This window comes from Mustela nigripes, chromosome 12, assembly GCF_022355385.1.
Source record: "Mustela nigripes isolate SB6536 chromosome 12, MUSNIG.SB6536, whole genome shotgun sequence".
NCBI lineage: Eukaryota > Metazoa > Chordata > Mammalia > Carnivora > Mustelidae > Mustela > Mustela nigripes.
Window position 1 is genome coordinate 1286547 of NC_081568.1, and position 70756 is coordinate 1357302.

The following is a 70756-nucleotide window of genomic DNA, read 5'->3' on the forward strand; positions in this document are numbered from 1 at the left end:
TCCACCCCAGACCTGCCCCTTCTCCCCTGTCTGTGCGCCGTCTATGCAGCCTAGAAGCCCACGTGGTCTTGAAGGCTGCCAACACTTGATCGCAGGAGGTCCTCGGAAGCTGGCGGTTGAAACCACTGGGCCTTCCTCAGTAAATCGCTGCTGGTCCGGGCCATTACCTTCCTGGGTCCTAAAATCTGCTTCTCAGGTCTCAGCCGTGCTTTACATGCACGCCTGCTAAACGCTGCTTGGACGGTTTTCAGCGTGTTTTTGAGCACATCCCCTACGCCTGCTTTGGTCTGTGGTGAGCGTTTTGAGCAGCACAAGGCAGGAATGTCCTGCCGGGGGCTGTTCTGATGGGCGTTCAACCTGTGACGTGGGTTGGATCTCGTCCCCAGCCAGATGTGCGTCCGCTGACCACACGCTGCTCCACTGCAAGTCCACACAGTCTTCGGCGAGCTCAGTGGATGGCCTGATGCTGCCGCCTTCCTACCTCGGGGACTCCTGGAACGGGAACTAAGAGCGGGAGAACTCGGTCTGATGGCGTGATGAGTACTTAGGATGGTCGCCACTGGTTTCTTCCTTTTTCGATCTTCACCCAGGACACAGAAATGTTCAGAGCCTTCGAATCCTGCCAGTGTCCTCTCTGGCGGTTTGAAGACAGGTCTGTCAGCAGATTCCGAGACGCGTGGGTGTTCAAGAGACAGATGCTTCCAGAGTCCGATGTGCCTGCAAGAGCTCCCCTGTGCCTGCTGTGTTAGCTTTGTGCATCGATGTCACCAGTATCAGCTCCTTATACCCCAAACCGCGGGGCAGGGATCTGCGAGGGCAGGGCACAGGCTGGGAATCGGACGCCATAGGCTCAGCTGGTTGCAGTCAGCTGCGTCCACACCTGCTGGTCCCCATCCTGGGCCAAGAACCGGCTGGTGTAGGTTCCACTGTCCACCCTCTGCTGATGACTCAACCTCATCACGTGTGTGGCTAAAACACAACTTCTCCCTCCGGCGCTTGAAACGTCATCGGAAGCCCCCAGGACCCCCGGGGGACCCCAGGACCCCCAGGCCACCATCGAGCTGCCGATGGCCGGGAAAACCACCTTGGGTCTAAGCTGGCGGCTTTACCTTGTGCTTCCTTTTCACTGTGACGTCGCGTTAGCCCCGCACACCTTCTGCCGTTTTACACTCCCTCCTTGCGGTGGGAAACGGGCAGAGCTTTCCCACAGTAACAGACAGGCCCTGTCAACTAGGTGTCGCTTTCATTTCCCTGTTTATAATCCTCTGGCTACTGAACATCCATAATTCCTGCCCTCTCTCCTTGTCCCCCCGAAGATTGATGGTGCGCGTCATCTCTCATACGAAGACATTTAAATGAAAATCACACTTCCCTCGGCCTCCCATTTTCCCGCTGAGCGGGGGAAGCTACCCTATTAAATCAAATTATATGTGACTTTTAAAACTTCCCTTTACAGCATTCAATTGAAAATCTGAATCTTATCATAATACATGGCCTTTGTATAAGTGAATCGACTTTACGTAGTCCCTGGGGAGTCTCCAGCCTCCTTTCCACACTGGGGGGGGACCCACTGTCCCTCGAAGGCACAGACACACGGTGGAGCTGGCGGGAGGCTAGGAGGGCCCCAGGCCTTGCGTTGGTGGCACTAGAGGGACACAGGTGCCTGGCCTCAGCTCCCCTGTGACCAGGGCTCCTCCCGATTCCAATTACAGCAGAGTTTGGCCATGGGGGGGTCTGTCCAATGCAGAAGCAGTTAGTGTGTCTTGGGGGACCCCAGACCCGTATCACCTGCAGCTCCGTCTGATTAGGCGGGAAGAGGGCCCGAGGGCCGCTGGTAGACCCCTGGCTTCCTCCCGTCTGAGCCCCGTGGCGGGAGAGCCAGTGTGCAGCACGGGCAGGGCTGCCAGGAGGGCAGATGAGCCCCGCTGGACCCAGAGTGCTCCCCGAGAAGGCTGCTGCTCCCGCCACAGCTGCAGAATCTGCCCATGTGGGAAGGTTCCGGAAGGTGTCTTCCGTGACCGTGTCCGACTTGGAGCAGTTGCGTGAGCAGGAGGCCGGCTGCCCAGAGACGACCCCCCAGGAGCAAGGCGCTGAGGCAGCGGGTATCCTGTCCTGGCGGGGTGACGAGAGACACCGGCACACACACGGTGGCCTTGGCCGTAGGAAGGTTCCGGGAGAGCTTCTCTCATGCTCTGGAGGACTGGGAGCCACTGGGCGGTTAGATGAGATGACACCAGGTTTAGGCTCCGTGCTCAGGAGGCTCTGCTTGAGGGTCTCTGCCCTCCCCCACTCTCACAGGCTTCCCCTCTCTCTTTCAGAAGAAGAAAATCTGCCTCTTTCACAGAGTTGCTGGACAAGAGATCACGAGCTCTTTGGTGTCCAGTGTAGACAGCTGCCTTCGGCACTGCTGACCGAGAACCTTCTGACCCTCGGCTCGGGCCCCAGACTCTGGTGTTGGTTCCTTGGGTCTGGCTCCGTCCCGCCCGTGGAGGCTTTGCCCCGACTCCTTACCCGCCTCCTGTCGGCTCACCCAAATCCCACCCCCTGATTTCCGGGGAGCAGGTTAGGGTAGCCCAGCACCTGGCACTGGAATGTGATTTTAAAACTTGATTTCCCCTCCTCGTCTCTCGGGGGGAGGCCCCGTCTCCCACGGGTTCTCGCCGTGCTTCCGCAGGCAGAGCCTTGGGCGTGAGGGCGCAGGCTGAGCCCCGCGGGAGCTGGAGAACCCGCTCCCTCCTCCCTCCTCCTGCTCTGCAAAGTCTTCACCCTGTTGTCCTCCGCCTCCGCACTTTCCAAGGAATCCAGTCCACACAGCGGTTCTCCCCGCCCGCCCCTCAGGCTGATACTCCAGCCCATAAGCCCTCGGCTGGGCCCCGTTCCCGAGCTGCATCTGTGAACTGAAGTAGCGCATGGGGTGTTTGACATCTGTAATGAGAATGAGTTTGTTTTGCAGGAGACGCTCCCCCCAGTGCTCCCCAAATCCATTTACGGCCACCGTTTGCCAGCTAATGCGCCGGTAATGATCTCGTTGTCAGGTGACCAATTACATTTTATCATTAGTGTGATCAGCGTAATCATGTTATGAAAAACTGATGCCACATAATTCTTCCTAACGGGGTCGACTCAGCGGGACTCCGACGTGCTGCTGGGCGACCGGCGGGGGTGAGCGTGCGCACACCCCCTCACGGCGGACGCGGGGGCCCTGGCTTCCCCTGTGGACGGGCTTCGGCTCGGGGCTGATGTCATTGACTTCCCTTTCGAACAGAGTCACATCCTTCCCGCACGCTCTCCAGTTCTCTTGTGTACTGCCCTCATCGTCTTGCCTGGGTTCGCTGGATCTCATTCCTGGCTCCTGTCCCAGGGGGGTGAGGGCAGGACCCAGGTGTGTCTGTGTGTCCCCGCACGGAGCAAGGGGAGAGATTGTGGTGGGGCTTTCTGGCCAGCGAGTGGACCCGTGCTGCTGGAGTCGGCAGAGGGCCGCCTAGAATTCACTGGAGTGTCGGCACGGGTCTTGAGAATCAGGTGGACTTCAAAGGCCAAGGACAAGCCCTGGGAGGCAGAAAGGCCATGAACGCACTCAGGTGACGTGTGGACCGACACAGAGCACATCGGCAGAGCCGCGTCCACGGCAGACGGCCACCTGCTCCGATGCGCACGTGCTTGGCTTTGTCCTGGGCCAGGGTCCAGGAGCTGGTAGGGTGCCCCGGGTGTGGTTTGGCCTCCCCGGTGGACAGGGTGCAGAAGCGAGGGCTCTGCTGTGCCCTCCCCGCGGGTGACAGCTGCGGCAAGGAGCAAGTGTCTGTGGGGCCGTATTCTTCATGTGTCTGTGGTGGTCCTGCACCTTCAAAGCGCGAGAGCCCTCCCTTGTACCACCAGCCGAATCTAAGGCCTCACAAAGCCGTCTTCCCCGCACAGACCTGGACGAAGGTGGGACACAGAACCTGTTCCGCACTTGACGTCCCCAAGGCTGATGGCCACAGGCCTCTAGAGCTTTCTGTCGCGAGACATCCTACTTACTCTAATTAGTTATCGATGTGGTTTATTTCAGGGCTGAAGCGTCCTCCACCGTGGCCTGTCAGAGTCCAGCCGCACCCCTGCAAACGCCCGTCTCCGGCTCCCACGGCCGGGCCCATGGAGGTCTGACGGCTCGCTGGGCTCGGCCTGTCTCTCTACTCAGTAGCAGTTTTCTTGCCCCTTCAGTTTATAGGGGTCAAATGTTTTAGTTCAAAAAGTGTGACTTTTGGTAGAAAGCCATCCGGAACAGTTTGGACCCGGGATTCCTGACCCCACTGTTCACGGGAGCCGGAGCTGCCTTCCAGCCGGCCTCCCACTGGCCGCCTCCTTCGCCGCGCTTCACTAGCCCTAATAGCTCCCTATTACCAGCTGCAATTGAGCATCTGAGCCAAGAGCTGGATGAGAACGGGGGCCCGAGAGTGTAAATTACACGGAGTAGCGGGGAACAAAGGTTCTATTTCTCCGGAGCACAGCCCTTTGATGGGAAAACGGGGGAGACAAATGTGTCGGTAATTTAATTAAGTGCTACGAGATTCCAGGGTCTACGGATGCCGTTTAGAACGGGATTAATCAAGGGCAGGTGACGGAAATGAATAGTCACACACAATGTTAGCGTTTTTAACGATCCGACTCAGTCGAGGGGAGTCAAGGGCTCTTCAGAACAGGGCGCAGTTCTGCTAATCCAGATCTACGTACACTTTCTTCTGACAACGCTCGGCTGGTTCCCGGGAGGCCGGAAACGTCCCCTGTTTTCTTGCTGTGACCCAGACACCCGAAGGGAGAGGATCAAGGGGCTGCTTCATCTCCCGACGCCGTCGGCTCTCTGCACCTTCTCTCCGACGGAGATCTCAGAGCAGTGTTTCGGGGGCCTTCGGTCCACATTAGAAATCAAATATGTCACAGCTCAGTTCAAGGCTGAATTCATGGGTGCGGACCCCGTGTGTGAGCCCCTACTGTGTGCTCAGTGCAGAAGGAGGCCCCTTCACCCTGCAGGCTTCAGGGCCGTGCTGAGATGGCGCGTGCCCAAGGGGCCGGCGGATGGCCTTGACCACGGTACGAGGCACCACCCTGTGCGAGCTGGGCTACAGGAGGGAAGGGCTTTGCTGCCGAGCGGGGGGCCCCCGTCCCTACCCCGCGCAGTCGGCCAAGCCCAGCACAAACCGTGCAGAGAGGGGACTTGGGACTGGGGAGGCCTCCCGGGAGGACGTAGTGCGGCGTGCCGATGGGTTGGACCCGGTTCCCCCTCCTTGGACACCCGAGAGCCCCTGGGGGTCACCCACAGGCTCTACAGAGTCTGAGGAGCGGTCCGACGTTCTGGGGACATCGGTTGCTCCTGGACTCTGGGGACTTGGGAGACTGGGAGCAGGTGGGTTTGGGTGTGGATCACCAACCGCGTCCAGACTCTGAGTCGCCCTAGACCAAGCAGGGAGCTGCGTCGTTCCGCGGCTCATACACGAGGTCGCGAGTCCCTTGGGGCAGCTGGCGTCTGCCTCGACGGTCAGCGTCCAGCACAGACCGCGCCATGTGGAGACGCTGCCCCCAGTTAGCACACAGGACGGAACAAAGCCGATGACACGCAAAGCCCTTTCCAGACTCTGGACGTCTTGCACGGTCTCTAGCGGTTTTCCTTGGAACCACTCAGAACTACTAAAGATTTACTAAAGGCATCTGAGGGCTATGCAGGGACCTGAGACGACAGGTCACGCCTCCCCTCAATACCGCAAACCATCCGCAGTTGGTTCCTCTGTGTCCTGAGTCAGGAGGACGAAGACGGCGTCTGAAAGGGACATCAGGAGGCGCCGCAGCCGCGCTCCGCCGAGCAGAGGAGGGTTTCAGAGACAGCGTCTTTCGGGAAATATCTGCAGGGGCTGATGGAGCATTCCAAGGAGGTTCCTGCCGCGGAGCTCTCTAGGGAGGAGGCTTTGGAAGCTCAGGACCCCTGCCCCATGCCTGCTGTAGAGCGGCTGGCGGCCGGGAGGCAGACAGCCCCGTTTCGCGAAGGAGAAGCGTTGAGAGCTTCTTCTTCAGACCAGCAAGAACCCTGCTTCGTTCCACGAGGGCAGCATGCGTCACGGCCCCACCAGCCCCGTGTGCGGCGGCCACGGCAGCTGCGGGACGGGAGCAGGGTGGCCAGCCGCCTCCCCCCAGCCAGCCAGGCGCTCACTCCTCACGCAGCCTCGCCGGCGGCCCGCTGCTCCCGGCTGCCTTCGGATGTGAAGCCGGTGGGCCCCAGACCCAGGCCCAGCCTTGGCTTCTTCCCAAGTGTCACAAAGAGCAGCAGAAACGCTGGGACTCGAGTCTGAGTTGTGTCCATGGTGACCCAGTCCTGCCGGGAGGAGGGAGCAGGGCTCAGCGTCCACCCTGCGGACGTGTCGCGGTCAAGCTCCTGGATGTTCCCTGCCTCCATGGCCTCCTCCCAGAAATGGCCAGGGCCCGCCTCGTGGCTCTCCGGCTGGAAGCCTGGGACAGTGAGGGGCGCGGAGCAGAGGGGACGGGACAGAAGCGCTGCTGTGGGTGTGGCCCTGGACTCAGCCAGAATCCACCGCGGAGCAGGAGGGACGAGCCGCCCGCGCAGACCCCACATTCGCGGCACACGGCTCTCGTCTGGCAGGACAGCAGGGCAGGGAGAACGGGGGAAGCATCAGGCCGACGGGGCAGAGGTAGATGTTCTAGCTCGTCAGGACACCACGGCGAGCAGAGCGGCAGCCCTGCCTCCTTGCCCGACTCACTGGGGCACGCCTGCACTCACGGAGGGGGGATGGGCTCCTGGTCCCTGAAAGGACACTGGCCGCTCCCTGCGGAGGAGAGTGGATGTGTCGTGGTCAGCCCTGGTGGGTCTCAGGCAGGCTGGTGAATGGCCCCAGAAACCTTGGTCTCTTCGTCCGTCTCCTCCGGGCCCTCCCCGTCTGTCCGTCTCCTGGCCGTCACAGTCTCCCTGCCGCTGCTCGCCGGGACGCACCCGTCAGAAGATAGCACAGCTGAGAGGGAACCCAGTGGGTCCGTGGAGACCGGTGGACGGGGCGTTTCAGGCTGGTTTCCAGGACCTGCCCTTATGCTTTTCAAACTCCCCGTGGAGCTCCTTCCCTGACCTGCAACAGAGTTTCCTTGTTTGTAGGTGAGATTTTATTTTCATTAATTCCAGCTCAGTTTTCCTCTAATCTTTGGGGCTGGCAGCAGGAGGAAGCAGAGGTCTCGCATTCAGAGCCTGGTTTCACGTGAGTCCTATGCCTAGGAGGGGCCACGGGGCCAGCTGGAGGGCCTCCGCTTCCATCCCTCGGACGAGGCAAGAGCTCAGTGGACTGTGTCCAGCATCGGCCAGCCCTCCGGTGGCAGGACCCCCCCCGACCACGCCTCCCAATTACGCCTTCATCGAGAGTTACCAGGATGTCCCGGGGTCACTGGGAGGAGAGGGTCTGGAAGGTGAGTTGTGGGTACCGTGTCACCAGCAACGTCTACACTTGAAGACGCTAACAGTTTCATAATTTAGTGCTCATTCCTTGGCGGTGTTTCTCATTATGCTTCTAACAGACTCAGAACCCCTTTTGCTTTTCTGAGGTTATGTTTGTGATTATAATGACACACGAGTTGGAAAATTCTGCTTTGCTTTAAAACAGCAAGTTCTAGACCAACTCGTCTGATGTCAGCTTAGGCTGAGCACCTGGTAGAGACGGGCTAAGGACGTGCGGCCGGCAGGTCTGGAACAACCCGTCGCATTCTGCTTTCTACCGCCGGACATTCAGCCCCCGGCAGGTGCCTCCCGTCTCCGGGTAGGACATCGGAGCCGGACAGGCCTCGGGGCTTACCGAGCGGAGACCCTGCTCTCGCACCGGCAGGAAACCACCGCCCGCCGTTCCCTCTGGAGGGCAGGCTGCTGGGGGGCGCTCAGAACTTTGGGGAGTGGCTTCTCCTTCCACACAGGTGGCCTGACCCCGTGTGGCAGGTGGGGTTGTCGTTAGTGCTTCCTTATGGAATACAGCCTAATTGTAATACCGGTAAGGAGAAGGCGCAGCGATAAATAACCCCCCATCAGATACATTTTGGGGAAGCCCAGTCTGCCTCAGCAGAACAGTGTTTTCAGAACAACTTAAGTACAATCCCCTTCAAATGATTGCAAGTCAAAGTCTTCATGTGATTTCACATTAACGCCCGTTGCAAGACCAAACGTCATATATGTGAGCTCATCGGCAGTTTGGGGTCACTGAAACCTTCCCTCTCTTCCGTTTTCATCGGGAGCATGAGGGCTGGTCCGTCTCCCCCGCCAGCGCCCCGGAAACCAGCCCCGAGAGAACAGAGGACGGATGTGGAGGGAGCCGCGGCCAGGCAGGCAAGGATTAGTGGCCTGGGGAAAGTGACGAATCGTAGACGCGCCCACACGGAGAGCCTATCACAGGTAGCCCTATCAAGTAGAAAGGGAGAGATAGAGGTTTTTAAAAAAACACAGTGTGTCAGTGCTGGAGGGAGAGAATGAATAGGACTCTTTTTTTTTTATTAAACTAATATACCATTTGATTAAAAAGTGAGCCATGTAAGCTTTAATAAGATGAGAATGATGAAGTCGGTAAAAATATTTTTGAATTAGCTGAGCTCGTATTCTTTTCTTGAAATGGTTTAACAGGTAAAAACCGAGGAGTGTCTGGGTGCCCGTGAAGCCACGGAGACGTCATCCACACGGTCGTGGGCACAGGCCGGAGCCGCCAAGTCAGGGGCGCATGGGGACGCCAGCGCCTTCTCGGGGGTCCCTGTGTTCAGAGTTGCGGGGCTCCGTGATGAAAACAGAGCGCCAGACGTGCTCCGTGACAGAGAGGCCACGAGCCATGAGACACAGCGGAGCAGAGGGACTGTGGACGCCTCGCTGAGGGGGAGCCCTCGGGCTCCTGGGGCCGAGGCCAGCGCCGGCTGCGCGGCTGCTCCTCCGAGGGGAGGGCCCAGGCTGGGTTTTCTAAATGCTACTTCACATCATCTTTGTTGGACCTGCAGAGGACACTCCGTGGGACCATAAGCCTGTGCCCTTTTCCCCTTCCCACAAGGACAGGGTCCTGAGGCGTGTGTGCGTTCCTACCTCGTCTGGATCCCCATCAGGATACGGGAAAACCGACAGACACAAAGCGGAGGGAGCCGGAGAGGGGGCAGGGCTGGGCCTGGCGTGGACCCGAGCTTCCTCCCAACCGGCCAGGAGGGCGGGTGCTTCCTCACCGGGCGTCAGGAGAAGGCCGGGCAGTGCGCCCGCGGCGGGGGATGGGCGGCAGCGTCCCCACCTGGTGCCGGTCACTGCGGGACAGGCTCCTAGTACAGACACTTGGGGACAGGCTCCTGCACAGGTGCCCTGCAGGGCTGTGCACGCAGCCGGAGAGAGGCCAAGAGGGAGACCTCCACCCTCCTGGCTTCCCGCCCCGTCCCGGCCGACACCGCTGTGAGCCCCGGGGGAGCAGGTGTGCCCTGTGGTTGGGGCGCCGGGCAGGGGCTCCCGGTGTTGGGAGTCGCCTCAAGGAGGAGGAGCTCCCCGGGGCTGAGCGGGGGATGCCCTGGAAGGTGCAGCCAGAGAGGCAGGAGTGGGGGCCCGGCTGTGACATGGAGCGACCCTCAGCCACTGGGACGTCCAGAGCTGTAGGGATGTGCCCGGCTATCCCAGGAAGGGGGGAGGACCAGCTGTGCAGGACGGGGTGAGACAGGGAGGCACAGAGGGTCTTGTGCTTGTCAGCAGAGCGTCCCACGGTGGTGCAAGAGAAGCCTCGGATAGGAGAATGAACAGTCGCGTAAACCACGTGAGGCACTGACTCGTCACCCATGTCACACGCTGTTTGCCCAAGTGGAAACGGGAGACCAGGAGAGGCGTCTCTGAGCTGGGCAGCCGAGTCCGGGGAGCAAAGCCCTTGGCGGACAGCGTGTCCCACAGGTCACCCCAGAAGTCAGGGGATAGGCGACTGCCGCTGGCTTGGGGCAGGGTAGGCCGCGTCCCTCTGACCGCGTGGCACGGCACAGGCCGCCATGGCTGCCATGGTGCGAGGCGCCCGGGCCGCCGGTACGCTCATGCAGACGAAATGGGAGTTTAACAATGTCTCGGGATGAATGCGTGTCGTCCCTTTCCCGACTGTGTCACATGATCTCGCTGTGTGACATCGCCGATCTCCGTCCCCGCTTTGTTGGGCTCTATGCATGAATAATTTTCCCAGTGCTTGTTTTTGGCAAAGCCAGAGACAGAGTGCGTCGCGGGCCCGCGGGCCCTTGTTGTGGGCGATCAGCATTCTGGGGGCCTGAGCCGCTTACAACAGTGTAAAGACCCCGGTGGTACGTGTCACAATGCATGAGCCATTGTCCCCCGAAGAACACACGGAAGAAAGAACATTGTTCTACGAGGGGGCAATTCATTGGGTTTTTCCCAGAGACTCTCGGGTCAGGTTTTTATAGGCCTATTTGATTTTCAAATTCCCTTTCTGGCCTCTTCCCTCTCAGCAAGCGCAGTGTCCAAGCTTGTCCACATTCACTTCCCGTGTTTTGTGCATGGTCGATGTCCTTTAAAAAGAGCGTCTCAGATAAGTCTTTATTCTTGTTTTGTCGGTTCTTATTCTGTGTTTTCACGAACTCTGGCCCCAGCCATGGCAACTGCAAGAAAAATGTTAACAGTGATTGACAGGATTAGAAAAGCGGGGTCCCTATCCGCATTTCAAACACTTTGGGAACAATGGAGTTTGGTGTGATTGAATTAATGAGATACCGTGGGCTGTCAAAAGAGCACACATACTTTACATAAACCTGATTATCTGTGCATGGCAGAGATGGAAAGAAACCAGAGCGGGGTGCCGAGTCTGGCTTTCGGCGCTTGGTCCGGAGGAGCCCGCGGCAGCCCTGCCCCCGCCTGCCCACTCGGCACGCACCAGCCCTGGGTTTGAACAAGTCTATTCAGGGCCCCGGGCTCCCAAACGGCTGTGTCACGACTCAGCACCTCTGTGGGCCTTTCATTTCCCCGGGAGCCATTGTTTCACGTGAACGAAGCACTCATTTGAACACTTAGACCTGAGCCGGGGGTGACCGCCCCGCCCCGACCCTGCGAGCATGTACGTCCACAGCCAGTCCGGCTGGTGCCGGCTTCAGCCCGCACACGAGGACAGCTGGAGCCCGTCCTCGCCGGGGCTTGGAGGTCAGCCTCGGTTCCTGGAAGCTCTCATGGTGAACTCAGGGCGGTCGTGGGGAGACAGGGACCAGGGCTGGAAGTAAGTAAGTCACCCTCGCAGAGGAAGCAGCCCTGGTGTCTGCGGGGGACGCCGGTGGCCGGAGCGACGTGTGCTCACAGGCCTGAGGGAGCCGGTGGGGTGCGGCCCCCTCCAGCCGAGGCCCCGACACCCTCTCATCCTGCACGCCGGCCCAGGAATGCCCTGCTGGGCTGGGGCCGGTCCGGAGGGCTCGCTGCTGTGGCGGTGCCCTGCTCGTCCTCACGCGTACACTCACACTTCCCGAAAAAGGAGCACCGCCCAAGGAACACCTAAGCGACACCAAGCGAACAGGCAATGAGCCGCGGCCCCCATCGGCCCCCAGCCCCTGGGGGTTTCCGAATCAGGGAGCGACATCAGCAGGGAGCAAGGCTGCTCCTGCTTGGCCCTGGCAGGTCACACGGGATGAGATGGGACGCAGGACCAGACACAGAGCGGCTTCCACAAACTGGGGCAAATTTCAGCCCCACCCACCCAGGTACCTGTTGGTGGCCCATCAGCTGACGGACTCCAGAATTTAGGCCAGCTTCCATGCTCACGAAGCAATTTCAAAGACACTAGGGTGGCTGGTGCCCACAGTTTATCCACTAATCAAAGTCCACGGACTAAATGCATGCACACCGGAAATACACAAGGGTAGGTAGGCTCGGTGGCCTGATGACCCCAGCACCCCCGGGTGGCTCCTGTGTCCTGCTGGAGCTCTGGAAGGACGGCTGCAGGATGGTCTCCACGGGATGGGCTTTGTGCCCCAAAGCATGGCTTTAGAGAAATCTTCTCCGGATTTCCCGTCCGCCGAGCATGTGAAACTCTCTGCTCGCTCGCATTCAAGTCTAAAGGCAGATTAGAAACGCCTAATCTATCCTGGGCCCCTGAGCCCAGAGCAGGACAGGCATTGCCCACGGCTCCGCCAGCAGGTGTCTCTGTTTCACACCATTGGGCACCAGCCACCATCTTCTCCCCCGTGGCCACACTCCCCTGTCACCCAGCCTTCGAGGTGGGACAGGGGAGGAGGTGCCTTCCTGCCTCTTCTTGCCCATAAGTGAGGGTGGGAAGTGCTGGAGATGATGTCTGGGGGAACCTGAGGGGTCCCCTTGAAGAAAACACGGAATTCCCCTGACCGTACCCAAACCACCTGCAAATGCTTCTCCTCCCCGCTGGGGTTCTGCCCCTGGATTCCCTATCGGGACACTGGGAAGGGACAGCAGCTGTGCTTAGGCGACGGAGGAAGAGATCGTCATTGGATTTCACAGTCACATTTTCATCTCTTTGGTACGATCCCACTCGACCTGGGACGGAGAGCAGTGGCATGGACCCTGGCTGTCCCTCCCTCCCCCCGCCGGGCCCTACTTGGTGAAGTTCTGCTGTCATTCTTAAAGGAAACAGGGTTGACTTGTCTTTGTAAATAACAGCGTTTGAGGGTGGAAAATGTTTTCAAGGGGTTGGATTATTTAAGTTCTATTTTAAAATTTCACACCTTTGCAAGAGAAATACACCTTCAAACTTGCTTTACTTGGTTTTAATAAAAGCTCTCAGAAAAGTTGCTTTATTTTTCAAGACCATGAGGTGCTGCTGTTCCTGTCACCTCCAGATTTTGCAAATTGTTGGCCTTGTGATCGCTTTGTGTTTAAGTTATTTTTGAGACTTTCAGGTGTTGGTGCACCTAGAACCCTGCCTGGCTCAGAGTCTCAGAAGCTTAGTGTTAATACTGTTGAAACAATGTTGCTTCAACCATTTAACAGATAAAAAGTGTCCTGGGAATGGGCGCGGGGGCAGAGGCTTTGTTCCTGTTTTATTAGATGAACTGTTAGGACTTCTGTAACTTTATGTTTAATGTTTGGAGACTGATTTAAAATAATCACATTCCAATACAATGATATTTGTTAATAACAAACTCCTTGTTTTAGGAAAGGGTTTGAAGCAGCTCATTTCTGTAGAATTTGACAGTTTCATTCCGGATGACGTGCAAAATGAGACACAGATAATTCCCAGTGGGGACATGGGAGGCGTTGTGGGGGGATCTGTATTGGGACATTGATGTCCTGAGACTCCCTTGGCTTCTCTGCACTGTCCACATTGGAGTCTGAGCGCTGTTTACATATGGTGGTTCTTCCCATCCAACACCAGCTCCCTGGAATTTGTTCCACTTCAGTTAAAAGATGCTTTTGACGATCATGAAATCTTTGAAACGGCTCCTTGCAGGATTTTTACAGATGAGTTTTCAATCCCTTGAAAGTGAAAGTGAAGGAATCAGGAGCCCACGGTGTCTGTGGCCAGAGGAGAGCCTTGTGCCACAGACTTTGGAGGCAAGAGAGGGAGCAGGCAGGGCTGGTCCGTGGTTGAGGGTGTGAAGGAGAGGTCAGCTCAGGCCATAGCCCAGGCAGGACCCAAAGTACTAGGCGAGCGTGACGACCCGGTTCGGGCAGGAACCAGGCAGTGCCAGGAGGCACCATGAGGATGGGGCTCTTGAGAGGGGCTTATGGCTCCCCGGCCACACTGGCACTCCCCAGCTGCTGTGCAACGGTGGGTGGTGGTCACAGACAAGGCCCTACTCCACGTGAGGACCGCGGGGTCTTGGAGAGAGCAGCAGGGGAGGCCGACTGAGGGTCCTCGCGCAGCACAGAATGTCAGGTCGCATCACTCCCCAGAGGGAGGGGCCCTGGGTTCTATGCGTCTTGGGGTTTCCCGTGGCTGTGCCAGGCTCAGGGTCCTGCAGGGGAAGCCTGGGTGATGAGGACATGGATGCCAGGCAGAGGTCCCGCTGCCCTTGTGCTGGATACTGGCCCTTCCGTCTCGGGTGGTCAAAATCCCCCTTCCCAGCCAGGAGAGAGACTGGGGAGGTGCTGGGCGGAGAGGTGGGGGAAGGGCCAGGAGAACGGCCAGCGACGCCTCGGTCGCGTGTGTGGGCTGTGAGCGCACCTGGACGGGGGTCCCGGGCGGGGTCACAGGTAGTCTCCTGTGTAGCCGGCCGGGGCGCGGCCACCCGAGCTTCCCTAATGACGACGCTGCGCTCAGTCCTCCGCAGCAGGGCAGGCCCGCTGGCTCCCGCAGTCACCACACCTCGATTCCAGCTCTGGCCAAGACCAGCTGCTGATTCGCAAGGACAGTTAGCGGGGCAAACCTCAGGAAGGTCGAATCGCTTCCAACTGTTGGTTAACGAGGGTTTGGTACACGTACTGGGGGCGCAGGCGGAGATGAGCTGAGGAGCTCCAGGTGCTGCTGGCCCTCCCCGCTGTGCTCTCCGCGCACCCGGCGCCCGTCCGCCACCCCTGCTGGCACCAGCTCACGCCCGGCCCGCGCGCCGCCTCCTGCAGGGCCTCCACCCAGGGCCCCACAGAAGCTGAGAAAAACCCCTTCTCCGGCCGCCCCCCTTCCACTGCTTGGCTGCGGGTGAGTCTGTGCCCTTGGGGAGTGGGGGCTGGGAATGAGTTTCTTCTCAACCTGGCTTTGGGACGAGCATCCTTCGGGCCACGAAACTGTTTTTTGAGTGCCCAGAAGGGACAAAACCTGTGGTTTTCCCGGGCAGACCTAGGATCCGGGGCCTGAGGTGAGCACATCACTGCTGTCAGCCGTGCCCGCCTGGACGGCAGAGCGCTCGTCCGCCCCTCAGGGGCTGTGCCTGCTGAGTGTGAGCGTGTCTCCTTAACCCCGGCTAACGTCTGTGATGAGACACCTCTGGAGGAAGCAGAGCTCGCGGCTAGCATGCCTGTGGCAGGACCAGAACGCAGGCCCCTCTGCGGACCCCGATGCAGGACGACAGCCCGGCTGAGGGCGCTGACGCAAGGGTGGGGGTCGAGGACAGGCTCCCGGCCTCCCCCACGGAGGAGTGCAGGACTGGCAGACGGACTTTCCTCGGCGCGCTTCAGGGACACGGGGGTTTGGCGTCTGCGGGGTGAACGTGTCCATGTGATCTTGTAAATTTGTAAATAAAGCCCGTGTTCAATTTCCGATCTTGTCCCCAAACCCTGGGAGCGCGTCTGCAGTGTTAGCTCCGGTTAACGAAAGCGCCGGGCTGGGATACCGGCCGGCGCGGCAGCGGGCTGCTGGCAAGGAAGGGGTTAAGCAGCCGCATCGCCTGCAATTTCTCAATCAGCCTCGGGAAGCCTCAGGTCAACTTTGCTCATAAAACTGTGCACAAATATTTCTTTTTCTATCAGAGGAATTCTAATTCCGCACACAGACCAGGGCCACTCAGATTATTACACATTATTAAAAATTAATTTAAAAAATGGTCTGGCTCCTGAAATGTGCTGTAGAAATGTGTGTCCAAGTTTGAAATTACAGCAGGAAAAAAATGGAAAGAAAACCTGTACGTTGTTTGGGCAAAATAAACCCTGGAAAATTGTTCCTTTCGTGGTGGCAGTCGGCGCTCCGTGTCTGTTCTGTCTCTCTCCGCGGTGATCGCTAAGTTAGTACAAGTGACCTTAGCACACAGCGATGGCAGGCGCGCTTCCTCGCTGTCCGTGTCCCTGTGTGTGCCCGGACGGGGAGCCCAGGATGGACGGGACGGGGCCCTCCCACTGGCCCGTGTGACAGAGTTCACGGAGGTCTGTGTGGACGCTGCTCCACGGGTGCCGACATCTTCCCTGGGGGACCGCCCTGGGCCCCGCGGATGAAGGGCGGGCACACCGCGGCCAGGGACTCGGAGACCGCTCGTCCCGTTCTCTCCGGAGCAACAGTTCCTCCGACGGGCTCTGGTGACAGTGTGTGTGCCTGGAGCGGTCGGGTTTTCCCAGCGCTGCTCAAGGACAGAAACGTGTGACTTGGTCCCTGTTAATCTTAGTAAGAGATAGATTTTGGGGGGCCCTGGGTGGCTCAGCCAGTTACATATATGACTCTGGATTTCAGCTCAGGTCATGATCTCAGGGTCATGGGATCCAGACCCAAGCCGGGGTCCCAGCAGGGCTCTGCGCCGGACTGTGTGTTTATAGGAGAATGTGCTTGGGACGCTCCCTCTGCCCCTCCCCGCCGCCTTGAGCATGCTCTCTCCCTCGAGCCCTCCCGCTCTCAAACAAACAAATCTTCAGAACGGAAAGACAAGAACGTTCTGTTGTTGTCAGCATCCTGCCTGTCCAAGAGGCCCCATGCACAGGGTGACCGTGTTCCTCTGACCCACCGATGGGCCAGGCAGAGGTCCAGTGGAGGTCACTCCATCACCAGCTTCGAGGTCAAGGGAGCGGGGTTCAGCGGCTCGCTGCCCGGAGCCCAGTTACAGCAACGGAGGCCTCCCCTGCTCCCCGGGGGGAGCAAGCTGAGTTTCCTGCGGGAGCGCGGAGGGCGGCTCCCAGAGACGCTCCTTCTCTAGGCCGGACGGCTGACAGCGCCAGCTGCGTGGGCGGCTGACCGTGCACTCCGGCGAGGCCGGGGACCGTGCTGACGTGGGACAGAGCCACACCCGTCCCGCTGCGGGGACCCGGGGCAGCGGCCTCTCCAGGTGCTTTCCCTAGAACTCAGTGTGGATTCTGGTGTCTCTGTGAGCAGGCAAGGGACCAGATCCGCCCACCAGGCACCGCCCGGCCCACAAGGTGGTACGGCTCGGACCGCCAGCCTTGACTTTCAGTTAGAAGAACGAGACGCAGACACCGGTCCTCAAGCTCGCCTCCGGGACCGATTCTGCTGACTGCGAGACCAGCGTCCTTCTCTGGCACCACGTGGTCTCCCGCCCCTCGCCTGGCGGCCGTGGGGTAGGCCCACCAGATTCCCCACCCCCAGGGTCACGCTTTCAGTCTGTGTGGTCCACGGCTTCCTGGTCTGGAGTGGGTTGTCTGGAAAGATACACTCTTCAGCTTCGTGGAGGGACCTGGGGGCCCAGTTGTCCTCAGGGCGGGCACGTTATCTGGGTTTGGCTCTGTGATTCCCGGAGAACGTGATGTGGCCCAGACTGTATTCCCAGGAGGGGGACGGGGCAGCATGCCTGGGGATAGGACTTCTTCAGGGGAAGAGTTGCTGGTCTGCTCTGCCCACAGTCTCTAGGGCACTGGCTTCAGTGATCTGCTCCAGAACACGTCCCCCTGCCAGAAACAAGCAGATGCCGGGAAGGTGCGAGCTGGGCTCCTTGTCTCTGCAGACCTGGTCCTGGGGACTGCCTGGATGGGCACGTCTGGGCACGGCCTTTCCCGAGAGACCCCCAGCTGCGTCTCCCACTCTGGGCCCTTGGAATGGGCGACCTGCTGATGCCCTGAGCCTTTGTCTGTGCATAACAACCCAGACTGCGACATTTCAAGACAATATGTTTTCTCTCCACCATGGAGGCTGGAAGGCTGCGATCCAAGCCTGAGCGGGAACTTTCCCCTGGCTGTGCAGATGCGTCTGTGTCTTCTCACAGTCGTCCCTCTGTGTGTGTGTGTCCTGATCTCTTCCTATGGGGACAGCAGCCCTGTAGGACGAAGGAGCGTCCACATGGCTGCATGTGGCATCAGTCACCTGCCTGGAAACCTCGTCCCCACTCACAGCCCCGTGCTGAGTTCCCGGAGCTGGGATGCTGATTTTGAAGGGCACAGCTCAGCCTGCGATGCCTCGATACCCCCGCGACGAGGCGTCTCTTTCTCATGGAGAACAGGCTTCTGCACAAGCCGGGCCCGGCCGGTACCACTCGGGCCTGGAGCTCGGGGCACCCCCTCCCAGCTGCACTCCGCGCTCTGAAACGCCCTTCCTTTTCTGACAGACCACGGACGGAGCAAACCTCAGACGTTTCCGATGTTACTCCGAGGTTAAAAATGGGACAGGAGAGGACAGGGGACGGGGGACGGACAGCCACCGAGGGCACCGTCCCGGCTCCCGTGCTGGACTCACGGCACTTGGCAAGCAGGACAGGCGAACTTCTGAGACTCGAGACCCAGCCCCGCGTCGGCCTGTCCCTGGGGAAGGGCACTCGCCCAGCCTGGGCGTCAGCGGCCGAGCCTGCACACTAGGGTCTGCACGCAGTGGTACGCATATCGACTCCTCCCGGGAAAGCGGCCATGACCCCCGTCCAGGGTTCGGTGTCATTGTTGGTGGCAAACCGCCAGCTGTGGGCTTGGCTTCGGACGCGCAGTGCCCGCTTCACACTGTCCGTCACGCTCAGCAGCTCTTCCTGCGGCGCTCCTGGTGTGCGGGATGTGGCCATCCCGGGGCCCTTCCTGATGACCCCATGAGGGTGTGCAGGGTGTGCACGGTGTCCACCGAGACACGCCCAGATGTGGCAAGGCAAGGCAACCATGCGGAGTCTGGACCCCTGGGAGCACGGACGACCCGGCCACAGCTCTGGCCCGGCAGCGCCGCAGACACGGATGGGACATTGTGACACCCTGACGGCTGGGCCCATACTCCATGCAATCCCGCTGCTACTCGTAGATCGTGTGACATGACATCTAACCAGGAGAGAAACGTGTGACTTAGACCCAGAACTGGACAGGGTCTTCTCCAGCCCACCTGGACGCATCTCTGGGGACTCCCAGCAGACTGGAGCCCGGTGACCGTGCTGCTCACGTGGCACAGGCTGGTCTGAGGCTGGGATGTGCCTCCAGGCATCGGCCTGTCCTGAACACACCAGCTAGGAGGCTCCAGTTCCATATGACCTGACTGTTTCCAGAGACACGTTGGAACTGACTTTGCTCTGGCCTCCTTGTGCGGGCAGGGCGCATGCACAGAGTGAGTCAGGCCGGCGGCGGCCGCACGTCCGCACGTCCACACTCGCCGGTCTCCCGTGGGCCCGGGCTGCAGGCAGCGGTGCGTCGGGGGAGGCCCTGGAGGGCGGGCAAGGCTCCCAGGGGGAGACGGGCCTGCGGCGCAGAGCCGCCGCCGACTTCCCGCGCTCTCCGGGGATGCAGCCCGGGCTCTGGGTTCCAGCTGCTGCGGGGCCGGCCGGGCCGGCGGGCAGCTCCGGGGTTAACGCTCAGTGGTGTCCGGAAGAAAGCAAACAATCCAGTCGGGATGCTGGTTTGTAAAATGAATTTTCAATGTGTAGCCCACAGACGATCATTGATTGTGGTCAATAAATAAAAACAGTCCTGACGTTTATTGTCGTAGGGGGTAATTACAGTCCGCGAGGCCGGGCTCGGTGCCGCTGAATGCCTCGTTTGTGGTGGCGCGGGCGGGCCCATTAACTTGGGCTGCTCCTTTCAGGGGCGCGCTATTACTCACGGGAGACTGATCAATATTTCATCTGCTCAGCATCTTGACTGAGGATGTCTGGGTCCATTGTGGGGCTGCTGATAATGACTCCTTTATTCAAGCCGGCTTGTAGGAACAAGGAGATAAAGAAAGAGCAGAGAATTATAGCATATGCTCATGAAAGTATTGCAAAGGTTATAAGCAGAAAACAACAGAAAAGCTACAAAACGAGGGGAAATTGTACAAAACAGTGCAGGGCTTTCTAAAGCCATAAGGGAAAGAAGCGGAGTATTTTCATGGATTTTCCTTAACATGCTAAAAAATGTCAGTGAGCTTTAATAAATCTTTTGAAATTCATTCTCTTGTAGAAGATTGATTTTTTTAAAAACCTTTGAGGTTTAACAGCCAACTATTCTTCTTACCTTCTGGATGATTGAAGTGTTCTCTCCATAAACAACAAGTACTCCTTTGTCTTCCCCAAACCTACACCCGTTAATTTTCCATTAGACAAAACCCGGGGATCTTCTGTCTTGGCTGCCCTCACCCCCGACTCACAGGCTTCCCAATGAGGACGGTTGGTGTCCTCACGGCCCCTCTCAGGGGTGGGCCCAGGGCGTGAATCCCAGTCACCTGGGTCTGGAACCCAGGGTCCCATAGGACTGCTTACTCTTCACACAGGGCATCATTTACAGAGCTGGGTGGTCCCTACTTCCTAAGTCAGCACAGCTGAAGTCTCAGGCCCTGGGGAGGGGCCAGGGAGCACTTCCAGGGAGCACAGGCCTCTCCCCAGGAAGCTGGACCCTATACCGCACTGGCCGTGGGGCTCACCTCCAGCGTCCATGTCAGAAGGGGTGGATGAGGAGGCTTGGGGGCTGCTCACTGACATGCTGACATCCGGCAAGGCCCCAAATGTCTCCCATTTTTACGAAGAGCCTGGTGGTTTGGGTTTACCTGTGTTGTGGGCTGCGGCAGGCGGCAAGCGCAGAGGGGCCCTAGAAAGAGGCTGGTGGCCCCCCTCCCCCTGGATGTTTGGCTTAGGGCATCTGTCCCCGTACCTTCTAGATCCCTGCTCCTGATCCCTGAGCGGGATACCCGGGAACTTACCGCATCTGGTGTCTCTCCTTCTGCTTGTGAAGCGGGGATGGACAGTGGAACCTCAAGAACGTCTAGCTGTGTTCGCGGCCGGAACCCGCAGACACGGAGGCCTCGCACACCACGCTCCCCGCCGCAGCCAGCCCCGCGGGGTTGGGTGGAAGCTGCCACGGTGCTGGTGGCCAGGCGAGGTGGCTGGGCCAGTGGACTTATTTGTGGACACTGCAGTTTGAATTCCGAGTAATTCTCCCACGTCGTGAAACAACCTTCTGTTGACTTCCTTCCGGCCGTTTGAACGCACAGAGGACACCGTGAGTTGGATGCCGCAGCCCGGAGCTGGGGTCCTGGTGCCCACCTTGGGCCGCCGCCCGGAACTTTACTTGTTGCTGGGACTGTCCTCTCATTACTGTCTTGTGCAAGGAGAGATGACAGGATGCACCCCTCGGTGTCTGCTCGTGGCTGTTGGATTTTATTCCTGCCTCTTTTCTCAGATTTCCTGGCTTTCCTGAATCAAATATGTCACAAATAATTACTTTATAGTGTAAAGCAGTGAACTTGAAAAGTTCCATCGACCAAGAGTATCAAAGTCTCTGGAGGAAAAGCAGGACTGGACAGCGGGTTTCCGTGTGTCCATGTGGCCTCGGCCTCCAGGGGACGGAATGAGGGTGTCCTGCACGTGGAGAACAAGAGGAAACACGGCCAGAGCGGCCGCCCGGACCACGCCAGTCCAGCCGCTGAAGGAACAGCACGCGTTCTGTTGGGGGACCTTGTGGTGGGGGAGCAGGCGAGGTGGGTGCGTCTCTGTGCCCTGGAAAGACAGGCCGTGCGCACCGAGGGGCCGAACCCCATGGGAAGGCTCGCGTCAGCGTGTGACATGGGACACGATGAGGCCCAGCATCTCTCCTCGCCGCTTGTTTCTGATTGTCAAGTCAGGGTTTCCTGCTGGGCGGTGGGTTTTAGGCGGGACTTGCCGTGCTGGCCCGAGCCACAAGGAGCGCCCCTGCGGCTCGGGCCAAGGTCCTTGCATTCTTGTGAGAGCCGTTGGAAGGTTAATTAAACTAACTCCTCCTTTTTAACTGGCTACAAGAGCGCAGTAAGACGTCGGGGAAGACGGCGGCTGTGGTCATGGGCAGTCTCATTCCCTCTGTCTACACGGACAAAACAGACACACAGTGAGGTAAAACCAGGGGACGGAGCGCCCTGGGAGCCCAGAGTGCCCATGGGCGGGGACCGTACCGCAGGCGTGTGCGCGGCCGGCCGGAGCTTCTTTGTGGAGGGAGGGGGTGGGGCAGGGGTCTCCAGTCCCGGGCGCTCAGTAGTTCCTGGACAGCTGCGGCCGCCACCACGACAGGGTCTGCCCACCCGCGTGGGGAGGCCGAGGCTCACGGTGGACGAGGGCAAGCCCAGCCCCTCCGGGCTTCTTCCATAACTGGGTTCCTTCTGAGGGGAACCTGTTTCACTTGGACCCAAAGCTGAGCAGGCCAGAAACAAAGCAGGTGGAGGAGAGAGGCCCAGAGAAAGTGGGGCCCAGCGGGAGCTCAGGGGACCCAGCTCGGCTGAGCGCTTAAGGAAAAGCCCAGCGGAGGGAGCCCGGAGCAGTCAGAGAAACCCTCGTCTCCAGCCGTCACGACTGAACTCTCACGGAAACGAGCCGTCAGCTCGTGTCGGGGCCGAGCCCCAAAGAAAGCTTCTGTAAGAAAAGGAGAAGGAACAGAACACGTGCCCACAGCCACGGAAGGGAAGGCGGGAGACGCGGTCTCGGAGGTCCTGCTCCACACAAGGGCAACCCCGTTGAGGGTTGCCCGGCCCAAACCAGCACACATCAGAGGAGAGTCACGGCGTGAGGTCGGGGGACCCAGGAAAGGACGCGGGAGGGAGAAGCAGATGGGGCGGCGAGCCGCAGGGGAGCAGAAGCCGAGCCAAGACGAGAGCCAGGGAAGCGAGGAAAGTCTCAGAAATAAACCCAGATTTATGAGACAGGGGAGCATTTGGACGTGACAAATGCTGAGGTCTGGCCCCGAAAATCCAGCGGGCAATAGCAGTGACCTCTGGAAAGACACAGCAAAGGGACAGGAAGCAGATGTTAAGTATCCGACTCAAGCACGCGGTCCCGGGGCAGAAGGAGGGCAGCTGGCCACAGGGATGGCGTGGCGGGACCTGGGCTCTGATGGCCGACGCCACGACTGTCCCAGCAGAGCGCATAGCAAGAGAGAGGAAAGTCCTAGTGGGGTCCAGACAAACACACTGACCCACAAGGGAGAGCAAAGCGCCTTCTGTCCCATTTCCAGCAATGCTTCGTGGCAGACATGACAGAGGAGTGTGTGCGACACGCACAGGGAAGGGCGGTTTGTCACTGGAGACATCCGGCCGGTCACAGGTTCCTTCTAGCCACATGAGGGAACCTCAGGGACCAGCGTCCTAGGAGCCGCTCTGAGAACCACGGACTGACAAGGCACCCAGGGAAGCTCTGCTGTAGAGGTTGGCCTGAGCGCTCACGGCAGTTGAGGATGGAAATTGCCAGAAGGAAAACATCGCACACACGTCCCTGACCCCTGACGTGGCTTAACTACGCCCGAACCAGACGGACGGAGCCCCCATCATGCGTCCTGCTGGTGGGCGCCGTTAGCCGTGACATCCTGAGGTTGTGCGAGAGTCACGTTGGACAAGGAACGTGAGCCGCTCCGAGACCACCCGGACTACCTCCCACCCGAGCAGTGGCCTCTCCAGGAGGACGGAAGCCCAACCCGGGGTCCCGAGTCCTGCACCGGAGATGGGATACCAGCCCGACCCGGGGACGGCTCGCCCGCACATGTCCTGATTCCTCATCACAGTTCTGTTCTCTCCAGCTGCGCGGAGACCTGACCGTCCAGCCACGAGGGGCACCACCATCCCTGCGTGTGGACAGAACATCCTGCTAACAGAACCCTGGATGTTTGGGGAAAAGTCTGTTTTCTGACCTGAAGCAGAAAATGTGCAAAAGCCTGGAGCTCACTGTCCTAGCAGATGACGGGGCCCCTCGGGAGGCACAGGGCCCACATGGACACGCCGGAGAGGAGCCCAGGTGCTTGGGAAGCAACCGTTGTAGCGAATCACTACCTGTCAGCAATGTCTACACCCACGAGTTCCCAACGCTACGACCTCCACGTGATGGAGAGCCGACACACTTCCGTGAGCACTCCCAGGGGAGGCCGCGGCGAGCTACTTGGTCCTCCGTCCCCGCATGAACCCACGGCGGATTCTGTGAAGATCACATGAATGTCAAAGGCCCAGGATTGTTTTAGTGAATTCAGGGATGAGATCGGGGCTCGCCCCTGTGGGTGTGGCCGGCTACAGCGAGGGCCGCCAGAGTTAGCGGGACGGCGACAGAACCACAGCCCATGGCAAAGCCAGTGGTGGTCACTGCCCACATGGTTTTAGACGTCCCTATAGCACACTCACCTGGCCACGGGGTGACCTGGGCAGGGCTCGGAGGCCGTGCGAGGCCCACGTCTCTGCCCGCTGCGGCACCTGCGACAGCCTGACGACAAGCCCTGCTTTCCCGCCTACAGGGTCTGGTCCGGACAGCACCTCCATGCCCGCTGGGGCCAGCGGGTGCCACGCGGACACCCGTCCTCTCCCTCATACATCAAACATGAGGCCAGGCCCATGTGTCCCGATCGGCCGCTTTCAGAAACCCAGGGGAAGCTGGAGATGCAGGTGTACACTGTTAAGGGCTTTCTCTCTGTTCGTCCGTGATTTAAAATACTCCGCGTTAATACAGCGTTTATCAAATGTACAAGCGCTCCCAGAAGTCCAGTATAAACTAAAAGCAAGACCCCACCTCGGCCTCATACAGAAATCAAGGAGCCGCCGCAGACACTTTCTTCTTCTCTTTTCTAGCTTGGTATTTGCATGTTGGTCCGTCGTCGGTCAGTGGGACAGTCGTTCAACCTTGAGTGGACACACAGAGCATGGTGCACAGCAGGAAGGGAGGGATGTTTGGGGGACGCAGTGAGGGGAGCAGGGGTCCGGGGGTGGCCTGGGGCATGCAGGTGCGCTGGGGTCCACGGCGACCTCGTGGTCCCCGCCCAGAGGCTCCGGTCTCCCCCTCCCCCCGCACAGAAAGGAAGTCGGTTCTTGGTTCCGTCCAGAGCAGGTGGACAGAAAGGCGTCAGCGAGAATATTGCAGATGAATCACAATTAAAAGTGACCAAAACAATCTTTAGCATCTGAATGTCCTTTTTCCGTCTGTCCCCAACCCTGGCTCAGAGCCTTCCTCACTGTCCTGGGCCTGTCCTGGGCCTCCGTCCATCTTCCTCTTTCTCACACTTGGTCTGGGTTTGCGATGCCTCAGCCGGTCTCTGCTGGGAGACACCACTGGGGACGCCACCGCCTGGTCTTCCCATGGACGGGTCACCAGGTGCCCTGGAGGGCACGTCCAGCAGACCTGCACCCTTGGCGTGCTGCTCAGAGCCTGGTGCCCGCCACGCTCCACGCGGGCCTCTGCTGGACGGAGAGGGACCCGCTAACCCGGCTCCACGGTCTCCCTCACCATGTGAGCGTGGCAGAGGTGGGCAGAGTCCCTGATGCGGGGAGAGGGTTTGTGTCATTGGGGGGTGTTCCTGCAAACCCTGCCCCTGAGTGACTGACTTGAGAGGGAAGCAGGGCTTCAGTGAGCCAGGCTTCGGGAAGCATCTGGCCTGCCCGTCCGGCTGCTGTAACGTGGTGAGGGTCTGTCCTCTCCCGGCCTTCAGTCTTCCAGGAAGGTGACCAGAGCTGAGCAGCTGGGGACCTTCATGGAGCCCAGGGATGCTCCCTGACCTCCTGCATGCGAGGCCCTCGGAAGCCCTCACTCCTGTCCTCGAGACAGGAGAAAAGCAAACACACCAGAAATCCGCAAGTCTCCTTAGATCGGCCAGAGAGGTCCAGTCACAGACGAGCAGCTGCCCTCATGTGGGAGACACAGGCTGGCAGAGGCGGGGAGCCGCACTGGCTGGAGCGGAAGGCCCCTGGGAGCCCGTGCTGGTGGGAGAGCCCAAGTGGCTGCCGGACGGTGGGCAGGGCTCAGCACGGATGGCCTGGGCAGTTCGGCTCCGCAAAGGGGAGCCCACAGCAGTGGGTCATACCAGCAAGAGCCCCAGCCGTCCTCACAGTGATGGTCAGGGGCACCCGCGGCCCTCATGGTCCCAGAAGCAGGAAGGGAAAAGAAACCGTCCGGAAACCTGCGTCGGGGCTCTGTTCTCAACAGGGGTGCCCTCAACAGAGCAGGGTCCTACTCACCTGGGGGACGGGGAACACCCAGCCCCCAGAAGATGGAGCATCACAGGCTGGCACGCCCCCCCCCCACGGCCTCCGCAGGCCCCGTGCACCCCCCAGGACAGCCCCGAGGGAGACTGAGAGTCCTCGCTTCTCACTGACACAGCATGTTTGCTCGTGAAGTTGTTTTCTGTAAAGTGTCATCTCGCCATTTAATCAGACAGTTGTCGGCGGGTCTGCGTGTATCTGAGGGGGTAGTCCTTGCTCACGTGGGTCCCTGCAGTAGGTAGAATACACGGTGCCCCCATTTTCATAGGGACAGTCAGCAGCTGCTACTGTAAACACAGTATTTACACTTGGTCCACATCCTAGGAAAAGCCACGTTGAAATAGGTGAGGTGATTACCTGCTTGCCAGGACGTCTGGTGACCGACAGAAGATGTCTGGCTCCCCTCACACTGCGGGTGCGGGTGCACAACCTACGTGGCTGAACGAACGGCCATTTTGGGGCCAGTTTGTGGGGTGCAGTGAGCACCTGCTTCTGCCCTGCCTAGGCCTCTGCAGGAACCAGCCCTCGGCGCCCCTCCCCCGCCACGTTCTGGGGGTGCCGTCGGGGCCTGGGGTCGGTCTCCCCACGGAGGACCCAGCTTCCCACCAGGACGCAGGGCTTCCCTTCCACCACACCTGCCAAGCTTCCCATCGGCTGTTTCTTGCTCTCACCCTTGGGTCATCACGTGGGGCTGCTTATTGTCTCTGCAGATTTGGGGTGCACTCCCGGATGTTTGAAACTGGACAAATTTCCTGGACTCAGAGCCTCATCTTTTCGGTGAGTCCTGTGGCTATTACGACTTGGGAATAGCGGCTGCAGGAAGGACTCCCACGGCCCGACCTTCCCGGGCAAGTGCTGGGGACATCAGAGCGTCTGGCTGTCACCCACCAGACGCATCCCTCCTGCCACTTCCGGGCCTCAGAGCCACTCTCCATGTGTCATAAGAGAGCCTCTGCCTCTCTCCATGAACACTGATAAGATTTCTTGAATCCCCTGCAGGTGAAATCTCCACTGTACACTTACCGATTTTCTGCCTTCCTGATCCATCGATCACTGACCGGGGGTCCCCGATGTCTCCAGCTGAATCTCGGATTTGTGTGTCCCTCCCAGTTCTTCCCTCCTGCCCCTTGTCAAGGTGCCAGCATTAGCTGATTGCACCTGGTCAACCGTATTTGTATTGGTTGCCAAGGCTCCTATTTCTGTCTTCTCTGGTTTTAACTGAGGATTTTGTCTGATTCTTTAACTTTCTCCCTCAGAGTATCAACTAAACTTCAGGAAACCACTGTTTCCCTGGAGTTTACACTATGCATTTTGCACGGATCCAAGCCCATCCATCAAAACTGTCCCTGTGTGTGACAGTGCAGGACCTTGTGGCAGAGAAGACCCAGCTTCTCCCCCACCTGTGTGACATGACACTCGAGTCACCTCCCTGTCTACTGGAATCACCCCGTGTGCATCACCTTTACTTACTCCCGCTCTGACTCTCTTCTTGTGTGTACCTTCAAGTTTCTGACCTTTATCTTACTCCCTTTCCCTCAAGAGCTTATTCTCTTGTTTCTTGAACTTCTTTGATTCTTTCTTCATAAATTCTCATTTTTGTTGTTTGAGAAGATCTTGTCTACGGCCATACCACCAGGAACGCGCCCAATCTCGTCTGATCTTGGAAGCTAAGCAGGGTCGGACCTGGTTAGTACTTGGATGGGAGAAGGTCTTTATTTATCCTCCACTTCTGGAGGTTACTGTCACTGGTTCTAGAATGCTGGGTTAGCGGGATTTTTCTTACAGCAGTTTAGATATTGCCTCCACTTAGGGTTTCCCTCTTGCTTCCATGATGCTGCCGAGATGTTTCTGTGGCAGCTGTCCTTCTCTAGGTCAGGTGCTCTTCCATCCCCTCAGGCTTCCTTCAGGGTTTTCTGTGTCTCTGGTTCCCCGCAGTTTGAATGTGCTGTGTCCGTGTGCGGCCGTCGTGTTCATGTTTCACGGTCACTGAGATTCTTGGATCTGCAGCCTGGTGTCTGTCATTAGCATTAGAAAGTTCTTGGCTGTCATTACCTCAAATACTTACTTCAACCCCTTCTCTCTTTCTTCCCCTCCTGGTACTGAAGTTACATGTAACACCTTTTGAAAGTGTCCCTCTGTTCCTGGAATTGTGTTTCTTCTCCCATTTTTTGGCCACTTTGTGTTCAGCTTGGAATTTCTGTTGACCTATCTTCAAGTTCACTGTATTTCCAGACATGTTTGTTCTTGCTGTCTGGCTGTCTTGTAACTTTTTGATTAAAGCCAGACATGTCCTATCTGCGTGCAGGGAAATGGGCCTCTAGAGCAAGTGCTTTTGCTAATGTGGTGGGGAGCTGGTCTTAATGTAAGGCTTTCTATGGTCTCATTGCTCCTGACTTTGGGCTTCCCTTAGAGCTCCTCCCCAGAGCATGTCTACACCTGCAGCCTGTTTGGCCATCATCCATGGTTGTCCTGGAGCAAAACTGGAGTGAGGCGAGCCTCGGGGAGGGATGGGTCCTTCTGTAGTCATGGTCCCTTGGATGTCACCTGCACAGAGGATTTCTCTCTTGAAGCTTCTTCTCCTCCACAGGTTGAGACTAGAAGATGTAAGGGGACTGGAGTTGAGGAACAATCTCCCCTGGACTTTGTACTGTGGCTCTTGGGAAACCTGTTCCCTTTGTTAGAGAGAATTATCTGGGTGTATTTTGCGGTGCTGCTCCTCTTTCCCACTGCAGAAGCCAAGAGGGGGTTTTCCTGTGACCCTCCACCAGGAGATCTCAGAGATCTTGGGAGTACAGCCACTGAGACCACAGCCCCACACTTCATACTCAGCATCCAGAAGTCCATCAAAGCCCGGCTCACCTGTCCCTACCACTTTATGGCTCCTGCAGCTTCTGCCCTGGTGGAACTTTGCTGGACTAGCCTGTACCTCAAGAGGTCAAGGTGCCGGTTTGCATCACACACTGATGGTTTCAGGTTGTCCAGCTTTTCTTAGTGCAAGGACCGGAGTGGAAAGTGCCATACCCTTTAAATGTCGGCACTAACTTCAGAGTCTCCTCCACTGGGAGAAGTGTGCTCTTCAGCCATCACAGATATATTAATAAATATTAATATACAACTAATAAATATTAATGCTGGGATATAGAATAATATATTCTTCTTAGCCAAGAAAGGAAGAAATTCCATTCCTTGTGCATCACCATTCTTAAAAATGCTTCCGGTTAATGTTTGATTCTGAGACATTGAGGACGTGAGCCCAGCCTCCTCGCACTACCTCCGACCAAGGTTCATAGGACTGAGTGACCACAAGTCCCCAGGGGAGACATCCTTGCAGTGACACCATTCAGCTCTCCCACTGGCTGTAGATTCAGCCTGTGGGACTCATTCCCGGCCCCAAGACAGGAAAAGTGTGAGACTCAACGAGTGAGGAAAAGCCGACCCCCAGTGTCCCGAGAGGAAGCAACTCCACAGGCAAAGTGTTGCCTGGTCATTAGCTGAGCCAAGGGTGTTCTCAGGTTGCTCGAGATCAATCTGGTTTCCATTTGCCACCGTGGTGGAATGAGCAGCAGCTCGGAGTCCCCTCTGTGGCCTCAATTTGGCCAGGTCCCCTGGAGCGCTGACGGGCGGGACTCCCCTTCACCTGAACGTGCCCGTGAAGGCTCTCTGGGCTCTGTGGGTTCCGGGAGGAGGGGTCACAGAGACACCCCCTGCAACGGGCAATTGTCAGGCCCTGAACACCTTCATGTTTCACCCCACCTCAGTTCTGGGAGTTTCTTTCTTTACAAAATAAGACTGATTTACACACAGGGAAATTCACATTTTTAGGGAATAGCGGGTACCAGCTTGCATGGCTGCATTCCTTCCAGGCAGGAACTGAAGCAAACAGCTTAGAAGCCTCAGAAAATGTGCCTGGGCTCCATTTTCTAGACACAGGGCTGGAGGAGAGTCATGGGGCATCAATGCAGGCCTGCGTACTTAGAGAAAAACGGCTGATTTTCCCTTAAGTATTTAACAAACACATCACGATATGCTTGGAAGTAAGTCACTGAGGGGTCCCAAATATGCAACCAGGTTTCCAAAACTTCATACCATCTAAGTTGATATTCTGAAAATAAAATCTCCGTACTTAAAAAATGGCAGTAAATGATCAGCAGAAAAACCGAACCTCGGGCATGCCCTTAACGCTTCAGGCGAACAGTGTTTGAAATTCACGATCAGGAAAATCTTGTTTTCTCAGAGCATCCCCCAGACCCAGGGGGACCTTGAGCTGGGAGCAGCGGGGACACCAAGGCTTTGTTGAGTTGGTCAGTGTGGGGAAGCGCCAGGGCTGCGATCAGTGCAGGTGCCCTCGCAGCCCTGGTCCCTGGAAACCTACTCAACGTCTCCCCCGGGTTACCTGTTCATGTTTTCTGTCCCCTTCCATCGCCTTTCATTTTTATCTCTCTAAGGGTGGTGTTTTGTGAATCGAGTTTCTGGGGCCCACCCGCGCAGGCAGTGTGCCGGCGAGTAGCCATGGGTCCCCGTGCGCCCGAGGACGGTTCCACCCTGGGTGTCTGGGACAGAGCCAGTGAAGGTCCAGCATGTTTCCCTCTGGATGGAGAAAACAAGGTTTAAATGTCTGTGCCTGGCTTTCTTCTAAACTTGAAATTACTGTTGATGAACTCGCTGTAAAGAAACCTTGGTAACGTGTGCAATAATTAGTAAAAAAATAAATGTGTACTTAAGTATTAATGAAATAAATATTTAGCAGGTTATTTGGGATCTTTGCTATATCCTCAGATGTTTAAAAAATAATGAGGGGTTATTAAAACTTCCAACTCTGACTCCATGGAAAGATGTTCACAATGCAACCTCCTAAAATCAGAAAAAGGATTTGTTTCCCAGGGTGAGGTTAGGCCAAATGACATACCGGAGGCTGGGGACAGACGTCCTGGACAGAGGCCGGGGCAGAAAGATGGTGCACCCTGGTTTCTGAGCGCACCCCCGGCTGTTACAAACTAAGGGTTCAGAACAGGGAATTATGGCTCCATAAGACCTCGGGTCAGAGAAGAGGGTCCGGCTCTGAGCTCGGGCTTCAAGGAAGAGTCCAGTGCAGGACCGCGTGGCAGAGCCCGGCAGGGGAGGCACCCTGTTGGCTGCCCCAGGGCGGATGGAATCGGGACCGTGGAGAAGCCAGAGGAAGGTGCGCCCAGGGGAGCCGTCCTCTCTGCCAGCACTCGGAAGCCAGGACATCAGGGTGCTCGTGGCTCCCCAGGCCCTGAGCCTGAGGGTCAGCTCCAAGAAGCAAACAGACCCGGACCCCCTCCATGGCGGAGGCAGCCCAGAGCCCGCACGCTGCTCACATGCAGCTTGGTGCAGAGTCTGGGCGAGGTTGTCGTCAGGGTCCAGACTCTACAGACTGGGGGGTCTCCCCGCAGGTGCTCCTGCAACCAGTGCATGGGGGATGCTGGAGGCAGGCAGCCCCAGTCCCTGGAACAGACAAGGGGCCTCTGAGCATTCACCGCTACTAGGGTTTGGCAAAGACCTGCTTGTGATTCTCCTAGGTGACCCCCTCCTCCACTGCAGGAGGGGGGACCTGTCAGCCCCCTTTCTAAGCCCTGCCACAGTCTGAACCTGGTGCTAAGTGGCCACAGGTAAACCCTGTCCCCTGGCTGTGCCTTTCCATCTGTAAGGGTCCCTCTCCCATGGCCCGGGATGGGGGAAGAAGTCCCTGGAGCTCCGAGAAGCTAAAAGACCATGGCGGTGCTCTTCTGCCCAGAGAAAGGGGTCTGTGCATGCTCCGTCCGTCCTTGGGGTCCCTCTGCAAACCCCAGGACCCAGGCACTTAGGACACATGTGTTAACGCATTTGAAACTGTTTACCTAACAGTTTCCAAGTCACAGTAATGAAGCCCCCGGATGCCACCAGCCTGGACGGCCGCAGGCACACGCACACGCACGCACCCTGCTCGGAGCTCACTTCTGCAGAAGCAAACTGCGCGGTTCAGCCCGCGTGTGTGCACTAACGTTCCTTTCTTTTCTTTTCTTTTGGCCATGAAGGGTTCCCACCAATTTAAAAACCAATAAAGTGGGAGGAAAAAACGTCAGGGCTCGTCGTGGCTGACCGGCGGCAGTGGTCATATTGGAGGGAAGCCTCCTGCAGCATAAAGTGTCATTAATTAAAAAAAAAAGTGTTCTATGGGCTACAAAATGATCAGTTTTTACTTGGAGAGACAGTGTAAAGGCAACATGTGTCAGTAACACTGGTGTGAAGACCGTCAGACCAGACACTGGATAGGATTCCGAGAAACACGAGAGACCCCTGTTTCCTTGCTTTTTTCTGCCTAAAAAGGGAAAAACATTAGTAGAAGGAAGACTGAAGTTGGATGAACAGTGGCCTCCACGCCCATAACCTTCAGCGTCCCACTCACCTGGAGCGCGCCTCTACCCATAATGCACTAAGTGGATGATTAAAAAGGAATGGGGGGCTTAACCGAGGGTACGCACGGGGTCCCGCGAGCCCCGCGGAGCACTGAGCCGTGCATCGACAGCTGTCTCCACACAAGCCCGACATTCTTTATTTATTTGTTATGAAATATTTATGGGTGTTATGAAAGGTTTAAAATAATGTGTCTGTCCCTCTCTCCCCTCTGTCTCTCCCCTCTGCTCAGCACACTGTTTTCCAATGCATAAATAATTCTGGGCTCCGGACGGGGGGACAGCACATTAAGGTGTGGAGTATCTGCTGTATCACATTTTTTCTGCCTGAGAGAAAATACCATTCCTAGTAATTTTCTACACTTATACAATCGGCGTTGACAGTAAATAATTGATGTATGAATTTAGGACTAAACTCCAACACAATATGACTTTATGTCAAGGGTTACTCCCAGCAGATTTTGAGCTAAATCATCTTGCAAAATGGGTTCTTTCAGGGGGAGAAAAAAAGCTTTTTGAAATTATTTTAATGGAAAACTGGGACCTTCGTGCAGCTCTTCTTTTGATGAGGTCTTGCTTTGCATGGCTGGTAATAAAACGGAGCAATCTACCCATTATGAGATTGGAAATGTTTCATTTGTGATCACAAATGGATTTTTTTAAAGACTGACACAAGCTGTTTTTATTCAGCTCATCCTTTTTTGTCTTTTTTTCCTCTTCTTCTTTCCGTGTGTGTGTGTGTGTGTGTGTCTGCGTGTGATTGCGTTGGTGTGTGGTAGGCGGCCCTCTGCTTTTCATGCTAGAATCTTCCATAGAAAGTACGATTATGACTTAAATTACAAGCTGGATATATTTGCAACTTAAAGATATATAACCAGCAGAAAGGGTTCAGACAAAGCGCCACACATCCCCTCCCATCACTGCAATTAAAATCCTTTTCATCATGAAAAGAAAGCGGTTAACCGCGGACCAGGAGGGGGAGAGCAGATGCGGGAGAGAGAAACCTTTCATGCGGTGGCCTGCGGAGAAACGCGGTGCAGCCTCGCGGCTGCGGCCCAAGGCCGGACGAGCAGATCAAAGGAGACAGAGTAGGTGAGGGATCCAGAGCGAAATTCTCCGTTTGTCTCACGGCGCTCTGGGGGGACGGAGATCTGGAGCGATCAGAAATCCTTATGGAAGTTCATTTTTGCTGAGACGGAGAGACAGAGGCTGGTGTTGAAAGCCAGGCCCTCGTGGCCTCGATTCGCTCTCACCTCCCTGATTATTTTCTCCCGTGTTTTCAGTTGTGCAAGCTTTGGTGTCTTCATTTCCGGACCCACTGTTCTTTGGAAAAATTCAGATCTTCCACATAATGATTCTAATTGAATTTATAATGTAAATGAAGAGATATGATAAAATCCAAAACTTTCTGAAGAAAAAAACCTCCTCACAGCAAGCGCTCCACCGGACTGCGAAGTCCAAAGTCGCAGGTCCCGGCCCGTGCCCCGCGCTCGCTCTGGCCTCCCCTGCGGTCCCGCTTCCCGCCTGCTCCCCCCGTCGTCACGCAGAGGAGGCGATGGCTGTCACTTCATTCCATAGGTGGCACTCACGTCTCTATGCACGCAGTTCTAAGAAATTCCAGACCAGGCACTGGTTTGCAAAGCACTTGCTCTCAGAGAGGGGTACTTCTTTCTGAAAACACGACACAGATTCCAGTAAAGGGAACTTCGAGACAGCGTTCGTAACTAGGGCTATTTGGCTCGTGCCCCGATTTGGGATGGCCCTGAGAATGCTCGCCAATGGGTCCCAGCGGGCAACTGTCCAGCCGGACCATGGGTGTGTGTGAGCTCCACGTGAGTGTGTTGTTGGGTATGTGTCTGCAGGGTTCATACGGACACAGCAAGTTTTCACAAAAAAAGCTTTACTTAAAATATCCCAGCTTGAGTGGGTGCGTGAGTGCGGCGTCTGCAGGGCTGGCCTCGAGCACGTTGTGGGTGCCTGCTCCCTCCTGCTGGCCTCAGAGCCCGAGAGTGTGTGCGTGTGTGTCTGCAAGGACTAGATGTATGTGTGTGCTGTGTGCATGTGTGTCAGTGAGGATAGGGGTGTGTGTGTGTGTGTGTGCGCGCGCATGCGTGTGTGTGCGTGTGTGCCGGGGAGGACCAGTAGGTCTTGGGTGCTGGAAGTCCACAGATGCGAAGGTGTCGACGTCATGATTTCTCTAACAGTTTCCTCCTCAAGCTGGAAAGGAGGATCTGGATCTCGAAACTCTCTGACCCTTAGAGATGGTCTTGTCTGATGGTTTTGCTTTGTGTGTGCAGAAGCCCACAGGACACCAGCTGCTTCCCCTTGATCGCAGGCTGTTAAATGACAGGGCACAGGTGACATCGAGCTGTCAGACTCCAGGATATTCATCTAAGAACCCCCTGTGTCAGACAGAACTGGGGGGCTCCAGCATGGCCCCACCTAGTGCTGGGACTCGTGCCTGGCCTGGAGCGCCCACCGCAGAGGTCTGACTGCCCCTGAGGCCCCTGTCGGGGAGAGGGGAGACGTTCAGCCCCAGGGCTGTAGCACTGCACCACTCAGCTCTCCGGAGCAGACAGAGTGGTCTCAAGGCCCTTCGCTTGACCCCCGTGGGCCAGCCAGGGGACCAGAGAGAAGGCGCCAGAGGTCACGAGTCTGTGTTCAAGGTCACTGATGCTGAGGTGAGCATTTCACTGGGAAGAAGACTGTTCCCTGAGGTCTGGCTCCTGAGGCCAAGAAGTGGGGAGGTTTGGATGTGCAGACTGATGCCGCCGGGCCCTCCCTGTGCTGCCAAGGCTGCGAGCCACGGCAGCCGCCACGCACCATGACGGGGAATGTCCGAACGTGCATGAGTCTCTGTGTTTGGTGGGGTGACACTTGGGAGCTCCCCCAGGGTGCAGGAAAGCAGCCCCCCGGGTCTCACCAGCATGAGGTGGGCATACGGTTATCCCAGGGCTGTCTGGGCCCTGAGCCTGCGTCCCCACCACCGGTGACAGGCTGGACACACTGACTTGGCCTCCAGGGGACACTGGCCGCCTCCCTGCATGGTGTTTCTGGGTGGAAAGTGATGGCCTCGTTTTAAGCCAAACAAACTTACACCCTCCCTTAGACAGCGGCACCGTCCTCATGGGGATCCCCGCCGGCTGCTCCCCAGACTGGAAGGGATTAGCCAGTCCAGAGAGGTCACCTGAGCCGGCTACACTCACGAGGGCTCGCTGCCACTGTCCTCTTCACTCCCCGCGTTCCTGGACGCCTTCCAGAGGCCTGGCAGGAGGCAATGGAGGCTTCGGGAGTGGTTTTCCAGAGCGGTTGGGCACAGGGCAGGCGTTCCACTGAGCAGCCCGCGCCCTCTGCCCCGGAGCCCCTGCCCGACTCCCAGGCTCTAGGGGAGCCCTTGTCGCCCCCCTCGAACACCGCCCTGGAGCTGGGCTTGTCCTCCACTGTCCCTCCCAGCATGCCTGGGACGCAGGTCAGAGCCACTGGACCGAGTTGTGGTGCTGCTGGTGTGCAAGGGAGTGTGTGTGTGTGTGTGTGTGTGTGTGTGTGCGCGCGCATGCTGTGTGTGATGCGTGGACACGCGTGTGCCGGTGCGTGGCGTGTACATGACTGCAGCCATGGTGCAGGAGGTTGCAGGGCCTGGGGGCGCCTGTCCCCACCCCGGGTTCTCCTGAGAGCCCGATTCCCTCTGACCGGCAGCCGCAGGGCCATGGGGTGACTGGCCCCTGTGTCTGCGGTGCCCAGGGCTCCCATCGCCGTGATGGAGCAGTTGGCTGAGGCCGCCTCTCACGGCCCGTTTCTTCTTTCTCTTTGCAGGCGTCAGCAGGAAAGCCATGTGAGGGGCTGTGGGGTGCTGCCCCATCCGGGGGCTGTTCTACTTCCAGGAGACACTGGGCTGCTGAGGGACAGGCTGGGGCCAAGCGCTGAGGGGACACCCACCTTGCAGGTGGGGCAGCGCCCCGACAAGGGAGCTTGTATCTGTGCGGCCCCTGGTCAGGCACCCCAGGGCCCCCTCGCCCTCTCAGAAGTCCCCCCTGACCTCCCTCTCTGCGGCTGGCCCCCTCCCGGTCCAGCCCTGACTCTCCTGGTGCAGCTGGTGGCTCCCTGAGTTCCGTGAGCCTCTAGCAGTCTGCTCGCTCCTTGCCGCCCCGCCGCGCGGGGGCCACGGCTCACGGACGTCACCCTGCCTCCTCTCTCTCCACGGCTGTTCTGCGACATCAGCCTGAGTTTGGCCCTGGCAGGCGCTCGGCTGTGACAGTAAGTGTGTGGATGGCGATACCAGCTGGAGGAGGCGATCCCTGAGCACTGGACCCCGCGCACAGGGCGCTGCCCAAGAAGCCAGGGCCCCGTTACCACGTACTTCAGCACCTCACAGAAGGACAGTGGAAGCAGGGGCACCCCTGGGGCAGCTCACGCAGCACCTTTCCCAACTTAAACCCGGGGCCCGGGGACCATTGTGAGAGCCCAGAGCTGGCCCGGCAGCGTGAGGAGCTGCCTCGTCCGTGGGGCTGGACCACGCACCCTGCTCCAGTCCCCGTGTGGGTCCGACACTCCCCACGCCCTTGACTCAGCCTCGACCCTGGGCTCAGCTCTCACGCAAAGGGAGGCTCAGAGGAGTCTGCGTCTGGAGTCTAGACTCTCGTGGTTTTGTAGAAAGACCTTCCTCGAGGTCACTGTGGGGAGATCTGGCTGACAAGTCTCCTGGGGCAGTTTTTGTGGCCTGGGACCCTCCGTGCTCTGTTCTTAGCTCAGGAGGTCCGGCGTCCGTGGGGTTCTGTGCTGTGCCAGGTGTTCCTAGGGACAACGTGGTGCCCGCTGACCATGGCCGACGCTGCTCCTCCGTTTCCGCTCAGATGCACACGGAGATGAGCTCGATGGGGACCCGCAGCTGGGATGGCCACGCCTTTCTTTCAGTGGGCAGGGCAGAGCCCCCGCCAGCCGGCCTGGGACCCCTGGGCAGGAGCGCCTCAGGGCGGGGGCAGAGCTGCTCAGCACTCTGCGGACACCCGACGGAGAAATTACGCAGGATAGCGACAGCCTCAGAAGTCACCGAGCGACTCCCAACCAATTTTCTCAAAAGTTCACTTTGCTGCTGCTCGGATGGACGAAGTGTGGCATTAAAAGGTTCTGTCCGAGGGAAGGGTGGTCAGCGGCCCGGCCCACTGAGTTTTTAAAACAATTGTACCTTCTCGCTCCCAGAAGCTGATGCGTGGGTGTCAGGGCAGCGAGGAGGAGACGGTGTCGGGGTAACCCTGTCCCGTGGGGGCTGGCACCTCGCGGCACGTCCCAGGAGCCACAAGCGACCCAATTAACAAAGGTGATACAGCTGGGTGACGCAGGCACGCACTCAGAAGGAGGCCGCCGGGGAGCGCCGGGGAGGCCACCCGAGCAAGCCTGCTATTTTTAATTCTTTGGAGAACCAATTCAAACAGAAAATGTAATCAAACGTCTGTAACTAGAGCACCCGGAAGCCCTCCAGCCCTGCGCACGCACCTTCCTTTGCTCAGCGAATTACCAAGGAGCCGTTTCTCAGGTAAAGCATCCGACATGTTCACGGTTTGCAGCCATGAAGTTGTCAGTCATCACCTCCCTGAGCATGACCCCGTGCTCAGCTCTTGATCTTGATGATTTGCAGAGTGAGGCTGGGCTCCTGGGAGAGCCAGCCCACCGCCCCAGGGTCCTGCTGTCCTGGCCACCGGGCCCGGGCCTCGCCTGCAGGCACACAGCGCTCTCAGACTGGTTTCGGGGCACCGTCGGGGTCCCACATGGGGTGGTGGTCGTGGAGCTTCTGACGTAAGAAAGTCAGATCAGGGTCCTGGTGCTCAGGGGTTCACGTGCAGAGACCCCCGGCCGCGTATCAGACCGAGCCTTGGGTTCTGTAGAACCGTGTGCCGTGGCCATCTTCGGCTGGAAGCTGAGGGAAGAGCACGGGGCCCCCATGGCCCCTTCGAGCTCATCCTCCCACAAAGACTGTCCCCACTCGGGGCAACCCCGCAGGTCCGCACACTTGGTTCCTTGTGCACAATGAGCAGGAAAGGCTCCATGGAGAAGTGGTAAGACAGGAGGGTGTGTGCTTGTGCGTGTGGCTGCGTCGGCCCGAGAGGTGAGGGCTTATACCCGGGCGGGTTCTCTGGAGCCGAAAGCGCGTCTGCAGTGAGCTCTCTGAGCAGCGGAAAGGAAGCTGTTTCTGCGCTTGTCCAAAGCCTGGTCTCCCGGTGCGCGTGGCCAGGGAGCTCCATTCGCTCCTGTTCAAGCCACGGGGTCTTCAAAAAGAGGCTGCTGAGGTCGGCCTGTGGCTGAGACCAGACCATTGAGGAGCTCAGGCAAGCGCAGGGTCAGCCCCAAGGGTTAACTGGAAAAGAGTCTAAAAAAAACAAAAGCAAAACCCAAACCCAAAAATCTTCTTGGGCACTGCCAGGCAGAGTATGTTCCCAAAACTTCTCTACCCTCTTCCGGGGGTAGAGAAGGTTCTCTAGAGACAGGTTCTCCGCCCTGCTTCTCCGCCGTGCACTGAGCAGGGACACGGGAGCCCCTGGGAAGCCTTCCGGAACCTGCAGAAGTAGGATTCTTCATGCAAACGTGTGGCTGCTGCAGCCGCCGTGGGAAAGGGGCGCCCTGGCTCGTGGGGTGTCTGAGGGAGGCTCCCTCCAGGGCATTCCCGGACCCAAGTCCCAGGACAAGCAAGAGGGAAGCTAGGGTCTGGCAGAGCTCGGGGGCCCACAGTGGCCAGCCGGCAGCTGGTCAGGAGACAGGCATTTCCCAGCCTCCTCGTGGGACGCGCATTGGCCAGACCGCAGACAACCATGATTTAAGACGAGCACATATGGATAGAGCAGAAAAACCTCCACGGCACTCCCGGTTGGATTTTTTTTTTTTTTAAATGCTTATTTCTAAATGAACACAACCTACTGCAGAACTCTTTAATGTAATAAAAATATAGCTCAGGGTCAGGTGCGAAATTAATGACACAAATTCGAAGTGTTAATGCTCGGTGGGGGGCACCGACTTCAATGAAGAAACGATCTCTGTAGCCGGACGCGAGCGGGTAAAGACAGGAGCACCCGAGCAATTCCGACAGCAAGCTGTTCCTGAGGAAATTATGAAAACATGTATAAAATATTTATTTTTAATAAGATGAATGTCCTATTTCTTAAAACTGAAATAAGATTAGACTCTTAGCTTATTATCAAAGCAGAGCCATGATTGCAAGCGCAACCTCTTCATGTGGATGGAAATGCTAATTTTATTATCTTAATTGGTACAGCTCTGTTTCTCGTCTATTTTATTCTTTTTAAAGTTAAATAAGTAGCAATAAGAAAGCTTTGGGGTTTCATTTCTACAAAGTGAGACCTACGGTACCAGATACCCAAGTAGGACATTCAGTGGGTCCGGTAAGTCTGAGGTCAGAACAGTTTCTGCACCACAAGGACACCTCGCGGACTAGTGGGGCTTAGAGGAGGCCGCGCCATTCTCCGATGCATGTCTGTCATGCGCATCACTATCTGCTCGTCACTTTGCAGGTGACGCCCTCCAGGAAGATGAGACTGACCCTGCGCCACCCTGGAGGGGATCCTTTTAGAGAAGGGCGAGAACCAGCGTCATCACGTGCAAAGTCTCGTCCTCCTGTAGGGCTTGGGCACATGCAGGTGTGTGAACGGCGGGTCGGGCAGCAGAGCGAGGCAGCGCGTTCCCCCACCGCTGTCATGCATGCCGATGTGGAGGGCTCAGGGACTCAGCCTCTCGGCCCGGGTGGTGGAGCTGGGCTCTGGACCTGGCAGAAGTCCACCAGGCCGTGGTCCAAGATGCGTCAAAGGGCACACGGCCAAGGGCATTTACAGCAGAAGAGTCCGTCTCTGAGAGCCTGAACAGAACGCACTGGAGGCGGAGGGTCAAACGCATTCAGGACACGGGTGACATGAAGCCAGTAGAGGCCCATTTTAGAGGATATTTAAGGAAATTGCAAAAGTGACAACTATACACTGAGACGTAAAAAAGGTAATATGGAAGCAGTATATGTAACACAGCTCCGCTCATCGCAGACCCGCTTCTCTGTGTGTACAGGGCGCGTACGGGCCGCAGGGGCACGTGTGCTACGGAAGCATAAAGACACATGTGGACACTCATGCCCTCGTGCTCTGAAATGGCTGGTGGGAAAAGTAAATATAACAGTTCACCTGTGACCGATTGACTGATTTTTAAGAGAGGGAAGGCAGGAGGGCAGAGGGAGTGAGAGAGTCTTTTTTTTTTTTTTTTTTTTTAAATTAAGGATTTTTATCTATTTACTGGAGGGTTAGAGAGCTTGGGGTGGAGGGGCAGACCCCCCGCTGAGCAGGGAGCCGGACGCGGGACTTGATGCCATGACCCTGAGATCTCAACGTGAGCCAAAATCAAGAGTCGGACCCTTCCCTGGTTGAATCATGCGGGAGCCCGATCTGTGATTTAGTTTTATGTTTGTCTTTTTACCTTTTCCCAATGAAAATTTCTACAATAAATTCAGGTTTTTTCCATAATTTGAAAAGTCACAAATCTTAATACATATTAAGAAACGTTACACGAGGGGCACCTGGGTGGCTCAGTGGGTTAAGCCGCTTCCTTCAGCTCAGGTCATGATCTCAGGGTCCTGGGATCGAGTCCCACATCGGGCTCTCTGCTCAGCGGGGAGCCTGCTTCCTCCTCTCTCTCTCTGTCTGCTTGTGATCTCTCTCTGTCAAATAAATAAATAAAATCTTTAAAAAAAAAAAAAGAAATGTTACAGGACTACAGAATGAAGGGGTCACCACAGCCATCTAGACTCTGCCAGTATTTTCTTAAAAAAAAAAATGCACAAGTTTAACAGATAAAAATGCTATTTCTGGATTGTTTATTTTTTATTAACGTGGTTACTTGTAAACCTGTGTATGCTCTGCTCTGCTGACCGGCTCTCTCTGTGCTGTACACGAAATGCTGAGCATTTCGTCTTACTTAGTATTTTGTCTTACTAATCGATAAGAGAATTTTTTAATCATATCTGTTTCAATACTTTCTCATTCTGTCTGCCACTTGGCATTATTTTTTAAATGTGTGAGTGAATTAATTGTTTATATGGGCAAATGTATTAAGTATTTGCATTTTTCTTTTTAAAATCTCATGTATTTGGAAAGTCCTTCTTCAACAAAAGATCGGTGGCCCCATTTCTTTCTAGTGTGCGTGCGTTTGTATGTTTTTATGTTTAACTTTTAAACTATCTTGGGGGGCGCCTGGGTGGCTCACTGGGTTAAGCCTCTGCCTTCGGCTCAGGTCATGATCTCAGGGTCCTGGGATCGAGCCCCGCATCGGGCTCTCTGCTCCGCGGGGAGCCTGCTTCCTCCTCTCTCTCTGCCTGCCTCTCTGCCTGCTTGTGATGTGTCTGTCAAATATATAAATAGAATCTTAAAACAAACAAACAAACAAAAACTACTTTGTTATTATGATTACTAATGCCCCACTTATTTGTAAGAACTAATCATCACGTATTAAATGCTAATATCCATAGTCTAGGAGGTATGTGTGTTTTCCTCATTTGTATATTTTAACATCAAAGCCAAACTTTAATAGTAACTATAACCTTAAAACATGTTTTACAGTCTTCTAGATTACATGACCTTTCTTGATGAGAGAGCGAGCGCGACGGAGGGTGACGGAGGAGGTACGGAAAGGAGAAAAGGAGAGAAAAAGCTTTTTGTGTTTACGCTGTTACTTCACATACATTTTTGGAAACACTGTGTCACATTACTGCCCACTTACTTCCCGTGCTAATTTGTTACATTAAAACTACACAGTTTCTATTTCTTCCTCGACTCAATTTCTTCTGTGTGGTTCAATTTATAAAAATACTTTTCTTTACATGGGTCCCACTCATTTCTTCATAGATACACATGGATGTGTATTTGTTTGGCTTGATAAATTGATTTTCTTCTCCCCATCACATCTTCTAAGTGATCATTTCAGTTAGACATGAAAGCCGTCGATCTGGTGACATTATTAGCACATGACTCTACCCAGTGCTCTGCTGTCCCATGTAACGTGTTATTTTTGGTTGACTCTTTGGCAAAGGTCATAAGATTGGCCCCTTTCAGTCCCTTTGCCCGTTGTTTCTGATCTATAGTGTCTCATTAAGTCATAATGTGTTTCTTTACTTCAAAGTAGATGAGACGCCACAGAGAGGGCATCACCCGTATTATACAATTTAACCCTCAGACCCCCCCAAAAAGGAGCTTACAAAGGACAGTGCCCCCCAGTTGCAGGGCTGGTTGGTGGCCGAGGCAGAGGTCGGACTCCAGTGGACCTGAGGTGTGAGCACCTGCCGGTTCCCGGCGTGCAGGGGCAGTGGGGGAGGGCGGGGAGGCCTCTGCCCTTCCTTGGGTTTTAGGTGAGATTCTCCGCAGTTTTGCTGTTAATTGTGTTGATGCTGGGTTGAGGCAAATATTCGTCATTGGAAGAAATACACATTCTTTAGAGTTTTCTAATAAAAATACTCTATAGAGTTTTAAAATTAATGATATGAACCAATTGCACATTGCTAATTAATAATATTAGCATATTATGTAACGTATTATGTTGTATCCTGTACTACTACCGTTTCTATATGTAATAAATGAACATGTTCTTGAGCTTGCCATTTGCACATCGGTTATGAAACTATACAACTTCCTGACACTTAATCTGTTACAGTGATATCATGTATTAAGAGATTTACTGTTAATTAAGTCATCTTATTTTTCTGATAAATACATTTTGATCTGTTAGATTTGTTGAATTCAATTTATTAGCATTTTACCCAGTGGCATGCTGGCAAGATATCCAACTCTCTGAAAAATCATATGCATAGATACGCATACGTAAGTTTTTAAACACATTTTAATGATGTAAAAGATAAAGTAGAATAGCAACAAATAATAGTAAAGTGTGTAGTGCTCTGTATGGTGAGTGCCATCAACGACTTCTCAGGGTATTTTGTTGGATTTGCTCAATGCTTGACTGTGCAGCCAGTCCACGGCTGGAACGACCCTCAGTCCCAGCACGAGTGGGACGGACGCTGGTTGACCTTGTGCTGGAGCGTTGCTGTTGGGCCACGATGTGGGCACCGTCTCTGCTGAACGGGCGATGGTCTCCAGGAGCTGGAACACCGGGAGAGCCTTCCCTCCATGTGTCGTGCTACCCACGACAAAATGGCTAGGAAGCGGCACGGGCTTAGGTTTACTATGCATTTTTGACATCGGTAAGTCCAGACGGTCAACAAAACCGAACAGCTCGCCAACACCTCCCCAGTAGCAGCTGCCCCTGCCTGCGGGCTAGATATGCCCGGCGGCGGCCGGCGAGCTGCCCGCATGAGCTTGCGGGCACGAGCCCATCGGCCGGCCCTCCACCAGCGGGCGCGAGGGCTTAGCAATTACGTAAGCAACTTAGTTAGGCAGTGAGCAGGTCTTCCTATCTCCTCTTAAATATAATTTATCTAAGTCTCTACAGCTCACTTTCTAATAGTGGCCGTTTTCGCAACGGGCTTGCCCCAACGCTAACAGCGGAGCAGGGGTGTCCTGGCCGGCACGACGCACACACGACCCCGAGCTTTGCTCGCCTGTGTCTCCCTTGTTGGCTTTTCCTGCCCAGATTGTTGTTATTTTTGCCATTTGGACAATTGGCTTTCAATTGTCTTTCTTTCAACTGTCTTATAATTTATATGGCATTGTAATAAAATGCTTCTTAGAATTTTAAAGGTATTACTCAATAAATGCACCTTGTTGAAACAATGGCAGAAAACCTGATACTTTGAGTTACATCTGTCATTACTTGGTCACCTCTGAGTTCCTTCATCTTCTATTATCTTTGGTCACGTTTATTTACTAGAGGATTATACATCGTGCTGATGTTTTGGAACGACCCTGTCCTTACAATTGTGGTCTTCCTTCATGAGATCCTGGAGGCTCTCCAGCGGCCCCCAGCCCACCGCACCGGACTTGGGGTGGTGCTTCACTTAGATCAAGTACACATGGGGCTCGGCCATGGAGAAGTCACAGCGAGGCATCAGTATCTTAGGCTTCCATTTGTAAAACAGAGTATTTTACCTTATGTGGGTGGGCCGAACATGACCGAAGAAATCAGTGATGTTTATGAAAACCTAGGGAGGAAGCCCCAGGCCTTTTTGGGTGCAGTGAGGAACCGACTGGCCCCCCCATCCTGCATGGGTGGGCTCTCGCTGGGAGACTTCTCCAGAACCGTGGCCCTCGTATCTTCCAGAATCAGTGCCACTGAGCCTGGCACAGGGAACACAGGGCCCTCTATGAGTGGCCCAGAGCTGACGGTCTGGAAGGGAGGGCGCGTGGATCCAGGGGAGTGACTGGCTTGTGGCTGTTCTCACCAACTCACATGGACAGACCAGCGCCCACCAACACGTTCAGCCTCACTGAGCTCTTAGAAGCTGCTCAGAGCCGCACTCTTGGGGCAAACGGAAGTCGGATCTGAAATAATTATTGGAGTCATTCTAGATGGCCAGGTTTTATTCTGACAAACTGTACCCACATGACACATTTACAAGACTATTTTCAATAAGCATTTGCTGTAATTTACTGCACAGATGTATTGCACGTCAACAACAGCCTGCAGGAGGCGTGACGCAGCCAGTCCCAGGTCCCAGCAGGGCGGCTCCCACTGCAGGGCCAGAGCCCTCACCTGTCGCCGTGTCGCCAGCAGCGTGGAGGGGTCGCAGGGAGCCAGAAGGACTAACCCCCTTAGTCCACAGGGGTGTCCTTTAACTTGACCTGGAGTGGCTTCCTCATCTCTAAGGCTAATTGCCTTTCAGTACGGACAGGCTGTCCTGAAGCGCACAGAGGAGTGGGGAGGACCGTCCAGGCTCCCTTGGCCAGGAGACGGGCAGGGGCTGCCAGAGACAAGGCACTTACGGGGATTAGCATCTCCCAGGGGGCCTCTGAAAGCCTGTGCGGGGAGCAGCTGGGGCCCCTCCCTCCGGAATTTATTGAACAAAGTGACCCCTTTCTTCCCTAAAATACCTGCAAGAAGCTGTGAGGTTCAAAGGTCCGTGCTCCTCCCTGCTTGGTGTTCACAGTAACCAACCCGACTCCTGGCCCCGCAGACCGGCCTTGGCCGTGGAGACGCTGGGTGTCGGCAGAAAGCTCTTGGTCTTACGCAATAGGGCCTTCCAGCAAGCGAAGTCGAGCAATTTCTCTCCGACCTCCTGTGGCCCAGTGTCCCCAGTGGGATGTGCTCCATCTCCCAAGATGCAGGCAGCAGCTGTGGGGCGACCCAGCCTTGTAAGGCGGGAGGGGGCTGCCTTCCAGGAGCGGCCCTGGGCCAGGCCGGAGAGGCCGGGTCCTCCGGGGCCCCCAGCCCCAGAAGGGGGAGTTGATTCTCACGCCTGGGCGCTGGTGTGGGGACTATGGTTCTCGACGGTGCTTTTGGGAGTCAGGTGGTCGGTGGTCCCCGGCCCAGCAGCGGTCTCCGGGGGCCCGAGCCCGCCCTCTGCCTTTCCCGCGCCCTCCCCCCGCCCCACCTCGAAAGCCCCTTCTTCATCTCTCTTCTTCCTCTGCTTGCTTTCTGGGCGTCTTAAAAATAATGTTTGCACATCTTTCTCTTTAGCCAAGGAAGCCCGAGGACAGCCCTCGTGGGCGCTTCTGTGGGACTCTCCGCTCAGAGAAGGGCCAGACGCCCTCGCCGGCCGGGCCTGGCTGCCAATCTATAATGTTCCCAGCCATGATTAATCTGATAAATAATAAATATATCAATCTAGTCTTTTAGACAAGGACAAATTCTTACCAGCAGGGAGGCAGGAAGCCTCCCTTACTGCTGCCTGTAGTGCTGGGATTAATTATTTAATGCTTAATTCTTCGGGAAATGAGAAAGTTTTGATTAATGCTGTCCAGTGTCGCTCCTTGCTTGTTTGATACGTGTCAGATAATTTTTCCTTGGCAGTCACTCTGAAGAAGCCAGAGGCTACTGTCACGGAGATCAGACACCAAATTTCTAGAGATTAATTGAAGAGAAAATGCAGAGGAGAGGCGCACAGGGCCGGCCTGAGGTAACCCTCCTTGGGCTCCTTGGGCTCCGGCCGGGCCGCCCGCCTCGCCGCGTCCTGACCTACGACGCTGGTCCTAACCTCGTGAAAAGCCACATTTGGTTTCCAATGGATTTTCCTTCTCGGCTCCGTCCTGAGTTTGAGTACGCGTGCGGCTGTGCCAGGGCCAGCAGGCAGGGGCGGGCGGCGAGGGTGTGCGTGTGTCTGTGATTCCGGGCTGGCTCCGGCCGGGCCGGCCGACGGCTCACACCCAGGTCGGGAGCCCGCGCCTCTCCATCTCGATTTCCTGCCAGGGATCACTTCACGGTCTTCCTGTGTCTTCTCTGCAACGTCCCATGTCCCAGAGTTCCGAATCCAAGGCCAAGACGGGATCCCTGACCTCACGCTGTCATACCCGCCCGACCACAGCTCCGAGCACTCCCGTGGGAAGCGGCCGCCTCACGCTCCTTGCCCACCTTGCTGGGAGGTCAGAAGATGCTGGGCCCATGGTGGGGGGAGGCCCGGCGAGGCCCAGGGCTCGTGGCCGGACGCCCCTGCTCCACTCCTGGGCGGCCCCTGCCTGCTCCGCTCACGGGCCGTTTCCCTCATTTGCGTTTGTTGAGCGACGACAGACACAGGACGTGCCCCTCATTTCCGGGGACGTCGGACTCGCGCAGCGCCCACGTGCCTTGTGGAAGGTCCTGACCGTAGTCCAGGCCCCCGTCGCGTGTGGGGCTGGAACGGTCTTCCTGGCCGCACCCCATGGTTTCTTCCCTGTGACTTCGGGCCCCCGAGGGTCCCTGCATTCGTGTTTGTCGTCTGCTCTGTGTTTTCACGTTTCCTTGTGTGCACAATCAGGGTACTTGTCTCTCTCTGACTTCGTTTTTTCGGCTCCAGGCCCCTCTGTGCTGTTGGGAGCACTGTTGAGATCTCTTCTTCTCGGCTCAGTAACTGGTTCCTTGGACCCCCCACCCCCCAACTGGGGGTTCTGAGCCCGCTCCAGCTCGAAGCCCTTCACAGGGGTCCCGGGAGCCTCCACAGCCCCCTGCATCCCCCTGGGCCCGTGGCCGCCGCTTCCTGGGGACTCGTGGCCGAGGGAGAGCCACCAGCACCTGCTGAGCAGGGGCAGCGGTCAGGGAGGCAGAGACCGCCTCGCCCGCGGGATCCCTGCCTGGGCCGGCCACAACGCTCGCTGTCATTCTCGAAAAGGGGGCAGTGGCCTGTGGTGAGCTCAGGCAAACTGGGCTCAGCCCTGAGCACATGGTGGGAAGTGAGAGCTCGCGCCGTGAATGGGCCGGTGTCGAACCCAGGTTTGCAGCGTGAGCTCAGACCCGGACATCCGGCGGCGGGGAGCAGGGGTCGGCGGAAGGCAGACGGACAAGAGGCGTCCAAGTCCGTGCTGCTGAATGTGAGGGAACCTGACACCACAAGCAGTTTAGGGAGTCGCCCGGGAGGTACAGAAAACACACAAGAAGGGGGCATTCCACATGTTTTGCATGAGGTGGACGTCGAGCACCAGGAGTTAAGAAGTTGACGGGTCTTTGAGACATCCCCAGCCCCTCGTGGGCCCCGCACGAGCATCTGATGCTGTGGACAAAGGGGCAGGAGGCTGAGGGGGGACCCGAGCCCCACACTCTGCCACTGCCATGGACCCCGCACCCCCTGCTTACAAGCACCTGCCTTCCACGGTCATCTTTGTGCTGCGTGTTGGGTAAAACTTATCATTTCACAGATGAGGGACTTTGACTCAGGAAGGTCTAGTGAATTTCCCAAGTTTGGGCAGTGGGCACGGGTGAGCTGGACCCACGGCGATTCTCTGACTCGAACGCTTGGCTACCAACACTTGTAACTTAACAGGCAAATGTGGTGGCCCTGTGGCCCCCTCCCCAGAGGCTCAGACCCCATGGCCTCTTCCACGGTGTACACAGAACATGCCAGGGACACGGGGCCCCAAGGTGTGTGCATGAGGTGCCCGTACCCTGTTGCCTGACGCTACACTCCCGTGGGGGCAGAGGACACGGGGGACCATCTCTGCCCCGTGTTCAAGGGCCTGGCCACACCCACTGCTTCTCCAGGAGTCCCGATGGCTTGAGTACGGGTGGTGAACAGTGGGGGCTGCACAGATCCTGGCAGGGCTCTGGGCTGCGCACATGGTCCTTTCCCCCAGGGTGTGGAGAGCGCGGCACGTCACCCCTCGTAAGGCGGACCGGCAGCTCAGGTGTGGAGGAACGGGCTCCCCGCGCCCCTCGTGTGGCCCGAGTGCTAGTCACCGGGCCTCCCTGAGGTGGGTCCCACCTGCCCTCCTCCGCTGGGCGTGGGCGTGAGTGTGCGGGAGAGCTTTCCGAGACGGGTCGGGGGCCGCTGCCGGCGCAGGCTCTCCTGTACTTCAACACAGAGTTAGTGCGGGCGTCTTCATTTTCGTTTCCCCGCAGTGGGAGCGTCTGTGTGTGCGAGCAGCGTCCGCACCCCTCCCATCTGAGCACCGCCGGGGCCGCGACCCCACCACGGGACAAGCCCGGGCCCGTGGTGGGTGCTCTGTCCAGCCCGGAAGCCCTTTCAAAGGGGAATTTGTTTAGAAAATTTGTATTTTCTGCTGCTTTCTTCTTGAACCTATTTGCATTTTAAATAATTAAAACATTAAAACTGAAAAATTTATAAATGAGAGCTGCTAAGAGGAATCCTGCCCGGCAGACAATAGAAAGGAAATCATTTCCCTGCTCAGTTTGCCTTAATGCTCTGCCGCTCTCCCCCGGCGCCTCTCCTCTGCGGCCCAGGGTGCACACGGGCAGGAGCACAGGGAACACAGCGCGGAGGCCGGACAGGGTCCGCCAGCAAAGCCCGCACGCAGCAGGGACAGACGTGGCAGCGGGAGCGCACGGGCTCCGCGTCGGTGCGCTCCTCCTGCACCTGCTTCTCCCGCGGCCGCCGCACCGCCCTCTTCAGGCCGCTGTTCGGGCAGGACTTGGATCTCATCCTGTCACTCCCCCAAACAGAGTCCGTCAGGCCACAGCCACGCGAGTCCCCCTTCGCCCCGTGTACTTCCTCCTTGAAAGTTCCCTCGGAGGAAGGGCCCGGTGGCGGCCGGCGGAGTGACAGGCGTTTGGTCCGGCGCGGCTTTGCCTGGTTGTAACAAGCTCGGGACATCAGGAGCCACAGAAGCCGGGCTGGCCGCGTCATCAATCACAGCGCTGACAGCCGCCTTCAGTTTGTTTGCTCCACTCTGCATAATAAGTGATTGGATCAGGTTTAATTAGATATTGGGTAATCAATCATTGCCAACGAGGCAACTCAGCTTGGGATCTAGATGCTGCGAGGGGAAGGGAAAAGACAAAAGCCGGCAAATCTCATCTCGTGCGCACAGATCCGGCCGCGCCAGAGCCTCGCGGTGGCGAGCGACGGAGGAGGAGAGGTGCGCAGAGAATAATCCACATCTGGGCCGCCGTTCCCAGACGGCGCGCGGGTGACATTTTCCTTTCGCTGCATAATTACTTTTCAATATAATATAATATGCAGACCTGAGGGAGGAAGGAGACGCAATTAGATTATGCACTGGCCCTTCCTCCTGCCACCGTCCCCAGAAGTGACCAGATGCTGTGTTCAGTGCAGCCCCGCTGAGGGGTGGGGTCTGCCACCAGGTAGGGGACGGGGCCGGCTGGAGCCACTGCTCGCCGTGGAAGCCTCCGGGCCCCCAGCCCTAGTCTGTCATCGACTCCAAGCTCTCAGATGATTGCTTCCCGCTCTGCTGTCAGAAGCCGGTGCCCCCGCAGCTCCCTAGGTCCGTGGAGATCACTGACCTGAACTGTGGGTGACTTATTTATTTACTTGGAAAACTACATTGAACCTCACGGGTGGAAATCACAGGGAGCATCATTGCATTCATTATTTGGATGTCAAAGGTTATGTCAATTCTCGCATGAATCTAATTAGACACAAAGCCACTGGGTCTATTATGAAAGTGTTCCCTGAGGGTCAGCAGGCAGACCCTGGGGTCCCTGCTGAGCCCTGTGCTTCACCTCCAGGAACTTCTTTGTGTCGTGCAGTGGAAACATCCATCCTGATTCTGATTCTGATTCTGAGTCGTTCTACGCAAGAGGGAGGGGGCTTCCCGTTCCCCGAAGAACAGACCCCCCGGGTTCCCCTGAGGGTCAAGGTCGGGGAGGCATTTCCCCCTTCTTCCTGTCCTCTCCACGTTGTGGGCAGGATTCTCCACCCATTAGAAGGCACCATACAGTCACCTGGGGAAAGGAACAGGTCTGGGAATGTGGTTGGTAGATCAGCAATTCTGCTCTTTGCTGCAAATTCCTACGTTGGGTGAGTAGATGGATAGACAACGGTTGGTGGGTGGTGGGTGGGTGGTGGGTGGACGGTGGGTGGGTGGTGGGTGGCTCACTGAAGGATTCTGAGTAGATGAAGAGAGGGTTGAAGGGCCGGGCTGGTGGGACAGTGAGTGCACAGTGGCTGGGTGGGCACACAGAAGGGCTGACTGGGGGTTGGTAGGTGGCTGAGCGCAGGGAAGATAGGTGCGTGAGTGGATCTAGCGGGCGGGCGGGTGGACGGGTGGCCCTGCTTGTCTGGTGGGTCTCGAGTCCATTGCCTTGCACACGCCATCATTAACCCTGGACCGACGCGTCAGCTGTGACGGAGCCTGGACTGGTGGGAATGCCAGCGAGGGTGCGGGCACGACTTCGTCATGTCCAGGAGTTTTGTTCCTCACTTAGAGGAAAGGGAGAAACAGGTCCCCTCAGATTGTGTAACCCATAAAAGGTAATCTTAGAATAACATCTGTTTTTGAGTCAGAGTCCAACCATTGTATGGAAAAGAGAAGATGAGTACGTTTGTGGGGCAGGAGAACATAAAGTGACCAGCAGGAAAGGACACCAACCGCATACACTAGAGAATCTGAAGCTTCAGGAGCCAAGAGCTCCCCGTGGGCAGGTGAGCCCGTCACTGGGCTCCGGGTCAGGGGTGCGCGCCCTCCTCCACGCCTTTCCACCTCGCGCTCCCTGGCAGCAACCGTGGTGCCTCTGTTCCCGTCTCCTCCTCTAGGACCAGGGACAGGTCCCAGGCCCTTGAAGTGCGTCCTGTTCATCCCTCCAGGACGCGTCCTGGGCTCTTCTCTCTGAGCCGCACGTCTTACTTGGTAGGGAAAAGACCCAAATTACAGTATGTGGGACAACGCCTTGTGTGTCGTGGGGGGGGGGGTGGACGCCTTCCCACTATGTGCAGAGCAGGGGCTCACGTGTGGCATATGTGGGAGTGTGCATGGGGTGGGCATGGGGTGGGCATGGGTGTGGGGTGCTCTGGCTGTGCCTGGCCTGGCCCTGCTCCCTGAGGGGTCATGGGCTGAGAGGACTTGAGGGCCAGGAGGGCCCTGGTGGGGCTCGTCTTCTAAACCAGAGATGTGGGCTCTGGGCTGGCTGACAGTTAAGGGCAGAGCTGGCTAGGACAGAGGTCTGCAGAGTGGTGGCTGCCCTCCATGGATGCCATGGGGACAGGCCTGTTGGATGGGGCAGACGGCAGGCTGCTGGGTGAGAACATCTGTCCCTGCGTGGAGGGTGTGTTCTCTGCAAACCCGGGCCCGTGGCCTGGCCAGTCTCTCCTGGACACCCTGAGTGTTAGAGTGAAGGGAACAGCCCCGAGGACGGTGTCGGCCACGCGTCCCCAGCCCCCGATTTACTTGTCTTTTGCGTTCCTTCTTGGCCATGTGGGTGAAGGACTTCTCCTCCGTCTTCAAAGCTCTCTTTGAATCCTGGAGTCGCTGCGCAGCCCCTCTGTCTGGTGTCAAGGGCACAGCTCCTGTGGTGACCGCAGAGGAAGACGGGGCCGAGGTAGCCTCCCAGCGTCATGGAGAGCCACGCAAGCCCCGTGTGCGTGCCCGGCTGGCACACTCCCTGACACACTCAGCCTTTGCTTCTTCTGTTCTGCTTTTGCATCTAACTTGAAGAGACGGTGGAGGCAGAGTGTGTCGGGGGGAAGGACTGGTGTCGCTTCTCCCACCTTGACTCTGGGGAGCGAGGAAGCACCTCTTTTATTCTAGGACAGGACACTGGGTGATGAGATAATTGAGGCAAAGAGCCCCAAGCGTGGGTTACGTCACAGATGACACAGAGGTTGAGAAGGTCACAGCTTAGGACAAAAGGCCAAGACAGAATAGAGCTGCTCCTTAGGGCCCCAAGCCTGTGCCCCCCCCCCACCACCACGGGCTTCAGACTGTGTAGGAGACCCCTGGGCAGTAACCTTCCCTTCTGTCCACCACACTGTCCACCAGGGGTGGGCCTGGGACAGGGGCAGAGCCGAGGGCTGGAGGGACAGCAAGCAGCACGCTCCTGCCCCAGGACATTGGCCAAGGCAGACTCTGAAGATCTGAGGACCCCGGGGAGGAGGGCAGGTGGGGGTGTCCGGGAGGCACAGCCCGTGTATCAGCCGTCAGGGCGCGGGGCCTGTCTCCCAGGAGCAGTGCCCTGAGACCAGGATGGAGCTCAATGCACGGGTCTCGCACTGAGGGAGAGCAGCAAGAGCAGGGCCACCTGCCTGGGGACAGAAACAGGGGCTTGGGCTCCTGACTCGGGCCAGTGGACACAGAGCCACGGTGGGGCTGGCCTGGGGCTCCAAGAGGCCACGGGGCCCCCGCGGCTGAGAGGGCAGGTGTCCGGACCTGGTGAGCCCGGCCCCGGAGCCCGGCTGTGGAGACGGAATGACCAACCCCGAGGGGCAGAGCACGCCCTCTGCAGATGTCTTGGTGAAGAGGGCTGGGGGCTCTCTCTGCTGTGACCTGGCCCCAGGCACTGGCTGCCGCCCCGCGGGGAAGCCGAGCCCTCAGGCCCTGCAGGGGAGGGCAGGGGCCGGAGGGCGAGCAGGGCCGCGGGGCCGCAGATCCAGGGCATGGGGCTTCCCAGGCCGAGGGCGGCATCTGCAGCTCTGGGAGCGGGGGTGGCCGTGGCGGCGGGTCCTGGGTCCCCTTCGGAGCAGCCGTGGCTGTGAGGAGACCCACGGGGCTGCACCTTCACCCGCCTGCGGGCTTCACTTTCCACCGATTCCTTGGTTGAGGGTGAAAAATGGAGACCCTGATTCGGACTTGGGGAACGCTCCGCTTGTGTGGTGGCTCCTTCTGCTCCACGCTGCCCCCTCCCCCCAGGACGCTGGCCGGTGTGTGAGCATCGCACGCACCTGGGCTGAGGGAGGGTGAGAGGTCCGTGGGGGCCGCCCGGGGGGAGGCCGAGGCCCTGGGAGCCCCACGCGCTGCTGCTCCGTCATCCACTTCAGCCCAAGCGCAGGGTGGCCGTGGGGTCACCTGTGGGCACCCCGGCCTGCGGCTTCTCAGTGGGGCTCTAAAAGCTTAACTGGAAAGCCTCTACGAAGATGCCTCTCCTGGGCTTTTTGTGGGTTGGGGCAGGTGCCCACATGTCTGGGTCAGCTGGGAGTTGGGGCCGCGGAGGACGGGTGACGTCGGAGGCCCCTGAGGTCGCTGGCGTACGAGTGAGGAATGTGATGTGGTGGTCGGATGGGCCTGCGGCCACGGCCCTCAAACGTGCATGTGCGCGCTGGGATTTCCCTTCTAGACGGCAGAACTTCCATCTCCCCTGACGACAGGTGGAGAGGAGGCAGGCCTGAGGGCTGGCTGTGCCCGGAAGATGCGGGTGGGTGGGCAGGACCCCCTCTGCCCCGGACACCCACCTGGTGTCCAGAGACACCCACAAGCTCAGGACGCCGGCAGCCAGTGTTTGTTCGGGATAAGATCTCGGCGGTGACAGCTTCCTGTTCCTGCTTTCCAGGGACAGTCGTCAGAAATGAAGGGCGGCGCCAAGAGGCCCAGAAGGTCCACGTTCTCTCCAGACTCAAGAGAGAGACAAGTTCCCATGTGTCACAAGAATATCCAGACCCACGGCGCAGCGTCCCACCAGAGTTCAGGACCCTTCCCCATGTGGCCCCGTGGCCTCGGGGGACATGTGCGGGCTGGGGGGTGGGGGGTGACATCCAGGAAGAGCCTCTCTCTGCTCACGGAGGGGAAGGGTCTCCAGCCTCGAAGCCGTCTGCCGGGCCTTGGACAGACACTGCAGCCTCGTACGTGATCAGGACTTCAGCCGAGCCTCGTGGATCCCTTCCTGTCCCAGGGTTTGCTGGGAGAGCCGGGGTGGGCTGAGCACCCCCCAGCCCCTCCCACGGGACGCCCGCTGTCGGGACGAGGCGCGTGCACCAGGCAGGGCCCTCAGGTAGAACCGTCCCAGCAGCTGCCTGCTCCGAGGGCCCAGCCCTCCACCCGCCGGCCTCGGGAATGTCCCGGGTCAGGGGTGCTGGCTGCTGAGGTACAGAAGCAGCAGCTGCAATGGGCTTGCAGGGGGCTGGGAGTGACTTCCTGTGGCCACGGAGCTGCTGCGGCAAGTCCTGCTCCGGATGGAGGAGGGGGTGGGAGGGAAGGACGGGGGGGGGCGGGGGGTTCTCCAAGGCTGCGCCCGGGCGGTTTGGGGAGCCAGTCTTGCTGTTTGGAGAAAGTGACCGAGGGATCAGTGAAATACACAAGGTGATGGGGCAGGTGTGACGCCGGGTGACGTGCGGAGAGCGGGCTCTGGAGGCTGCTCTCGGCCCTGGGGCTCCAGGCGCCTCCTGCCCTGCCCGATGGACTCCAGGGTCACCAGCCCCCGTCACTCAGGCAAGGTCGGAAGCCCACCTGCCCCGTGGTGGACGGCCGGCTCCACGCCGGTGCGAGTGAGCTCTGCGGCCCAGCGGGGCCCCCAGACCAGACTGCGGGGCTCCTGCCGCTGCCTGTCCCTGCGGCTCGCTGGGAGGAGCAGGCATGGTGCCCAAAACACGCCTGCTGTCTCCTGACCTGCGCCGCGTGGCCCCCGGGACCCCACCCGGGCAGAGGTCCCCGTGTCCCCCCACTGCCCGTGTCTCCTGCTGCTCCCCGTCCTCACGCCCTGGCTGGGGAAAGCCTGGGCTCAGGGCTTCCTTGCACAGAAGGGAGGCCTCCGGCACGCATCGTGGGAGTTTTAAATCACTCGTTTATTCTGTTTGAAACAACACCCCCCAAGAGTTAGTCCAGAGGTCGGGGAGGTGGGGAAGGCAGTAGGTTTAGGAAACTTTGCATGTAATTTCCAGGAGGCGGGAGGGCCCCGGACGGCCGCGGCGGATCGGGGGTCGTGGAGGCTCTCACTCCCGCACACTCTCCGGCCCCAGCGAGTCTCAAGTCCAAGTCCTGTCATCTGTGTCCTCCTCTGCACCAAGTTTAAATGTGACTTGAACGACTGGTTTGTGCCTTGTTGACAGCTTTCTTGAGAAGACTTGTCAGCGAGGAAGCATTTCTGCAGGTTTCTGTCTGGCCTCCCCTTTGGGTTCTGGTTTTGTTGGGCGGAGGGCAGCGCCCACCATTTCCGGGGCTCCGCGGAGACGCCTCCTCCCGCACCAGAGGGGCGAGCTTGCCTCTCCCTGCAGCCAGAGCCCGTGCGCGGCCCCCGCCTGGTTCTGCAGGTCTTCCTTGTGCCCCTCTGAGTTGCGTGGGGGCACGTGTGGCAGGGGCCTGTGGCATGCTGCCCGACTGGGGACCCAGGCCCCGGAAGCCCACTGCCCTCTGCCTACATCCTGTGAAAGGACAGCCCCGACCTAGTTGGCAGCCATGGAGGAGGGGCAGCTTCATGGGCCGTTCCTCTAAGCACTGGGTCTGATTTGCTGCAGAGGAACTGTCCTGATGCTTGTTTCCAATGGCCGGGCTCCTGCCACGGAACTGGAGTCAGCCAGGGACCGGCGGGGACGTGCCCCAGAAACGTGCACCCCAGGCCAGGTCGGGGGCTCAGGCAGAGGGCGAGGGGCTACCAGGGTGGCCCGGGACCAGGCAGGCGCAGGCTCTCAGTGCCGTGGCTTTGAGGGTTCCTGCTGACATGGCGCAGAGACTGGGGGCCACTGAGGTTTGGTGGCCTCACCATGGGTCAGGGTGCACCTCACACACAGGAGGCTCGACTTTTTAAGGCTGATCATCCCACAGTTTGGTTAACCACGTCCCTTTGCACTCTCAGAGCTGTGGACTCCACACATACCCGTCCACGGGCGGGACCCCCCCCCCGCCGACCGTCAGCAGTGGTCACTCTGGGGCAGGCGGGCCCACGCGTCCCCCAGGACAGCCCGGCACCTGACGCCACGTCTGTCTCCATCCGACCCGCTGGCCCCCGGGTGCCAGAAACGTGCAGAGAAAGGCACCCCGGCTTCGGCTTCGGTGGGCACCGAGGAGAACGAGACAGACACGGGCCCCGCGTGTGCGGTGCGAGTCGGCACGCGCAGACACGCACACGTTCGGAGCTGTCGGAGAAGACGAGCACGTTCCTGCTTCCTGTTCCCGGGCAGAGGCGCTTCTGTCCTCCCCTGCGCCTGCGGCTTCGCGAGGTGGGACGGGCGACAGGACACGTCCCGCCGCTGGCCTGTCCCCACCGCCGCCCGCACTCCCGCTCAGAGCTTGGTGTGCTCTGCTGCCTTCTGCCGTGGGGCCCGCCGTCAGCCGGGGAGGGGGACCAGGACGGCCGGGGGGGGGGGGACCATCTCACAGACGATGAGGGGCCGAGCCGGGCTGCCGGGCTTTGTGGGCAGACGTCCGCTGGAAGCCGCCGCCGCCGGGGGTCCCCTGCGTGGGTTTCCGGACCTTCCTGCCTCCTCGTCTACTTCCTGCCCCCCCCCCCCCCCCCTCCTCTCCCCTTCCCTCCCCTGCGTCTCCTCCCCTCCACCCCTTCCCCTCCCCAGCCCTCCCCTGCTCTCCCCTGCCCTCCCCTGCGTGTCCCTCCCCTGCCCTCCGGCTTCTCCTCCTGCCCCAGGCTCTCCTTATCGCCTGGCCATGGCAGGGCCCCTAGGATGAGATTCTGGAACTTCCCCCGTTTGGGGAGAAAGTCCTCTGTGAGCAGGGAGCCCGATTCCTCGTACCTGTCTCCTACCTGTCTGCCCGGCGCACCGGCTCCCTTCAGCCCCGCCCCCGCCCGTCTTGCTGTCTTCCTTCCCTTTCATGGGATCAGAGTCCCTCGTGAGATGACTCTGAGGCCAGCAATCTTCCCAGAGCCGGGGGCATTTTCATTCCGGTTGAAAAATAAGTAAATATCACAATTGTAACCAAGTTGTGTCTGTGTGTGGGCTTTGTCCTTACGTGTAAGCCTTCTGCGATGGACAGCGGCCGCAGACGCCCACAGGCAGAGTAACTGGCGCCCAAAGCAGGGTCCCCCCCGGCACGCTTCTCTTCTCCCGATGGAAACTCTCCCGATGCTCGAAGAAACGCCGGTGAGTCTCACAAGGGGGCACATCAGGTTCCTTCTTCTGGGAAGCTCCGTAGCAGACCGAAATCACAGCACAGTACACCTAAGCCAGAATTAACAGCTCCTTCCTCCCCCAAATCGGGACGTGACCCCAGGGCCCCAGCGGCCTGTCTCAGTCATGGCCAGGAGGCAGCAGGAAGCTTTGCTGAAGCCCCTCTGAGCTCCCCAACGAACACTGAGTTGTCGTGGGACACCTGCGGGGTCCGTCGATGGAACGTCTGCCTTCGGCTCAGGTCGCGCTCTCAGGGTCCTGGGACTGAGCTCAGTGGGGAGCCCGCTTCCCCCTCTGCCTCTTTCCCCCACTCCACTCATGCTCTCTTTCTCTTAAAGAAATAAATAAAACCTTTAAAAAATATTAAAAATGGAGTGAGTGGTCCCTGTGCTGCTCATTTTAATTTAAGAAGTGTGGGTGAGGTTCCTTCTCCACCTTCAAACCCCATTCCAAGAAGGCGCCGCCATGATTATATGTTAAATATGACTCAAGTCTGCGGGGAACTGTGACTCAATAAGCGTGAAAAAATTAATGAAAAGCTTAATTATTATAATAATACCATTAAAATCTAATAAAGAAAGAAAAAAGGTTGATTTCATTTTATTTTAGCTCAGGCATCTAATATCTTTTTCTCTCCCCTTAGCAGAACCATAATTAATTTAGACGGGTTTTTCAGAAAAGCTGAATTTTAGGCTACCGTACTTAAAAACACCTAGAAACAGGCTGAGGAGCAGGAAACACAGCGCGTGGAGGGACAGGGCGGTCACAGAGCTGGCCCACAGAATCCATCGGGACGGCGGCGGTTCTCAGCAGGTCTGGGCTTTCTGCTGCTTTTAATTATGCATGAACCTTCCAGCTGCTCTGGCTCTTCCTTGGCCTCCAGAGCCACGTGGCACAAAGGTATTGAAGGCTCAGGGCTCAGGGCATTAATTCAATTAACAATGACGCAGACCCCTCGGACCACATGCGGCCACACACGGAACACGCGGGGAGCGTGTGGCCTAAGCTCCGAGGCCGAAATTCCCAGCTTAATTTTATAACATCAGGAATACATGTCTATGCGTGCGAATGTTCTTGGTGAGCACTGAGCAGGAGCCTCTCCCGTGGCCGGCGTGGTCAGCGGGCATGTGGCTGGAGGCTGGAGGGCCAGTCTTGGCCCCTGGGACGGACTTTGTTGGAAATGGGTTTCTTTTTGCAGTAATTCTCTTCGGCCACACATGCATTCTGCAGACCATGTCAGCCACCTCCTGCGTTCGCTCGTCCTGGAGCATGCAGCGGGCCCTTCTGGGTTATTGTCCCACAAACATTTACTGAACCCAAACTACACGGCAAACCACATCACCCACCGAGGAGCCAAATTTAAATGATTAGTTTAAAGTCACTTGACTTAGCAATTTAGACGACCATGGAACGCTTGCTGCTCTCTTACTTGGGGCCTCCCCGTGGGTTTATCCAGGTTTGACAGGAGCAGTGGCCCATTGCAAGGCGCTGTCGTTCTGGGTCTTCATTCTCAGTGAAACCTCCTCCACGGCCAGTTTTGAGTTCGAGCAGTGCGCCCGGGGTGCCGTCGGGCCCCCAGGAGCTCTGTGAGCCTCTGCAGGCCCCCCGACCCCTCCCACACCCCACCCCACCCCTGCAGCACCCCTGGAGTTCCCATGGCTCCCCCCTCTCCATGCTGGTTGTGCCCTTCATGGGAACAGCCAGGGCTCCTCCAATTTCAGGGCTTTTAGCCCAAAGAAACAAGGGTCGGCCACCTGGGTGACAGGGTCCATCCAGGAGCTCTTTATGAACAGGGCCCTTAATACTACAGAGCAACCTCCGTGTGACCCGCAGCCAACACGGTCACAGTGTTCCTGTTCAGGAAAATTCCCTACTGGGTCTCGGTCCTGGGGATCCCTGAGAGAACCGTGCGGAGCAGTCAGGAGGGCCCGTTGGGAGGACCCAGGGCTGGCGGATCCCGGGGTCCCGGCCAGGACGGTGGCCCGAGGCCAGCCGCGGTGCTTGCTAAAAGGACTTGGATGGGGCTGAGGGGCACCTGGGGGGTCGCAGCATTTATAACGGACTTGCCCAGAAGGAGGCACGAACAGCGCGAGCACGTCTGCCTGTTTTCAAGGCCTGAGCCCCCGCGGTGGTCGTCGCGGTGGGCCGCCGGCGGTTCACCACCCCGTCTCAGCGTCTACGTCAGCCGTGGCTTAACAGAAGCCCATTTGTGGGTGTTGGCGTGCACATCTGTGTGCGGTAAGCGTGTGCACGCACGCGTGCCCTCGCTGATCACTAACGCCGGCTCTAGCACAACGCCACAGTTACTTGTGGGAAAAGCCGTGGGAGCACCAAGGCAGGTGCATTTGGGCAGAGGATGCCGACACCCGGGTTTGGGAAGCTCTCGGAGGGCACTTTGCCAGGCCCCGTCCCCTGTATTTCCGAAGTCGTGTGTGTCTTCAGGGCGGCGCCGGCCACGTGCTAGGGACTCACTTACACACGCGTCATCGGCGTGCTTTGTAAGAACTCTCTCGGGTTCAGAGAGCATCTCGGCGTGTTTCTACATGTTCAGCTTTTGAGAAAGGGGGTCGTCATGGGCAAGACAATGAGATACAAGACTCAGAAGTTCACAGGTGCTGTGGGACGGCAGAGCGTCCCCGTTCCGGAAGGAGCCTGACGGAGGGGACTGCGTCCCAAGGCAGACGCTGCAGACACAGACCCTTCTCTGCCCACCGCGCAGCCTGCGGGGAGACGGCTCTGTGAGGCAGCTTCAAGAGAGACACTCACACTGTTGGAGAGAGAAACCCAAAATGCGTGTCACATTTCTGTCTCTTTTGGAACAGGCATCGAATAGAATCCCAGAACGGTCAGTGTTTTAAACGGTCCCCCTAGCGTTTGCACTGAGGTGGCCGGAGGGACGAGGACCTCGCTTACTCCGCAGCCCCGGTGTGGCACCTGCTTGTCCTCGGGGCTTGGCCCAGGCGAGGACTCCGCTTGGGGTTCACAGTTCTCCTTTCCACTGAGACGCACCGGTCCTGCTTCCATGGCTCCCTGGCTGTTGGCTTCTGGCTCGAAGTCAACCCACCCTCCTCTTGGTGAAAGCCCAAGGAACCGGCCGCCCACCGCAGGCCCCACGGCGGAGCCCTGCTGCTCGCGGGACGGAGGCCCCGCTGTCCGTGCGTGTTCCGAGTGCAAGCCCGGGGCTGGGGGTGTGCGCGCCCCTGGCGTGGAATGAGGAGCGCGGGCTGCACGAGCGGCTCCTGCCGTCCGGCCCTGCTCTCCGTGTTCTCCCCGCTCCGAGGAGGCCCTGCCAAGCTGGGGAAGCGTCGTCTGTGCGCTTCTCTTCCCGTGTTTCCTGCTCACTGACAGGACCGTAGGCGACTAATGCAGAGGCCGGTTACAGGAAGGGGGTGGGCGTGGGGTCTGGCCACACTGCCCCTGAGCCGTAGAGGAAGAAGGGCCGTTGCCGTGTCGCCGTCGTGGCCTCACCCAGAACTCCAGAAAGTACCGGAAACCAACCCCAGCTGCACTCAGGCCACCGCCGGAGAGGACTGTGTACCGGGAGCAACGCCCACATTGATGGGATGAACCCTTAGCACCTCGAGGAGGGTGCGGACGCAGATCCCGTCCGTCGGGGGCCGCAGGCTGGAGGCTGGGACTTGCTCATGGCCCGCCACGCTGAGGAGGCAGGTGAAGGGCTGGGGTCGCGGTTAGAGAACGGACTTGCTGCTGCTGGCACAGCCTCGTTTAAACCAACGGCTTTGGGGCGCCCGGCTGGCTCTGTCAGTAGAGCGTGCGGCGCCTGTTCTCAGAGTTGTGAATTGGAGCCCCACGATGGAGACAGAGTTTACTTGAAAACAAAATCTGGACTCTGGTAGCCAAACTGAGGGTTCCGAGGGGAGGGGGTGGGGGCTGGGGAGGGCACGTGTCGGGGGAGGAGCCCTGGGCGTCCCAGCAAACAACGAATCGCGGAGCTCGGCACCGGGAACTAGGGGTGCACTGGACGCTGGCCAGCTGAACCTGACCAAAAATAAGAAAATGAATAAAAAAGATTTTAAGATTCAGTTTAAAAAAAAAATCTTTAAAAAATAAAACAAAAGCTTTAAATCAAAATATGAATTTTCAAAAGAAGAGCGGCCCCGCCCCCACGGCTTCTCCGGCTCTGGGCCTGGCCGGTGTTGATTCTGTTCTGTTGGTTCGGTTTGTCCCCGTGTCTTCACACGCACATGCTGCATTTCCTCCGTCAATCAACAGAAATGTTAACCTCCCAGCGTGACCCGCTTTCACCAAGCGTCGTCCATGCTGCTGCGAGCACTTCCAGGGCTGCCCTGGGCGACCTCTGTCCGCAGGCGGCAGAACCCATCCCACTTCATCGCCGTCCAGCGCCAGGCGCCGACGGTCCCGGTCTCCAGCCGCCCCTCCGTGCAGCCAGGCGGCCCAGCCCCGGAGCTCTGGAGGCTCAGAGGCCCAGAACACTCCCTCTGAAGCTGAGGGAGGCCCCACGGGTCTGCTGCGGGCTCTCCCGTCGCACGCTGGACCGCCGGCAGCCCCCGCTCAGCGGCGACAACGCTCTCGTTCTCGTTTCTTGCAGGGCCTCTAACTTTACTCTGGACCGTTTTCTGTGTTTCCTCACGCGCCCGCCTTCCAGCGTCTTACTGGGGCCTTAGCAGACTCGAGTCCCCTGACCTCGAAGGCACAGGCTCGCAGGCGCTCAGGTGGCATCTCTCCTCCACACGCACAGAGGGAAAGCAGCGGCCGATGGGCGTGCGGAGCTCACCCTCGGGAAGCCTGGCCTGCGGGAGGAGTCGTGCCGGGGCCCTGCCGAGCTCTGCTCGGGCGTCCGTCCCTGTACCTGCGACCGCTGGCCCAGCAGAAGACACGGAGCCGGGCTCAGGGGCGCGCAGACGCCACACAGGCCGTGGGGAGGACACGGGTGTGCGGCTGGTTCGGCCGCAGTCACAGAAAACCGCAGACAGGGCGGCCCGGCGACGTTTACCTCCTCATGCCCCGCAGGACGGAAGTCCGGGCCAGAGGTTCCCACAGATCCGGGTCCTGGGGATGGGCCCTCTGCCCCCGGACGGCCGCACGCTTGCTGCATCCTTGTGGGCCGCTCCTCAGCGGGTGCCCTGCGAGGGAGGAGAGCCTGGCATCACTTCTTGCGAGGACACTCAGCTTCTGGGGCCGCAGTCCCGTCCCGCGGCCTCACGTACCTTAGAAGACTAAGGTCACCGTCACCAAGTGCAGCCACACTTGGGGGGTCCCCACATATGACTTGGGGGGGCACGGACATGTGGTCCCGACGATAGGCCTCGGCTACTTGTTATTTCTGGGACTTGGAAGATGCTCTTACTCTGGAGATAAAATAGAAGTCAAGGACATTTCTAGGGAGCCTCTCGGGACCGGTCCCCAGCAGACGGTCGTCCTCCTGTCCACGTGGCCGTCCTGTCTGTAACTGGCGGGGTGTTGGTGAGTTTAGGCCCAGGACTCCTGCCTGTAACTGGCGGGGGTGTTGGTGAGTTTAGGCCCAGGCCTCCTGCCTGTAACTGGCAGGGTGTTGGTGAGTTTAGGGCATTTATTTTCAATGAACTAAATGTGAGAATCAAGAATCACTAACGCCCACCACGGGAAGCTTTTCCAGCGCGTTGGAACACGTGAGAATACATTTGGGTTGAGTGACAAGACACCAGATCCGACTCTCCAGTGCCCAGCGCCCCGTTTGCTGTTTTGCCATCTAGAACCTTTTGAACTAAGGGACCTTTGTACCCTCACGGCCATTTTTGCAATGGCTTTAATTACCGTGACATTTTGAAATTACCATGAAGTACTACTCTAGTTTTCAACAACTCCTGCCCTCCGAGGTGTGTGCCAGCCGGAGCCGTGGTGTCCCCGGGCACCACCATGATGCTGACCGTTGTGTCCAAGGATGGAGGGACGCCTGCGCTGAGCATAGAGCCGATGCCATGAGGTTTGATGCAGCTTTGCAGAGGGTGGGCCACATCTCACTGGAAGCCGTGGGTGAGTACAGGGGAGGGAGCGAAGACGGGGTCATCCTGCAGCCACGGAGCCCCAGGTCGGTCCTCTCGCAGGGCTCATCTCCCCACTGACAGTTTTCAGCAACACTTCCTCCACGTGCTCACGATGTCTCATGAGGGACCTACAGAAACACGCGGCTGAAGCATCTGCCAGGAGACCCCTGCCAACCAGAGCCCCTGCGTGTGCGGAACCTCACCGGCTCTTCGGGTCGAACCCTCTGCCTGGCCATGTCGCCAACTCTACAGCCGGCCCACAGGGGCTGCCTCGACTCACTGTCTCTGTGCAGCTGGGGAGGACGGGGCGCTGCCCTCCAGCCCTGTGTGGGCACGCGTGTGCATCCTTGGCCTCACCTTGTGCGGCGGGACCACGCACAGAGCACATGCGGGAGCAGAGCTGCTGAGTCCCCAGCACTGTGCTGCGGGGAAGACACAAGCGTGACTTCAAACATGTGAACACACTTTTAGCGTGACCCTTACACTCGAGCACCCCAGTCCAGCCGAGGTGGGAGGAGGCAGAGCAGTTCCAAGCCCTGGGGGCCAGGTGCCGTTGGGAAAGTTCCAGAGAGCACATCTGTGGGTCCCCCACCAGCGCCCCCTCACCTTTCCTGTGAGTAAAGGGCATCCGGAAAGGCAATGTACCCACAACTCGGGGCACTTAGAGTATGTTTCCAGATATGATCAAAAGCAAGCAGGCAGAACTTTTCCACTCCACTTGTAGGGCTATGTCCTGGGGAGACTGCCCTAGTGTTTACAGGGTGCTGGGGTCCCTACACCAAGCGAGGGCTTGGCTTGCAGGAGCCAGAGCTCTGCTGCTGGGAGTGTCTGGGGACATGACACAGAGGATATGCAGGACAATCCCTGCACCCCAACATGAGAACAACAGTCCTGAACCTGTTGGTGATAGCCCCCAGAACGCGGAAACACCTGCTGAAGACCATGGAAGCCACATGGGAGAGGACGTCCTCTCTCCCTCCCTGCACACTGTCCGCCTCCGCCTCCCTCCGACCCAAACGGAAGCAAACGGAGCAGGAAGGGGTCCTGCTCACTGCCTTCTGCACGCCTCGAGTCCTCCTGCCGTTCACGCTTCCCGGCAACGATGGTGCAGGTCTCAGACGGTCACCGAGGAGCTTTCCTTTGGGCTCTTCCCTGGTGAATGCAACAATTTTTCAAGGAGACGTAAATATAAAAAATAATTGAGGCAAATGTGGAGGCTGCCCAGTTTTCTGGTCTCGCAGCAGTTTTGATGTAAGAAGCTTATATTTAGTTTATATTTCAGTCAAAATAAACACAAAATAACCTTCGATATGCAGGTCCTATGGGCGTCTCTTAGATATATATACACAAATGTATGGATACCCACATCTGTATATGCACCATGTATATACATATGTATTTATAGACATGTAAAGATGTTTCTACGAATATATATATATATATATTTGATACTCTATATAAAATGTGAGTAATTATTTAATTCTACATTCTTTTGAAATCAGAAAACTGTTGAAACTTTCATATAGCTCTTTCTAAAGTTACTTTTTAAAATTTTGAGATCACCAGAAATTCACAACCATTTTTAAGAAATAGTAAAGAGGAAGCCCCTGGGTGACTCAAAAGGTTAGGCATCTGCCTTCGGCTCAGGTCACGATCTAGAATCCTGGGATCGAGTCCTGTATCAGGCCCTGCCTCGAACAGGGAGTCTGCTTCTCCCTTCCCCACTACGCATGTGCGCTCCCTCTCTCTTGCTCTCTGTCAAATAAATAAATACAATCTTAAGAAAAAAAAATAAATAGTAAAGAGAACTATCCTGTACGCCAGTTCCCCCACGGTAATATCTGACGAGACCACAGTGCAGTGTCACAGTCAGGAGCCTGACACGGACCCAGTCGAGAGCTGAGCCTTCGCAGCAGGAGGACCCACACTGCCCCCTTCCCGCCCATGACCTCTGCTCAGTCCCTGGTGACCACTGACTTAGCCTCCGTGTTTTCACTGAACTCTTCAAGAACCTGTTGTACCTGACCCTGTGCAGTGTGTGACCTTGAGAATGTGTTGCTGTCGGCTTAGTTCTATCAAGACGGATCCAGACTGCTGTGTGTCAGCATCCCGTCCATGCTCACTGCTGACTGGCGTGCCACGGTGTGGAGCCACCAGCTCGTGCAACCGCTCGCCCACTGACGGGCATCGGCTGGTTCTTAGTTTCTGGGTATTATGGAACAGAATCAGGAATCAGTTTTCATTTCTCTGAGATCATTACCCAGGAATTCAATCGCTCAGTCAACTGGTATTTGCATGCTTTGTCCTTGAAGAAACAGTGAGACCGTCTTCCCGAATGACTGCGTGTGTGCATTCTCACCAGCAACATGGGAGTGATCTAGCTTTTCCACAACCTTGCCAGCATTTGGTGATGTCACTATATTCTTAATCCAAGCATTTCTGATAGATGTGCAATGGTGTCTCATTATGGTTTCAGTTTGCATCTGCCTAATTGCTAATGATAGTTGGTATAATCTTAGTCATTTATTTGCCATCTGTATATCTTCTTTGGCGAAATGCTTGTTCATGTCTTTTTCCCATTTTCTACTTGGATTGTTTTTTTTTTTTTTTTTTTTTAAACATTGAGTGGTGAGAGCTCCTTGATTAATTCAGATACTTACTTTCCATGGCTATCTGGTTTGGACATATATTCTTCCAAACTTTCATACAGTTAAGGTTTTTTTTTTTTTTTCACAGAGTTAATCTTTTTAATTTTGATAAAGTGTTATTTACAAATTTTAACTTTTAGGGTGCCTGGGTGGCTCAGTGGGTTAAGCCGCTGCCTTTGGCTCAGGTCATGGTCTCAGGGTCCTGGGATCGAGTTCCACATCAGGCTCTCTGCTTAGCAGGGAGCCTGCTTCCTCCTCTCTCTCTCTCTCTCTGCCTGCCTCTCTGCTTACTTGTGATCTCTCTCTGTCAAATAAATAAATAAAATCTTTAAAAAAAAACAAATTTTAACTTTTACAAGTCATATTTTGGGATCTATTTACCTAACCAGAGACCCCAAAGATTTTCTGTTGTTTTTTTTTTCTAAAGTTACAAAACTTTATATTTTGTATTCAAGTCTGGTATATTTTGGGTTAATTTTTGTATCAAGTGTGAAGTTTAGGTCACGGTTCATTTTTCTGAATACGAATGTTCAATTACACCTAACATGATCTGTTGAAAGACTTTCCCTTTTACATTGGATTACTTCTAGGCTTTTATCAATAAATTGTCCATATCTGTGGGTCTGTTTCTGGGTTTTGTGTTTTGTTCCATTAATCTATGTCACTGTCCATCCAGTGACACCACCCAGTCTGGATTATGGGAGCTATATAAGAAGTCTGGGAATCAGACTGGTTCCTCCTTTTATTTTTCTTTTCATGAAAACAAAAACAAAACCCTATCCTAGCTCCTATTTATTTCCATATAATTTTTGAGTAAGACCTGTCCACAGAGACCTGGAAAGCCAGAAAGGGCTGGCAAGATATATTCAGGGCACTAAATGAGAAGAACATGCAGCCAAGAATACTTTATCCAGCAAGACTGACATTCAAAATGGATGGAGAGGGACGCCTGGGTGGCTCAGTTGGTTAAGCAGCTGCCTTCGGCTCAGGTCGTGATCCCAGCGTCCTGGGATCGAGTCCCACATCGGGCTCCTTGCTCTGCAGGGAGCCTGCTTCTCCCTCTGACTCTGCCTTCCACTCTGTCTGCCTGTGCTCGCTCTCTCTCTGACAAATAAATAAATAAAATCTTTTAAAAAAAAAAAATGGATGGAGAGATAAAGACTTTCCAAGACCGGCAAGGCTTAAAAGACTATGCAACCACCAAGCCGACACTGCAGGGAATATTAAGGGGGGTTCTATAAAAGAGAAAAAATCCTAAGAATAGCATTGAACAGAAATACAGAGACAATCTACAGAAAAGAAGACTTCCATGTTAACACGATGTCAATAAAAACGTTTATCTATCAATAATCACTCTCAATGTGAATGGCCTAAATGCACCCATAAAACGGCACAGGGTTGCAGATTGGATAAAATGACAAGGCTCCCTGCAGAGCAAGGAGCCCGATGTGGGACTCGATCCCAGGACGCTGGGATCATGACCTGAGCCGAAGGCAGCTGCTTAACCAACTGAGCCACCCAGGCGTCCCACTACATCATTCTTAAAGGGACTATCCACCAAGATGATCTAACAATTGTAAATATCTATGCCCCCAATATGGGAGCAGCCAATTACATAAGAAAACTGCTAATCAAGATAAAGAGTCATATTGATATGAATACATTAATAGTAGGAGATATTAACACGCCTATCTCAGAAATAGATCATCGAAGCAGAAAAACAATAAAGAAACAAGAGCATTGAATGACACCTTGGACCAGATGGACCTCATAGATATATACAGAACATTCTACCCTAAGACAACAGAATACGCATTCTTCTCAAGTGCACATGGAACCTTCTCCAGAATAGACCACATACTGGGTCACAAATCAGGGCTCAATCGATACCAAAAGACTGAGATTATTCCCTGCACATTCTCAGATCACAATGCTGTGAAACTGGAGCTCAATCACAAGGAAAAGTTCAGAAGGAACTCAAACACCTGGAAGCTAAAGACCACCTTGCTTAAGAATGCTTGGATCCACCAGGAGATCAAAGAAGAACTGAATTCATGGAAACCAATGAGAATGAAGACACTTCGGTCCAAAACCTATGGGATACAGCAAAGGCGATCCTAAGGGGAAATACAGAGCCATCCAAGCATCCTTCAAAAAATTTGAAAAATCCAGAATACACCAGCGTCTCTACACCTTAAAGAACTGGAGAATCAACAACAAATCAAACCAACTCCACACATAAGAAGGGAAATCATCAAGATTAGAGCAGAGATCGATGAGGGAGAAACCTGTAGCTACAAACACTCTGCTAGGGCTCTGATGGGTATCACGTCAAGCCGGCGCTTTACTTTCAATTCGCCTCCACTGTCATGTGTGAACTGAGTTTCTTATGCTCCGCATAAAGTCGAGGCAAAGGTTTCCTTTTGTTACGCCCACTCTGCCAATCGCTGCCTTTCAACTCATGCATTCAATCATCTGTGTTTAATGCATTTGTTGTGTGAGGGATTCATTCTGCATTGTTGTTCTCTATGCTTCTCATTTCTCTATTTTTTTCTGCTTTTCTATGGGCCACTGAGCCAGTAGTTTTAGAATTCACTCTGCTATATTTACAGACTTCTTTAATATCTCTTCATTTGGGGTTCGTTGTGGCTGCTTCGGGGTTACACGACACACATCGTTTACCAGAGTCGGTTCGTGGCGCGCCGTCGGTTCAGGGAAGCGCGGAAACTTTCCTCTGGGTGCCCTTTCACCTCCCCCACCTTGTCTGGAATATAGTTGTTTAAGGATCTCCTCTACGTACATCTAGCATGAAGTAAACAGTGTTAAACGTTTTGTCTCAATCATCAAATACAATTGGGAAAACTTCAGAGGGGAAGAAAAAGGTGTTTGCCAAAATTTTACTCTTTCTGGTCTTCTTTATTTCTGATATTCTAAGATTTTTTTTTCTCTTCTCATTTTCTTTCTGTTTCAACAAATATCTTTAGCCCTTTGTCCAGGGGATATCAGCAGGCAGAAAAAATTTCTTGTTTTTCCTTTATCCGAGACTGTCCTGATACACCCTTCCCTCCTCAAGGACGTTGTTGCTTGGCTGGGATTCGGGGCCGAGGCACCTTCCTTTCAGTGAGGGCGGAGGTCTGCCCGCCTGCCCAGGCCTCCACACTCTCATCCAGAAGTCCGCTGTCACCTGGATCACGTTTTCTTAATAGGAAACATCTCATCTCTTTCAAAACTGCCCACTGCCTTGAGTTCTCAGAAGTTTGAGAATGATGTGTTTTGGCTAAGTTCGGGGGATTCTATTCTGGTCAATGTTTTATTCTGGGCAGCGTGGCTCAGCCTTGCGATTTCAGGTTCATGCCTTTGCTGCATTTGGGAAGTACTCAGCGGTTACCTCTCGGGGAGGCTTCTGGTCGCTGTCTTTCTGAGCCCTGCAGTGGCCGGAAGCACCCATAGTTCCCTGCGCTCTGGTAACTGTCATTCTGTTTTCTCTCCATTATTCAATTTGGGCAATTTCTAGTATTCTGTCTTCAAGCTTACTAAATTTGTTCCGCTCAAGTTAGTGTCCTATACAGCCACTGATTTATTTTTCAAGGAAATCACCGTAGATTTTGCTCTAAGATTTCCGTTTGGCCCTTCTCCATACTTTCTTGTTATCTTCGGAGATGTCCCATTCTCTTCCTCTGCGTGGCCTGTGTTCATGCTGCTCACCGAAGCCCTTCGGTCAAGGCTGCTTTCGTGTCGAGTGATGCGGATGCCTGTGTCTCCAAGCGCTGGGTCTCCCGATCGCCCCTTTCCCACTCGGTTTGGGATCCTCCTCGTGGGCGGGACTGAAACCTCCGTATTTCCTACCGTGTTGAGACTGCGGACTGTATTTACAGGCTTAGATTTTCCAGCATGATGCAGCAGAAGATGGGGAAGACGTAGGAAGTTCCTGTTTCCTCACAGACGTCTAAGGTGTGGGGGGTCCTCAATGCAGCTGGGGGGGGCATTCTGGCTCCCTTGTGGCCCCCGCGTCCACCATGGTGGGGTGGCCTCATTGCTACTGGGCAGTGGAAGTCCGACCCTCCTCTGGGCCCCTCTGATACCAGCCCAGCAGACAGAGGAGCCACATGCCCTGGTTACCTCTGACGGCCGTGACAATCTTCCAGTCTCTCGACTTGGCTTTCTGCAGCAGCGCCTGGCGGGGGCCTGGGGAGGCTCATCACGGTCTCACAGGTGCAAGCCCAGTCTTGCTGCTTGGCCCTCGCTGGTGCAGGTTAGGTAGATGCCACAACTTCCATATGGCCTCTGGATGCTACTGTCTCAAGACCACTGTCCTGCTGGGCTGCTTCTCTCCTAGGCACCTGACTAGAGAGAGACGACTTTTATCGGACTTTTCCTGCCCCTGTTGGCAGTCCCGGGTGGCTGGCTTCTTCAGCTCCAAGGCTGGACACACGGGGCAGAAGGAAATCAGCGAACTCACCACCATGTCATGCCTTGTGTCCCCAGGTCCCCAGCCAGTCGCTCCTATTTCCACCTTTCAGGGTCTCCGTGTACTTGTTTCACACATAAAACCCAGAGAGTCTGGGGACAGGAAAAATGCATTCTGTCCCCCCAGAAGCAGATCTGCTGTCACTCATTTATCTCCAAAAGAATCTCTTTTATGATTCTTGGGGATATGAGCATCTTAAAAATCAGTTTTTACTCCTATTTGAAAGGATACTGATTGACTATGCCA